The 72,089-nt window shown below is 36.9% G+C and overlaps 3 protein-coding genes across 4 annotated transcripts; 1 reads left to right on the top strand and 2 right to left on the bottom strand.

The window, feature by feature from the left end:
• Nucleotides 1–19,772: 19,772 nt before the first annotated feature.
• Nucleotides 19,773–29,320, bottom strand: LOC131681878 (nonsense-mediated mRNA decay factor SMG5-like). Its single transcript, XM_058962968.1, has 5 exons — nt 28,666–29,320; nt 21,321–24,024; nt 21,135–21,264; nt 20,919–21,077; nt 19,773–20,857 (listed from the first exon to the last, which is right to left on the bottom strand). The coding sequence occupies exons 1-5, from the start codon at nt 28,701–28,703 to the stop codon at nt 20,640–20,642; spliced, it is 3,249 nt and encodes a 1,082-aa protein (XP_058818951.1). The 5' UTR covers nt 28,704–29,320; the 3' UTR covers nt 19,773–20,639.
• A 6,310-nt stretch (nt 29,321–35,630) lies between these two features.
• Nucleotides 35,631–38,690, top strand: LOC131681877 (inhibitor of growth protein 4-like). 2 transcript variants are annotated; one of them, XM_058962965.1, is made up of 4 exons: nt 35,631–35,812; nt 35,883–36,448; nt 38,193–38,348; nt 38,409–38,690. In XM_058962965.1, exons 1-4 carry the CDS (start codon nt 35,776–35,778, stop codon nt 38,508–38,510), a joined length of 861 nt encoding a protein of 286 aa, XP_058818948.1. In that variant the 5' UTR covers nt 35,631–35,775; the 3' UTR covers nt 38,511–38,690. The 2 variants fall into 2 exon arrangements, with proteins under 2 accessions (XP_058818948.1, XP_058818949.1); XM_058962966.1 differs by having other exon boundaries at nt 35,632–35,812; nt 35,883–36,412.
• A 121-nt stretch (nt 38,691–38,811) lies between these two features.
• LOC131681876 (zinc finger protein 235) lies at nt 38,812–57,744 on the bottom strand. Its single transcript, XM_058962964.1, has 4 exons — nt 56,854–57,744; nt 39,331–39,607; nt 39,175–39,275; nt 38,812–39,111 (listed from the first exon to the last, which is right to left on the bottom strand). Exons 1-4 carry the CDS (start codon nt 57,742–57,744, stop codon nt 38,851–38,853), a joined length of 1,530 nt encoding a protein of 509 aa, XP_058818947.1. The 3' UTR covers nt 38,812–38,850.
• Between the last annotated feature and the right edge of the window lie 14,345 nt (nt 57,745–72,089).

The raw sequence follows: 72,089 nt of genomic DNA, 5'->3' as shown, positions 1-72,089 counted from the left end.
TTGGAGACGTATACTGTTTAAAATCACTTTTTTCTTTTTTTTATTAACGACTAAGAGTGAGTCAATGTTCCTTTTCCTCTATTGCGCGTTGGATCGCTCAACACTAGAATATTGGTCTGTTGCATGGAATCCGCACTACCAGAAGGACGATAACAGAATCGAAGCCTTCCAACGCCAGTTCACACTCAAACATCTTCCTCGGTAAAACAGATTTCAGCTGCTGACCTACGAAAACCGGTTAATACAACTCGATACTCTGGTTTTTCAAGCTCGCGTTTGATTTCTGCGCAATCACATCTTCTACGAGTTCCGTTCAGGAGACCAACTATGCGCTATTACCGGACTCCAGCGTTTTTAACAGTATAGCGACGGCCTTTGACTTTAACCGGATGAGGAATTCGAGTACAGCTAAAATATTATCTATTCTGAAATGGAATTAGTTTAAGCAACCACCATTAGAGCCAAGGGTTGTTGAAAGTACAAAAAATAAAAATAAATAACAATAAATATATTTCTTTGTTAAAATTAAAACAAACCGAGGCAAGACCATCCCTAGTAGCAATTGAGGTTTTATGGTAGTTTTATAGCCCCTGATAAAACTTAGATTGCACTTGTAGCGTACTATAAAACTTCAATTGTTACTTGGGATGGGAGGCATGGGCATATAAGTGGCTGAGCCCACCATATGTTCATTAATGTCAACGTCTGTACGTCAATATATGGATGCCATGCCTAATTTATTTCTCGCATCAATAAAAATATTATATATGCAATTTCATATTAACTTAAGTAGTTTTGAAATAGTATATATAAGGAAAAAAGCGAAAAACGCGAAATTTCAAAAAAATTGAATCCATTCATGATACTATCCATTTTCGGGTCCATTAATTTTTCTTGGGTCAGCTTCAAATTTGACAGGTGGTTTGTGTAGGTTAAAAGGAAACTTTTTCAGCCCGGAGCTCTTCAAGATCGAGAGATTTTGCAAAAATGGCCAGACACTCTTTAGGGACGATCCATAAATGACGTAGCATTTTTAGAGTGATTTTTAACACCCCCCTCCCCCATCGTAGCATTTCGTCACAAACCTCTAAATACCCCCTGGTAATTACGTAGCTTGACGGTAATTCTCCCCCCCCCCCCCTTGTCCCCTTAAAATAAAAAAAAAATAAAAACGATGTTAGTTATTCTCCTTTAATACAGCTACGTAGCATGACATGACCCCCTACCCCCTGTCGTCACACATCATCACAAAATACAAAACTCCCCCCTCCCCCATATAATGCTACGTCATTTATGGATGATCCCTTATTCATTCAGCTCCCATTAAATTTTTTATTTTAATAAAGAAAGTAATACATAGAAAAATAAATCTACGGAACTAATTAATTCCCTTTGTCCTTTCATCTTTTCGGAATCAACAGAATAAAATACCGTCACGAATGACCCGTATTACGGTGTTAAGTGACGTAAATAAAACAACAACAACAACAGAATAAAATGCAGCAGCGTTACGTATTAATCAAGGTGCGCAAAGTTCTGTTCATGCGATCGCACTTAACCATTATGTATCCGACAGGGCACCCCTTTGCATATTTTAAACTAAATTCCAGTGCTCTCTCCCAAGCGGGAAATTGATACTTAGTGATATCATGTGGTCGGTGTTAAGTCAGACCGGACTAAGTCGCACAACTTTTAAAAAATGAGATACTGATAGCACTGGATAAAGAAGTTCTTCAGCTACCGTAAACCAGGGTGACTTTGATCATCGGGGTGACTTTGATCATTCGAATCTTTTTCGTAGATCGCTTATTAAACCAGAATATTTTAATTTGAAATGATTTTTACTCTAAACTTATAAAATACTGATTTGTTATACTGGGTATAAAAACTACAAAACACCGAAATTTGATTTTCTCTTATTTTTACGAAGCTTCATAAAGTGTCTATTTTTTATAAAACAAATAAATCTCAGATTTGAGCAAGAGTAATAAATTACAAGCGAGTTTTTTATTTTCCTTTAGATTGGGATGTGCCCAATTTAGTTTCAAGAGTTTGTTTATTTTAAATACATTTTTTTGTGAAACTAGTTGGCAACTATTTCAAATTATTTTAAGCTAAAATTGGCAACCTTTTTTTGCTGTTCAATATTCCAACGTGTTAAAATGGATGAAACTTTTTGTACATTGATAAAGCACTGAAATAAAACCATTTTTGCAGTTTTAAAGGTTTTCAGAATATTTTATTCTAGTTGGACATAAATTATACGAATTTTGGTTACTCGAATTGTACAGTACATTGAAATACTTTTTATAATACCAATTAATATCTATTAAACAATGAGTATCATCTCTCCAGAATAAGTTTAAACACACATTTGAACGAAAAACATTGACATCAACAATGTGGGTAAACATGCAGGTTATCAAAGTCACCCCGGAATACGAAAACGACTTCAACTTGAAATTATTTTTGGAAAAATAGGTGTAAGCGGACAATTTTAGGTAAAACCATCCACTCTTGTTCTCCATACATCAGTACATGGTTTAAAAATATTAAACTTGAAAACAAATGTGTTGCGTCTGAAAATATGTAATGATTACTTCGAAAAGTGATCAATGTCACCCCGGTTTACGGTACATTAAAGTTTTGACAGATTTGAAATATGTAACAATAAATAAGAATTATGGCAAAAAATATTTTTCAATATCGTTAGGGATGCTGCGATTCAAACTTCAAACTCGTTGTTCTCGAAATCAATGTATTGTCACTTAGTCCGGTCTGAATTAACACCGACCATATAATATCATCAAGCATAGCTTTTGGGGAAATAAAACTAGTGATGAAGTCATTAGGGGCTTGAGTATTTTTTTTTAGTTCGGGCTTCTGGTTTTTTTTACTTCGGAACAGGTCGGCAGGATACTAGGTACCCACAAAACCGAAATATTCAGAACTATGGCCTATTTTTATCCGATCAAAACGCATTTGGATGTTTTGGAATCAGGAAGTCAACCACTTTTAGAATCCGGATTAGCGGAAACTAGATGCATTCACAGATTCTTAAAGTGGATGATTTTCTGAATTCGAAACATCCATAGTAGCGAAATGAAAAGCCTCCAACCAAACAGGATATCGATGCAGATCAAACAATCCGGCCGGTAACACTGGAGGGCTGGAGTCCACTAGGAAGTTAGTTGATAACAGTCTATTATCTTTCTCCGGACAAAACCAACCCAGAGGCCGTGTGGCATCCGTCGGGTTAAAGTTTCTCGACCAAGAATTAAGCCACTGGGCCTGCTCCCATGTCGTAAAGAGCAACTTAAAACAGGAGTCTTCAAGTCAAGGTGTTTCTCAGTGCCGAGGACTGAATGGCTGGCTGGACTAACATATGCGAATCGCGCACGCAAAGTCTTGGGTCTTACCCTTACTGTGTTAAGCGAATCTCTGACACAATGGACGTTTGTTTCTTCGCAAATCGTGGGATTCAAATGGTGGTCATGACCCTAATACCTATTTCGGCGTTCGTTATAGACGATTATAAGCCAACGTGTTTGGTATCATCCAGGGATGCATGAAGCACAGCACGAGAGCCTAACACGAGCTGAGCGGCAGCTTTGAACGAACCAAAAGCAATAAGCACTGACACTGCTCGTGCTAGGTAAGCTTCGTGCTCGAGCTGTAGGATTCGAAGAGCTAGCAAAACGAGTTAGCACGATGAGCTAGCATCGTGAGCTAGCTCGGTAAGCTGGCACGAGCAAGCTCGGTGAGCTAGCTCAGTGAGCTAGCACGAGTTAACTCAATGAGCTGGCACGGTAAGCTTATCCGATGAGCTTGAACGGTGCAGTAGTGTAAGCTATCGAACGAAAGAATAGGACAAAGCAAGAAACATGCATTGGCAAATGTGCGACAGGTTTCTGAAAAAACGATGCAGGCATCATTACTCACACTAACGCGTTGTTTTTTTTATTCTACTTTGCTATAGCTGAGCTATAGCTCCGTGCAGCGTGCTATCTATCACCGTGCTAGCGAAAGCTCTCGCTCATCGGTGCTCGTGCTATATGCTAACTCTAGCTCATCGGAAACCAGCGCAAGCACTAGCTCAATGAATTTAGCTCTGACACATTATGAGCCAGTGCACAGGAATAGGACACGGAGTAGCACCGTTCTTGTGCATGCCTGGTATCATCTAGCTGCTGTACAACAAATGTGTAGTGCTGTGATCGAGAATGGTTATAGTAGCACAAATTAATCTTCAGCGTAAACGTACAGCAAATATGAATCTATCCCGCCTTGTGCAGGAAGAAAAAGCTTCCATAGCTTTGGTTCAAGATTTCCGTTCAGGAAACTATTATGGTATTTCCGTGAAAGAAAGCTTAACTCTGTTTGCGTAACTTTCTACAAAAATGGTATTGCAAATTCACGTGAAATGCCTCGTGCATGTATACTTGTGAATAGTGCTATTGACGCATGTCTTATGTCCAACCTCACAACTCGCAATATCTGTACTGTCACGGTAAATATGACTTTTGACAACATAAATAAGAAATACATCGGCATATTTACCGCATGATGAACCATCACCTTCTGATTATTTCAAAAGGGTTGTATCATACTGTGGCAGAAATTGGGTTTCCCCTCATAATCGGCAGTGATGCAAATGCCCACCACATAATTTGGGGCAGCTGGGATATCAATTTGAGTTGCGCCAAATTCATGGAATACTTAAGTAGTACAAATCTGCACATTCTTAATGCAGGAAATCGCACAACATTTGCATGAACTGGCAGAGAAGAGGTGTTAGATGTAACTCTCTGTTCTGACGGTATTACGCATGAGTTGGCAAATTGGTTCGTATCAAACAAGCTCGAACCGTCGTTATCTGACCATAAGTACATCATCTTTGATCATTTAAACGTCTCACTAGATATCGTCACCTATCGCAATCCCAAATCTACGAACTGGAACCACTACGAAGAGGGCTTGGTGACGAACTGGAACCACTACGAAGAGGGCTTGGCTTGGAGGTTTCATGGGTATCTTCCGACGATTGAATCTCCAAGTGACTTGGATGAGGTCGTGGATGAACAACCTCACTCATAGTTACAGCATACCAAGAGCCTTGCTCGTTTCGAGTTATGCGTACTTCTAGAGGAACACCGAACTATTTAGACTCAAAAAAATATGTAAAAGAGCTTGGAATCGCAAACGCAGGGACGGGTCGGAGGCCTTTAAGCTGGCTCGCAAAGCATACAGCAATACCCTTCAATTTTCTGAACGAAGTGGTTGGAAAAGTCTCTGCAAAAATGTCTCAAGTCTCAACGAGACTAGCAAATTAAATAAGTTACTTTTGAAATTGAAAGACTTTCATGTCAGTTCGAATAGAGCTGCTAATAATGAATGCTCGTCTGACGAACATGTAGTACTCAACTGTCTTTTTGATAAACACTTTGCAGACTATACGGATCCATCACTGACGACTGCTCCTGAGTTCTTTTAAGGTAGTTCTGATTCTATTTCCCAAAAATCATTTGCTCGTAGAATTGTGACGACCGAATCGATCAAATGGGCGTTCAGTGATTGTCCATCAAACGCTTCTAGGTCTATTTAGGCAGAACGATTCGTTTGCCTTACCGAGAAAATTAATTGTCCGAACTAATCATAATATAGTCTAGTTTACGGAAATTAGCTAATAAAAATACCATAATACACTTCCGCCAAGGGCATGACCAACACACCGTGCATCATGTCGCAATGCGCCTAAAATGGGAACATAGTTCTGCCTGCATTCATACTGGGCGCATAGATAGTCAAATCGATACTTTAGAATCGTGAACTAAGAGCAGACGTACGGAATGCTAAACATCAGAATAATTCGACTCTCCACTCCTTCCGAAACGCGTTTTCTTCGGTCCAAGGCTAATAGAACTGATCGTGACAACATTCATACACTTACACGTAGTTCATCAGCGCATGCAAAACATCCGAAGTATCCTGCGGTTCGAAGAAGAGTCGGGCATCAATCGTACCAAGAAAGTAACCAAATTTAATAGTACTTACTTAGCAACGTATTTCGTATTTTTGTCAGTATCTGTGAGAAATGAGAATAATCAAATTGCATAACGGCGAAACTGTAAATTACCAGCGAATATTGCGAACATTGCCACTGAACACCACCAGTTCCGATCCCTTGCAGTTTTTTTTTACAGAAAATGATTCAGAACATTTGCAAACGTCAGAAAACTAACAACTTTATCAGCCAGCTTTAGCACTATTTCATCAAAGAGCACTTTCACTTTGACACTGTACCTTTTCAGGTACAGGGTAGCCTAAAACGTGTCCTCGAAGAATCATCCGAGCATTCCGTATTAACATTTTTGTCTTTGGTCTAACGATCAATTGTAAATATATATTGAATATATTAATTATAGGAAAGGTCTCATCACACTGCTTGGTGGATTAGAAACATTTTGAACTGAAAATGTTGTGGTTGTTTCATTCTCTTCCTAAAGGTCACCCCTAGGGGCAGATCACTTCTGATGTATTTTGAAAAATCAGCGAAATTAAATGCATTTCTTCTTTCCATCAACATAGAAATTCATAATGTTTTTTGCGTTGCGTGCAATGTATTTTTTGTTGCGTGTAAGACGTCAAAACCCTACAAAAATTTAGCCCTACATTCAACAAAACATCGAACAAAGTGGATCAGCATAGGACATTTAAAGTTGATGCAAAAATGGAAATTAAATGCAATTTTATTAATTTGATGCAAATTTGTTATACATTCCTAGAGTGATCTGCCCCTAGGGTCACCCAAGCAAATTGTTACCGACGGATATAGCGATCTCGATGGTTACAATAGAAAAGTTATGAATGTGTCCAAACTGTACCCACTCTCTCCTACAACGTGATGCCACTGCTTGTTGGCAGCTCGTGAGGAAATTTAATGTTTGTTTTCACTGAAAATTATACGGATATAAATTATAGAAACACAAAGAAAACACAATTTGAATAAGCAACGTGTCACTCACGTGTCAATAGGTATAAAGCGGAAGTTTTCGTATTCGTTCGATATATTAAACCATCATTGTGTTCCCAGTGACTATAGCTCCTTTAATCGTATTTTATAAGTAATTATAGAGAAAGCAGATGCACAATGTTTACATACAGGATAACCCTTTTATCTAAATGGTAATAAGTTGTTGCCTCCAATAAAGTACATCGCTTATTGAAATACCAATAGATATAGTGAGCGCTCTAAGTATTGCCAATCCCGACCGGATGGATCTCGCATCTTCTGTTTAGTAGGCGATTGTCGTCGGTTGTGCAATGACCGCCATTTTTGACACAAACTTCAGAATAACTTTTGAATATTGTTTTCGGAACACCGTATATAAAGTCTTATATTTTTTAAGCCTTTTTTACGGCGACGGTTATTGAGTGATAAGCATAATCACTTCTTAGCCCAGTGGGTCTAAGTTAAGTTCCGGCCAAGACTGTTGAGATTTGAAAATCTATGGTCACATCTTCCTTCGAAAGGAAACTAAAGCCGTTGGTCCCGCTCCACCTGCCAACAAATCCAACACCCCAACGATGTTACATGAGTGGTCATCGCATAAAAAACTATCTGAAGTATTTGTTTTATATTTTTGCTTAAACGATATACAATGACTCTGAAAATCGTCAACCTCCACCCAGTAGTAGCACAGACTAACAGACATAACACTCAAAGACAAAGCTTCGGCCGCTTTAACGGTCATTTTAAATATATTTGTAATTGGGACTGTGACCACATTTGAAATTATGGCGCCACTGACATATGAACAAGCTAGAGTTTTTAATGGCAGAGTTGTGTAAAGACGATTGGCAACATTGGAGCAATCATTGGTCTATTTTAAATTTTAGCAACCTTTTATTTTTAGTTAGAACGCTTCAGTTAGAAGTTATTTTGGTGAATTTAAAAATTTAAAATTAAGTGTTAAGTTTTATTTAGTAAAGATCAGTACGTAAAATAACATCGTATAAAGAATTTAAGCTTTTTCCGGTTCCCAACTGATCTGCAACTAAGAGCGAAATTGATTGATTTTTGTCGCTTGCCGTCTGATTGGTGAGTGACAGAAAACATTCGAATTTGCAGTGTAAGATAAATTTAAATAAGTACATATATATTAGTGGAATGCATACACAAATTCAATTTTTTTTAAATTTAGCTGCCCTGTAACTATGAGAAAGACCTTTATATTTCCACTGTCGGTGGAAGATTATTAACCCTACCCAGAGCTGTTCCGGTGTTTGAAATAGTGCCAAATTTAAATATCAGCGCACACATATTTTTTAAAAATTATATCACAGACTAACAGACAAAACACTCAAAAACAAAACTTCGTCCGCTTTAACGGTCATTTCAAATATATTTGTAGTTGGGACTGGGGCCACATTTGAAATTATGGCGCCACTGACATATGGGGGATAGACCACTAGTGAAAAATTGTTCCCAAACCCGAGGGGTGAATAAAAGGTGGCGCTAGTGTTCTGGGAAAACTGTCGGATCGATGTTTTTTGAGGGAATTTCGTCATAGTGTTATGTCTGTTAGTCTGTGATTATATCTTTAAGCGAAATATTCCTGGTTTGACATAATGATAATATTACATCATTGAATTTTTTCTCGTAAATATAAGCATATAATAACGATTCTCCCCACGCATTCGAGCATTGTTATTCTTCGTGTCCGATAGGTAGACATTTTGAGTGTTCGATAAGTAGATTTGCTTTAGTCTTTGCGTAACTGTTCTTTATAAACTGTGGAACAAGCATGTGGGGGATATACCACTAGTGAAAAATTGTTCCCAAACCTGAGGGGTAACCCATCAGTAAATGAGTGTTTGGGACCGTGAATAAAAGATGGAGCTAGCGTTCTGGGAAAATTGTAGGACGATGTTTTTGAGGTCCCTCATAGTGTTATGTCTGTTAGTCTGTAGTAGTAGTTTCAGTAGTCAATAAAACTGATTAATAAAAAAACACAGCAAATTGTTATTTTAACGCTAAATACGCTGGATTCGTGGAGTTAACCCTAGAACGGTTTTTTGTGGTACATTACCGAGCGTTACTTGAAATCTATGTTATTCTGTTACGGTTTAACTGCAAGCATCTTGTGTAATAAATCAATATGTTTAAACTTCCATTAAAGTATATTTGTTTCACTCAACCAACCTAGCAGTGGCGCCTAAAATTTATGTCGGGTACGAATGTACACTAGGCACATAAATTGTTTGTACAGGGAATGGCTTAAAAAACGGATGCAAAACGTTATTTTGACCTCCGTATACAAATCAATATTTAATAAATTTCAATTGAATATCTACTGGAAGCAATCTTTTTTTAAGAAACACATGAAACAGGCGCCCACAATTGTCCGTATTGTAGTGGCTGGTGGAACCGAGCATTCCGCTCATTTTGGCTGACAAGCGTCCGTTGTTGCGTAGATCTCTCGGTAAACTGAATTCAAGCTCGCATTCGTACCATCGAGTTTTTTTTATATCCGAATTGCTTGTAAATGTGTGTGTTTGGTATGTATCGATTGAAAGTATAGCAGAAATTACAGCGCAACAGAGATGCATCTCAGACGGTTGAGTTGTATAAACTTTAACGGACTACTGCAACGTAATTCAGTATTTTTCACCAGATAGGTTACTGCTTTTGACCGATTTGACGGCTGTAAAGATATACAATTCGAAATGTAATGTATCTATTTGTGATGATGTAAAATAAAATATTCCAATATTATTAGTATGTTTCAATGATTTTTTTTTATCTTTGTTCTATACTCTACACGTATAGCTTCCGTTCAAATCCAAAATACTTTTTCTTATTGTTGTTCCAAAACAGCATCACTAGAAAGGTCTTTTTATTATTTCTAGAACTATTCTTGGAAACTAAATCGAAAACGACTGAAAAATGACAACCCAAGCAACCAGAAGTTCGAATAGTACTTAAAACTACACTTTAAAGTTCATATAAAGTTATTAGCGAACTTTCAAGCTGCTTAAGCTTTAATGGAACTTGAAAGCTGCTTAAGCCACTATTAGAACATGAAACGTATCGCAAAATTACTTAAAACGAGAAGCTACAGCTTCCTGATATGAACTTTTGGTTGCTTTGGAACGTAGCTGCTTTGTTTGTACCGAAGGTTCCAAAAAATGTTCAGTTTGCGTTTCGCTCATCATATAACCACAGACTAATAGACATAACACTATGAGGGAATTCCCTCCCTCCGACAATTTTCCCAGAACACTAGCTCCACCTTTTATTCACAGTCCCAATCACTCATTTACTGGTGGGTTACCCCTCAGGTTTGGGAACAATTTTTCACTAGTGGTCTATCCCCCATATGCTTGTTCATGTCAGTGGCGCCATAATTTCAAATGTGGCCACAGTCCCAACTACAATGACCGTTAAAGCGGGCGAAGCTTTGTTTTTGAGTGTTATGTCTGTTAGTCTGTGATATAACAGCCATCGTAACCGCCGAGAAGACATTAAGTTCAAAAAAGCAAACATTGCCTAAAACGACTGCAAAATGCTGTCGTCCCGTTAGAATAGAAGTTCTGATTCATTCTGAGAGCTTATAATGGAATCGAAATCTTGATTTAGCTTAGTAAGCCAATGCAAGTGCACTATTTTCCCTAAGAAGAAACTTGGTAAAAAGTATTTGTGTAAGGTTTCGATTCCATTATAAACTCTCAGAATCAGAACTTCTGTTCTAGCAGGACGACAATCGTTTTTAGTCGTTTTATGCGATCATAAGCAATGTTCGTTTTTTGGTGTTAACGTCTATATGGCGGTCAATGCGGCTGTCATATGCTGATGAGCGGAACGTTAGCCCTTTCTCGTTTATGGTGTCGGTAGAGCGCCATAACTTTAAACAACTAAAAATTTTAGATTCCACAAACGCTTACAAAAACAACTAAGCTTGATAACTGCGGCTATCACCTTTCATTTGAGCATTCACAGTTGTTAGTATTATCAGTAGAACTGAAGCTCTTGCAATTGAATTGATTGGATTCCGTTGCAGCAATGCTGCCAAAGACAGTTTCAGATAATGGTGAAAAATGAAGTTTTGATATAGCAATAATTGATTTGCAATATTATTGAAAACTGGTGGAACTAAACAATTTAGACTATCTTCAACTATCTTGTCCATGCAATTGGAGTATTGTTAACATTCTAGGAGAATTTTTGTAGCCTGCAAGACGTAGCTACGGATCTATCTACTATAGCATTTCCAGAATCACTGAACAAGCGGTTTAAGCGACCTCCTCTTACGAGGGCCACTTGTCACGTTCAAGGTAGCCCAACCAGAAACCCAACCCCAGGGCGGGTTAGTTTTAATAAATTTTGGGGAAACGAAACGACAGACGTAAAAGCCGAAAAGTACACCGTCTCGCGGGACGATACCAAACAATAATCAAAAGATCCCGACTAAACTACCGAACAATAACACCAACTCCTGGTTTTCATCAATGGCAGTCCCTAATAACTATACCAATAATTGTTTCAGAGTGTCTTCGTGAAGGCAAAGTCCTTGACGAAGCTGCGAACGGAAGCAGCCACCATTATACAGAGCACTTGGAGAGGCTACACGGTACGAAGGAGGTACAATAAGCTGAAGAGTGGTGTACAGGCACGGGAACGGATTTATTTAAGAAAGCTAAGAAGTTAGATCTTTTAAAGAATATAGAATTTAAAAAAAAATCGTTTTTTTATTTATTAGTTTAAAATGTGCTTTGGGAAGTTTAAAATGATATCCCGAAACATGGAAGACGAAAACAATACATAAATGTTAAAATTTTCCATTCTGCCGCAACGTCTCTTATGTATACCCCGAGTGTACTGAAAACTTTAACTGCGTTTTTCTCGAAACCGCTTTTTTGGACTGGCCGAAAATGTAACTCGAACAAATGATTTTTGATTGTTTTGAAATGTTCACAGTATATTCGAAACTGATTTATCAAGCGACGTACGTAGAATTTTATTTGTTCATCGCCTAATTTTTTTTAATGCAAATTTGTGTCGATTTTCATGATATTTTAAATTTTTTTAATGAAATTTATGAAAAATGTCAAATCAAAAGCTTAAAAAAGCATGTTGAGTTTAGTAGTAATGAGTAACGAATTACATATAGCCGACGAATCGAAATTCATAAAGTTCATTGTAAATATTCATAAGGTAACTTTATGAAACATATACCAGACCTATCAGACATGACACTAAGAACATTCAGTGAGAAAATCGAAAGCCCGGAAACGCTTGATCATTTGTATTTCAAATTACAAGTTCATTGAAACTAGAGAACTGTAGCTTGCCGGGCCTCTGAGACCCCTTGCCTTTTTGAGGGTTGTAGACCACAGAAACTTACAACAACCATTGATTAAACGAAAGAGATGTCTAGATCATTATTTGTGCTGTCGACCGAATTCCAGGAAATGTATAGATTTCTTTACAGGTACCGTAAACCGGGGTGACATTGATCACTTTTCGAAGTAATCATTACATATTTTTAGACGCAACACATTTTTTTTCAAGTTTAATATTTTTAAACCATGTACTGATGTATGGGGAACAAGATTGGATGGTTTTATCTAAAATTGTCCGTTCACAGCTATTTTGACATTAAAAATGTCTTACTCCACTATCTGGGGCTAGGTGTCATTCTAAAATCTAAACTATCTCCTATGTAACGAAACTATGTAAGGTTTGCACGCTTACAACTCCGATATTACTAGATGGATTTTAATCATTCATACACCAACCGATTCAGAAACACCTAACTTAAATATTGGTAATAATTTAATATCTCCCCAATAAAAGTAGACTTTTGGAAATCGGTAAAATTCACGAAAAACGGGAAAATTACCATTCGTGAGGCAGATTTCTCAGACACAGCCGTCAAGAGAGGGCAGCTTAGTTGCTCAATGAAACACGAAAAGTCATAAATAGAAGCAACGCATGTCTGTTTAAATCAGTTGTTGCTCTTATCCCATACGAGCAACATCGTCTTCGGGCTATGCAATAAGCGCTATCAATTTTCGGTAACGTTGGCATTTGCACACACTCGCACCTAAGTGACTAAACCATATACGGTTAGTTTATAAATAGAGGTGACGCGTGCCCGTCAAGGTTACCATATTCACAGATTTTTCTGTAATGTCACAGATTTTTTTCACAATTTTTGATCACAGATTCTTTTTCACAGATGACAGATTTTTGGCATTTTGATAAAAAATTTCACAGATTTTTGGAAATATTGTGATTTTTTAAAGATTTTTTGGAATTTTATCACAGATTTTCACAGATTTTTTTTCCTGTTTTAGTCATCACAGATGGTAAAAAGATTTTTTTGGCCGAAACACAGATTTCAATGTGGCATCCCTGGTGCCCGTTTGAATCAGTTTTTGTTCTTATGTCGAACGGGTAAGATCATGGCTGCATCGTCTGGGCACTACAATAAGCGGTAGACGCTATGCATTTTCGGCAGCGGTGGCCGTGTGCGGATTTTTCGGGTACCAGCACGGTGTCACAAAATGATTTGCAAAGTGGGTGGGCGGGTTGGTTTGGATTTAATTCAATACGGTGTGTGCTGCCTAAGAGTGTTGCGTTTGAAAAAAATATATTTATTTTTATGCATGCGTGTGCGTTGTAACTTGTTAATCCATGTTTACGGCGCTTTGTAGCTGCGTAGGGTAAAGAGCCTATTGGTTTTCATGTTTCATATTTCGGTTATATGTTTTTATCAGTAAGGCATCTGACAACGTGCTTCTGTAGTTATTGCACTGTTCAGGAGCGTAGTATTTTAGTACACTCAGGTTTTTTTACGTAGATTTTGAAATTTACGCGGTTTTCATCAACGCGTTTTTTTTTTAAATTTACGCGGTTTTGATTTACACGGCCTGTATCCCCTGCGTGAAAAATCTAAGTGTAATTGCATCGGAAACGATCACATTCCAAGCAGAACTTTTTGTTTTCTAATTTCAAACACTTTTGTTTCGTACTGCACACAACGGAAAATTTTAAAACAGAGCTTACCGTCCCAGCAGAAGTTGAAGCGGGTGTTCTTTTTCGATTCAAATTCAAGCCATGTCTTAAGCGTTACTGGACTTAAAATTGTTTTCCCAGTTTATCCAGTCAGAATATCTGTCCTACCCTATGTATTTAAAACACAGTTCTAATTGCGTTTTAAAGTATACAACAAATAGGACGGTTGGGTATACTAATTTAAATTTTAAAATAAATCTGTTTTAAATTATGAAACAAACCGCTGTACTGAAGATATAATTATGTTAGTCCTATTACCACATAAAACACCTATATAACATAAAACGCTGCAGAATTGGTTTAATAATACAATGTTTACACTACAGAGTTATAACACGTTTTAATAATTAGCAACAAGAAAAATGTCGCCAAGATACCATAAAAACCCGTTTTAACTGGTAGTGCGAACGTTGCATAACAATGCAATTTATCAAATAATTTCATTTTTTCCACCACTAATCGATCAAGAAATACTTAAACTTAAGATTGTTTACTAAAGTTCATTAGTACATTATTGAAAATTTAAATGGAAAATGAAATTTCATATCGTCGCTGTTGTGCTATCTTATGACAAGCGCCATTTTGCACATTTCGAGAAAAACTATTTTTAAAGTTTGAGATTGAATATCATGAAATTTATAAATGGTAGAAACAATTCAGAGAAGACAATTGATGCTTCTACCTATTCTGTATTAATCTCACGAATATTACGAAGATCGGTTGACTATGTTGCGAGCTTTCACTAAAAATGTAAACAAAAGTTGTACTCACACGTGTTATAGGTGTGTATTGATGAAGAAAATTGTATAACGTGTCATAATCGTGCATGAAATTTTTTCCATAGAATAAAATCACCAATTATGAACTTTTATTCATATCTTTGGTTTAATTTGGTCTATAAACAATCGGTTAGATGCATTTTGAGGGAAATCAGTCAGGAAATCTACAAAAAATAGTTATTTTTGGTTACCGTGTTGCCAAATAGGCAATATTTCCAGTTTAAAGCTAAAACTGCATTTTGCTCCCAATACATGTATTTTTCTTTCGAAAATTATTATGCCATTGTATTCCTACGACATTTTTACACATAAAAGCATCTAAAACATCATTATAACTTGAGCCAATCCCAAGATATAATGATTTGAATAAAAAAAAACTCACAATTTCTACTCACTTTTCTCGCTATATTTCAGTAGCTAAGCAAAATTTCAAAATTCTGGAAACACCATCTTGTAGAGATTCGTTAGACGAGTAATGTGGCATATCTAAGCCAGTTTAGCCCAAAATGGCGTTTGTCATAAGATAGCACAACAGCGACGATATTTCATGGAGAATCTGTATATTTCCATTGGCGGGCGTGGGCTTCCTCATCACAGCTCTCAATATTGAACTTTTCTTTTGAATATATTTTCTGGACAGACCAGCCTATTTTTACTAGTTGGATCAGCCAAATAATGCCAATCACCTAGTGAGATACTTGATTAATTATTAGATTACCGTTAAAAGACCTTCAATAAATTATGTTTTGATGGGGAGGGTATATAGCAAATTGTAACATATGAAAACAGGCGAGTGAACAAGAACGTGAGTCGATATGTGTGATAGATAAAATTCATTTGCCCGCTCTTGAAAAAAGCTACATTTTTAATGTCACTGTGGTCGTGTCCTGTACACAACCCTTTAATTTTTTCAAAAATGATTTCATGTTGAAGTCCGTTTTCGTGTTCCGGGGTAACTTTGATAACCTGCATGTACACCCACATTAAGTTATTGATGTCAATGTGTTTCAATCAAATGTTTGTTCAAACTAATTCTGGAAAGATACTCATTGTGAAATATTAATTGGTATTATAAAAAGTATTCCAATGTACTGTACAATTCGAGTAACCAAAATTCGTATAATTTGTGTCAAACTAGAATAAAAGATTCTGAAAGCCTTTAAAACTGCTAAAATTGTTTTATTTCAGTGCTTTATCAATGTACAAAAAGTTTCATCCATTTTAACATGTTGGAGTATTGAACAAAAAAAAATATTGCGAATTTTAGCTTGAAATAATTTGAAATGATTTCCAACTAGTTTCACAAAAAAATTGTATTTAAAATAAGCAAACTCTTGAAAATAAATTTGGCACATCCCACTTTGCAGGAAAATAAAAACGCTTGTAATTTATTGCTCTTGCTCATACCTGAGATTTATTTGTTTAAAAAAAAAAGACACTTTTCGAAGCTTCGTAAAAATAAGGTAAAATAAAATTTCGATTTTTTGTAGTTTTTGTAGCCAAAAACCGAACAATATACTCTAAAAGTATAACAAATCAGTATTTTATAAGTTTGGAGTAAAAATCATTTCAAATTAAAATCATTCGGTAGACTATTCTGGTTTAATATGCGATTTACGAAAAAAGTTTCGAATGATCAAAGTCACCCCGATGATCAAAGTCACCCCGGTTTACGGTACCTAAACTATATGAGCAAGAAGGGTTATCTATCTTTAACAAAGAATGTGATGTGGGCAGTCTGATTGTTCCGTGCGCTGCGCACTATTCCCCACAAGTCCGTTTCTGAAGCTAGTGGAAAGTGCACAAACCATAGTATTTTTGTTATTGAATTGAAATTGAACAATTAAATATTTCCGCACAATGCCATTGATTCGCTTTATTTGATTTGCAAATGTAATTACTCTTAATTATTATGAATATCATTTTCTAATCTACTCCCATTTGACTTCAGCAGAAAAATATGATTAAAGAGGTGTGCAATTTGCCATCGTCGTTGCGGTGCACTTAGATGGTCACTGCTTTCTCCTGACATTGATCCCCAAATTATCTTCTCAAAAATTTACACCCCCATTTTTACCATACTCACTTAGCGGGTTCTACGACATCCCCCCGAAAACCTTTCCCCAGAAACTAAAACACCAAAGTTTTTTTCCCCAGAAAAACTGTTTTCTAGAACACTGTTTCCTCTAATGCACCAATTCCCAGAAAAGCATTACCCAGAAAGCAACTTATGCCCAGAAACTCATTCCCCAGATATAACCATTTTCCAGAATGTTTGGTAAGATGAAGAAAGTACCCATAAATTGGGAAAAATATTGATGAAAATCAAAAATCTTATTCGGAATGTTGTCAATTTTGCTCCCCTCGAAGAGTATACTGCTAGCAGCATTAGACAATTTCTTTTAGTAATGTAAATATACATGTAGGACAAATCTTAGAATTTACTTTAAAATAGGCACATTAACTAAGTCAAGGAACCAATGCGGTGTAAAACTGCTGAAGATAAGCCGTCGGAAGCGGCGGTCCCTCGCAAGCAAGCCTGTTATCCATTCGTATACCAGATTTACTTAAACATAGGGATTGATTCCTTCTTTTAAACATGAGCAGTTCATTGAATCTGTGTGCCAAATAACTCTTGCACGCAAACTTGTGATCTTTTCGCTGGCCCGGTTTACTCAAACATAGGGGTTGATTCCTTATTTCGAGCTTTCTTTGAATCTGTATTAAAATCGAAATGAATGCACAATTTGACAAAAGGTGAGTATCTATCATTTTTTGCATTGGAAACGTTTCGTACGTAAACGTACGATCCACCCGATTGCTCGGTTTACTCAAACATGAGCCACTATATACTTTCGAAAGTATTTTCATAATTTACGCTAAATGGTATTTATACCACAGGTCTGTTATGCCAAATTGCTGTTTGTCAGTTTTATGCAAAAATTGAGACAATTTTTGAAGTGTTGTATTGCAGTGTTGGTACTGATTATTTTTCATATGGATTCATTTTATAAAAGCGTTACCCTTCCTTTAAAACATGAGTTGTTCTTTTGAGTTTCATTTTTGGAAACATTTGTTTTGATCCACTTTTAAAAGAAAAGCATCAAGTTTTATTCGATCAAATTTGGTTCGTATCATTCTTAAGGACATTATACATGCGAGCCACAACATAGCTTCTACGCCGCACACACCCCTCTCCCCTGCCTAACCATGTATCTGACATGAGCAAATATAAAAATACGTTTTTCAATACACTAACCTTGCCGGTGTACCACGAAACTGTTACTTGAGGAAGCTAGAACATTTTCCTGTACCATCAACCCGAGTTTTTGACGGAATTCCAGCTATAGCTCTTATTTTGTGCGAAAATATCACCCCTCTTCACCTGGGGTTTCTCTTCGAAACGCTTTTATTTTTCTTCTTCTCATTTTCAGAACACTTTTTCAAAAGCACTTTAATCACACACCACTGAAAAAACACCCGCGAAACTTTAATCGTTTACTAACTAAACTTCAAATTTTCTGCCACTGTGCAGATTACCGAAGGAAAATGTCCGAAAACTCTTATTTGTGCGTTTGAATTTTCACTTCGAATTTCATTTTTTCTCAATGTAAACAAGCGCGTCGGTGCCTAGCAACAAGCGTGCGTTGCTGGCTTCCACATATCTTCACCTTAATGGTACACAAATACGTCATGTAACTGTTTCAAACGTTTTTTTATTCCATTTCATTACTTCACACGTTTCGTCACTCAAAAGAGCGCTTAAAACCGAACTACTCAATCATAGATAAACTCTCTTCGAGAAACTTCCAAACCAAAACCAAAATCCGAAGTTATATTATACGCACTACAATGCTCTAATATTAGTATAGTATCAAATAACTCAATCAAAAGAATAATAATAAATCAATTATTTATCTATTGGTGCTCTATATTCAAAGATCACAAAAGGACCCTTCCCCATTTGTATTGTGGTCATAACAAGCATTTTTTTAATTTAGATTTTGGAGGTTTAAACCTTACGGTCATTCGCCTCTTTTTTCGGGTTAGAAAAATTACCAACTACGCTATGTGAATACAATCGCATTTATGTGAATACAATCTAAATTAAATGATTGTTACGAAGTTGGTTGAAAAAAAAAACAGAATTTTCGGTCAAACAATTTTCTGAGCTTGGTACTTTCTGGCAAAAATTTTCTGGGTTATGGTTCCTTCTGGGGATTTTTTTTCTTTATTTGGTACTTTCTGGAAAGTAGTTTTCAGGGATTTGGTACTTTATAGAAAAATTTTCTGGGGGAAAAGTTCCGGCATTTCATTTTCGTGGATCGATTTTCGGGGAAATGTTATAGAATCCACTTGCCGTCTTGATTTCAATTGTAGAACCGAAGTTTTATTCTTGTTTCAATCGTAAACAATTTAGGTATTTGGCACAATAACAATAACGTCAATAACAGCCGCGGGAGCTTCGAAAAAGCCGTTAAATTTTTGTAACACATTGGTGACCGCGAGTGTCATGTCTGGTAGGTCTGTGATATGAGGTTGGTTCGATTCAAAATTTATCCATCTAAAGAAATGTTTACTGCCATTCTACGAATAATTGTTCCATGTATATAGGGAATCCCACAGGACACAATTATGTGTATAACAGCAGTTTACCGATTCCTTGTGACAAAAAAACATAAGGCAAAACAATGAATACCGCTAGTATTTTTGCCTGAGTGTCCAATTATTGCACCTATAGAATGCATAGATCATTTACTGGTACAAGCAGGCTATGCACATTCGACTGTAGGATTACTTTAAATTATCCTTGGGACTGATGCATTAATATCTGCAACAAGCATTAATTCAATTCGCTTTTCAGGCCCACTCAAAGGTTTATATTCGGATTAATAAGTATGCGAGTTCCGTTTTAATTCCATGAGTTTATATCAGATAGTGGGAAGGTATTACCGAAAACATAATTTTTGCTTCAAGCTTGCAACGCCATCTATGATTGTAAAGATAACAGTAGAAAACAATAATGTAATGCGTAGTTTTTATGATACCGATGCGTTACTATGGATTGTATTAGGGCACTTGATACAATTAGAAAAGTCTCCAATAAACTCTATAAGATGCGGCTTTGGCTAAATGTGACTGAAAAAGCTACCTGATATTCTCTAAACCAAATTTTGATGCTTTGCAAAATATGTTGGATGTTCGATTTTATATTGCCGTCACATGTTAATTATTATCCTGTCTGCAAATGTTGAATTGGATTAGGCTTTTCATTTATACAAGGCGTTGGAATTTGTGTTTTGCTGGTTCTATGGTTGTTTATAAGATTTTTATATCTTCGATTGGATGTTTAATCAGAAGAAAAAATAGAGAGAAACCAACAAAACGCCACTCCTTCCTTCCCATCAATTATAAACGAAGTTGTGAAAAATGTTGCACCGCGGGTTTCGCCTTATTGATTAACTCCCGTACAGTTTCCTCTGCAACAAAATTTCAGTTTCGTCTGCTGTTAGGGACAGGTGTAGTAGACACATTGAATGGAAGGATTTTGCTGTTCGGTCTTGTTTTATGAATTACTCCCTCTGATGAGCTACTTGCTGCTGCTGCTGCTGTTGTTGATATCTTCTATCTTATAAAAAAGCAACCACTGAATCCTACTTGTACCCTTGCTTCCGCCATCCGCGATTGCTTCTCGCGATGGCCGCCGAGAGCATGATTCAGAAACGGAGTTCCTTGGACAGTTATGCCGTGCAGTAGATCGATTACCAATTGAAAGCTCATTTTCTTTTGTAGCTAGAGTAGAACGTAATGATCTGTTCAAACTTGACAGGAATCGCCTCCAGGATTCCGATGTAGCTGGAGTTGTATAGTTTCTTATCTTGTAGCGACTCCCCGGACAGGTAAGTTACTATGTCGGTGCTATCTTTGTCGGCGTGGTTTGAGACGATGTGGTTACAGAACTGAACGATCTGGTAGAAGACGGTCGAATCACGGTCTACGAAGAGAAATACAGCATTAATGACAACATGCTAGAATAACCGTAATGCAAAACTTACCAAGTTTCCTTGGAACTTTTATTAGAGGCATTGGTAAAATTTCGTGATTCTTCTGTGAACGAAGGAATCGATTGCCCTTGCTGAATTCGTACTCAAGCCATTTGATAGCGTTGCGTGCACCGTCGCTGTGTTTCTTTAATTCGTCCAAATCCGAGAGAACTAGAATTCAAAAGCGTTAGATACATTTTGTTATCATAAACAGCTTGCTCCACTTACCCGCAGTAGGAATCAGTATAACAAATTTCTTCGTTTTTACCAAGTTCTTGACAATATACGTGTATTCCGTTAAACATTTTGAGTCAAGCATCAGATAAGGAGTCAAAGTTATATTTACAACCCGTTTAACCTGCAAGCATGATTGTTAAATTTATTTTTAGACTAAAAACAACTGTTCATACGTACCTTTGACTCCAAAGCTTTCACCTCATTTCTTAACCAGAGCTGCCCCATCAACTCATTAATATTTTTTTCCTGATGAGTTTCATCGGCCGTTGTATCCGAATGTGCAGAGTCGTCTTTTCTTTGCTTCGGCTGTTGGGCTTCTCCATTGGTCCGATTTTTCAAATAACCCTTTTTCGTTATGATGGTTGATGCAACTTTGGTGCCATCCCCTTCCTGGCTGGACTTTTGTCCTTCGACAGCTGTGAAAATTCTGCGACGTTCACTTCGCTGGCGGTTACGATCTCTATTACGACGAGTTCTCAAATCACCACGTTGTTCTTGGTCATCCTGATGCTTCCGCAGGCGACGTTTTTCTTCATGCTGCTCACGCTTGCGAATCCGATTACGACTACGGGTTATTCCTTTTTCGGTAGATTTTTTGTGATCCTCCGGTTTACGTTGTTGCGGTTGCTTCCGTTGTTTCTTGTTTTTCAAACTGAAGTCACGTGCCTTCGGACAGAAAGCGTAGTCAAATTTTTTGGACTTACAAAGTGAGAAACCGAAATCAACCATTTTCATGGCACGAAGGAAACTCTGCTCCGCAGATGAAACTTCGAAACGATAGTTTGTTTCCCAGTCGAGCTCATCCTGAGCGGTTTCAAAGAGTGGGAAATGTTTCATAGCGATATCTTCATCCAGCGGTATGGTTCTGCGGATTTCGAACAACGTACGGAAGTCTTCTCTAATACCGGGAACATCTACCAGGTTTCGCGGGAAATAGTAGCGATTGGAAAATATGTCGATATTGAAATGGTTCAATAGTTTCATTATGTTATGGATAAACTCGGGGTTGGATTGGTAGCAACCGATTAAAATGTCCATGTTTGTATGTAGCCAATCAAACAATAGTTTGAGCGAACGCATAGTGCGTTCGTTCTCGGCAAATTCTATAACTATATTTGGGTTTAGCTTGTGGTAGCGTTTCTTGAACTTAAGCTGAACACCCTGATCATCTGAATTATTGTTATTGTTCTTTTCCTTTTCAGACAACTCGTTGGTATGTGTGAGTACTGCATCCGATTCGACTGGATCTCTATCGTTAAATTCCTGAAATGTACCTCCTCGTAGATTCTCATCTTCTTGATCGGAAAAATCGTCATATGACTCAAAGCTTGATATCGAGCTAACGTCATCCTCGTCTGAATCCGAATCTAGTTGAAAATCGCTTTGATCGTCAGCATCGGAAAGATCCGACTCCGATTCGTTAGATAAAGCTCTACGACGTCTGCGAGCATGCTTCTTTTTTCCAGTGGGTTGCTTGGAACTTGTTTGGCTTTTCTTGTCCGCTTCGTCATTTTCCTTGTTAGAGTGGTCTTCGCTACCATTGCCCTCTTCGACACCAGACGATGATTTTTGGTCCTTAATGAACCCGGTTGTATTTTCTTTTACCAACATACGAGACCTGCGAACTTCTTCGTCATACTTCTGGTACAGCCCCATGTACATTTCGCGGAACTTTTTGTCCTCTCTAACATTTTCAACGACGTACTTCTCTAATGCCATTGTACAGTATTCCAGAAGCTCTGAACACAGTGCGACCATGAACGCATTCAAACTGTAAATCTTTTCTGAATTATTGACCTTCACTTTGTACATGCAAAAGAAGAGAATCGAAACGATTTTAAATATCAAATCATCCGTCATGTAAAACTCATCATCCACGAGATGTCGAGCTCCTAAAATATTTTTGAAATCTATCAGAACTGAATGACACAAGCTCGTAAAATCCGTAACACTTTTGTCGTAGAAAAATACGTCAACCACAAGTAAAAACTTAGCCACAAATTCTCGAATCGCATAGTCTTCCTCCTCAACCTCATCGCCAGAATTAGACTCCAAATATCGGATGTTTTTTTGAAAAATTTTGCATACATTCATCTCACTGCATTCGAAAGGAATTTGGCAGCATAGAGAATACAGATAGTGATAAACCGAATCCAAGTTATAGTTGTCGCCGTTGTATAGGGTTCCGAGCTGATTCTGAGTGATTCCAACTTTCGTGTTGAGTTTGAATGCTTCCCAATAGTAAGATGCTGTAACACTCTTCACATCAGTCAGTCCATCCAGTCCAAACTCACAATAGTATCGATGTAGATCTCCCAAAGCAGTCAGCAGTGAATGAATTGATTCGAATGCGAAAGCAATCTCTTGCTTGGTGTACATCACCTTCTTCTCGTCGTCATTCCGCTCTTCCTTTAAGTTTAGGTTTTCATAGCAACTGGACTCCCGCACCAAGAGTTCATCGTCGTAATTTTCCAATAAAGCATAGCTCACCAAATATCGCATATTGTCCAGGTTGAAGATTTGAGCCAAGCGTAGGACAATCACCTTCAAATGGTTCATTCCATCTAGCAGTAGTCGTTCGATACCTTGCTTCAACAACTGCTCATTTTTCTCCAGATTCACATCGCCAGCAGCCGCATGCTTTCTTTGCTGCTGCAGTTGATAATGGTGTTTTTTGAACACAGAAATAAGATCGTAATATCCCTTACGCCACAGAATTTCACGAGCTTTCTTGCCGACTGTCTCATAGTCCTCGAAAAGCAACGTAACACAGCGACCCACCAGCTGCCTGTGCTCCTCGAGGAAATCATTGGCCTGCATAGCCGACACGGAGAGTGTAGACTTGCACTCATCTTGCTGTTTGACCAGTGTGTAGACAGATCTGCAATAAATAATATGGAACGTTATTACAATGCACATGATAATCTGAAACGAAAAATTCATACGAGTAATCTCTGTACGATGGTGTGATTCTGAATTCGACTGTTTATTGTTCACTTGTAGATAATGTAAAATGCGTCATTGGAGAGAGCTTATAGCATTGTATTATTCCACGCACTTCAAAGACGGCCAGTTGTTTGTGCGGAATGAAAAGCGAAACATCTGATTCAAATTTATAAATATTTTCAAAGCTGATCCAACTTGACATAGAAATGCAAACCCTGCTCAATTCATTTGGTTCACAGTACAAAGTTCGCATTGGAAACGTTACCCAAATGTACCAGTGAATCTAGTTATGTACAGTATTAAACTAGGCTGTCCTATTCGGCAGTTCTCCAGTCGCCATAGTATGGTTTGGGTAGCGGGCCATTTGCCATAGTCATTTGGCATAAAGTCATTTGGCATAACGATTATTTGGCATAATTTTGAGAATTGTTCACATTGAAGGTCATTTGGCATAATGAATATTTGGCATAATTTATTTTATCTCAAGAATTCCGGACATTTGCCATAACAGTCATTTGTCATAATTTCTACGTAAAGTGGGCGTCATTTGGCATAACGGACATTTAGTATAACCAGGGATGCGAATGGTACCGGTAAACTACATTTTTTCCGGTACATTTACATTTGCACAAGCCGTACAGTCCGCTACAGCTCAACTCAGGTGACCTTTAAGATGTCCCTTGCGATGTAATCAATTTTGGAAACATTCAATTTACTGACCTTCCATTATACTGAAAAGATGCGCAAGCGCATTGTGTACACCTTTACAACTAATCTTCAACCAATCACTGTCGCAATCAGTATTTCCCGTGTGTTGAAAAAAATCAGTAATGTTTCCCGTTTTCATAAAAGGTGATAAGCAAAATGTTGCAAACTATCGTAGCATAACCTCGCTCTGCGCTGGATCAAAGTTGTTTGAGATCCTAGTAGGAAGTATGCTTTTTAGTGAGACCAAAGCATACATATCGAAGGACCAACATGGTTTTTTTGCAGGCAGGTCAACAATCATCAATCTAGCCAAATTTACATCGTACTTCATTAAAAACATCGAAGATGGATAACAAGTAGACACTACCCGAGGAAAGTCGAACATCAAAATTACAAGTGGAAATTATATTTTGATAATAGCATCAAATTGAGATCTTATTTTGCTATCAATTTTAGATTTTTAAATATGGCATCAAATTTTGATCTCCTTTTGCTATCCTTGTTTCTTAGAGGAATTTTCTATGTTTATATTTCTTTTATGAAACATCAAAGTGAATACATATTTTGCTATCACAATTTTTTTCAACATCTCAATGAGCTTTCAATTTACTCCCACTGATAGCAGAATTCGTTTTCAGTTTGATGTCATGGGACAATTTTGCTGCTCTGGGGCCGTTCATAAACCACGTAGACTCATAGGGGTGACGGGGGCGGTCTGGCAAAAGTCTACGTTTGTCTACGAGGGGGAAGGGGGTTTCTTTGAAAAAGTCTACGTAGACTTTTATTTTTTGTTATTCTCGTATTACTAATTATGAATGGTATTTAAAGAGAGTTGTATTCAAAATATCGGTCTATTCAGTATTTATGCAGAAACTTCAGAGCTAGTACACTATTGAGGTAACTACTCGTTAAGCGACCACTCAACCCAGAACCCATGATTTTTTGACAACCTCACACGTTTTTGTTTCTTGCGTATATTTTGATATAGTTTTAATCTGGGAATAATACAAAATGACAGTTCCAAAGACGATCGCCAAAAATTCCTCTCGTTGGAAGATTTTGACTGTGAAATCATCTGAAGCACCACTAGTTAGCAGACATGCATGGACCATTAAATGCATGAACCATAAAAAGTGAAAAAATGTTCAAAGTTAAGCATTGTTACAACAAAACACCCGATTTTTAACAATAAGTAGATTAATTTTTTTATTTATTTAATAATTTCGGTGGTTAAAGCAGTAGTGTGGTTAAACTTCTACAACAAAGTGTTTACTCGAGTTAATCATTTACACTGATTTCAAAATCTTTAAACACCCGTTAAGTTTTACGTCTTGACCCTATGCAAATCCGTGCAAACCGGCTCTTCTATATTTATCTTCGAAAATATTCGGAGTTATACTTTTATACTTTGCGATAATACTCTAAGGTGATACGGCTATTAATTACATAAGAAATATAAATATTTTTGGGAAGATTTAAATAGCTTCGTTCCCTTAATCAAATAAGGCAATTTAGATTATCTTATTATATTAGTGTTTGGTTTATTATTTTAGTCTAGATGATAGTACACATCGACAGTATTAATTTGTAATTGTTTCTTATAATTTAACAATTTTGAATGCACCAGTAAGGCTCAAAAAGTTTTTAGCAATTCTGCATTGTTGGTGTAGGTCGCATTTCGGCCAAAATTTAAGCTTATAGCAATGTATCTTTTTACATATATTTGAGTGACTAACCTTGAAAATAAGTATTCCGCTACACAAACGTTGGAAAGCACCTTGAATCGGTATTAATTGATTTGATCAATCATAGACAAAAAACCAATGTGAAAAATCTTTCTTTAATATTTAAAAAGCTTGAAATAAATCTGAACGCTTATTTTTAATTGAACATTATAATGTGCTTCTTGCTAAATTCACATTTCCTGCTAATAAAAAAAATAAAAATCTACGTAGACTTTTGGCGGGGGGGGGGGGGGTTGGTAAATGTCTACTAAGGGCTACTAGGGGGGAGGTGGGGTTAAAAATTCTCAAATTTCGGTCTACGTGGTTTATGAACGGTCCCTCTCCATTTTGATCTTTTAACCGTTAAAACGACCAAAACGACAACCTGAGTAATCATTTGCCGAACATCACAAGATCAAGTTTAGTTTTCGATTTGTTGTCAGACTTTGCTCGGGTATATACACTGATCTTAAAGCTGCTTTTGATCGTGAAGACCACTCTCTTCTTCTGGCAAAGATCGAGCGGCTGGGTGCTCCATCAAATTTTACATGATGGCTTAAATCATATCTCGTAGATCGTTCTCTGTCTGTGAAATTAGGAAGTAACGTGTCATATAGCTTCATCAACCTGTTAGGTGTACCTCAAGGGAGCAATCTCGGACCGTTGCTTTTTTCTTTATTCTTCAACGACGTTTGCTATGTTATACCACCTGGGTGCAAACTCATATACGCTGATGATCTCGCACTCTTTCTCATTGTGCGGTCAATAGAGGACTGTGTCGAACTTCAGCGACATCTAAATGCTTTCTGTAATTGGTGTAATCGCAACTTGTTTGCTCTCAGTGTGTCCAAATGCTCTATAATATTTTTCACGCGCAAAAAATCCAATTCTCTGGAGTTACAACATCGCCGGCCAATTGCTAGAGAAAGTGTCAGTTATCAGAGACCTTGGAGAGAGTGCTCCTGGAATCGCAACTGATATTCACAAACCATTACTCTCACGTTATGGCACAGGCAAATAGGAACCTTGGCTTCATAATAAGAATCGTCAACGAGTTTACTGATCTGCGGGCATTGCATCTCTCACTTATTCGGTCTTTCCTGGAAGCTTCCGAAGCCATTTGGTGTCCTTATAAAAGCATTTGGACTAACAGAATTGAAGCAGTACAAGAAAGATTCCTCCGGTTTGCTCTTAGAACTCTGCCGTGGCGTAACCCAACAGAGCTACCACAATAAATTGATCGCTGTCGTCTGCTCGATATGGAAACTTTGGCAAAATGCGATAAAAATACATTCAGAGCGGTATTTGTTGGGAAAATATTGACTAGCGAAATGGATGCCCCAGATATCCTCTCACAAATCAACATCAACGTACCCCCCAGAAACCTTAGATCACGTAACTTTTTAACTCGAATTTCAGCGCACCGAGTACGGTAAGAACGAACCCATAAGAGCGATGAGTAATGTTTTCAATAATGACCATTTCGATATTTCTTGAGCGTTTTTTCAAAACGTCATATCTGCAATGAGTTACTCTCTGTTTATACTTTCTCTTTCGAATTTTACGGCGTCACTATAGCACTTTTCACTTATTTTACAGTACAGATCGAAAAACGGTGGTTTTAGCTAGCATATTATGCAAAGAGCTGAGGGATACATGTTAAAGTGACCGAATTATTAACAGAAGAGAAAGTAAACAAAGAGAGTAACTCATTGCAGATATGACGTTTTGAAAAAACGCTCAGGATTTATGTTTCTAGTGATGTTTTCAAGAATAGACTCAGGAGATTGACTTAGCTTATAAGATTATGTTAAAATATTTCTGTAAAGTTATTGCAATGCTGTGTACCTTGTATGTATTTTTGTTAATTTGTAATGTGAGATAATTGTAATTGTTGAAAAAACGTGCGAAACGATTATGGGTTTTTACGCGCATTCGAGGTCTGCTTCTGAAGTGAACCTTGAAATGGGCTTTTCCCATACAACATTAAATTTCATGTAAACCATACTTATACTGCAAATGATATACTCAAAAAACATCCTGGTAAATAATAAATACTACCCAAACAAGATTGGAACGGTATAGCTCATGATCGACGATCTACCTATGCGTACGTCCTACCTATAAAACATTGAATGACTCACCTGAACAGCTGCTTCACGTCATTACTAGAATATTCCATTGCTTACACGATGCTTTCTTCCAGTTTAACCGAAGAAATTACCTCTTTATTAATGCAAATTTGTTTAAACACACAAAACTTTAGAAAATAAGGTATTACGTAGCAGTGATACCTTGAATTTCTTTTTCTTTTCTTCTTCACCCTCCTCCTCAGATAGTGGTCGCTCTTTGACTGCAGTGAACGCTGCTGCCTTTCAGCATACTATTTTTCCTCTACCAACAAAATATGACCTTTTGTTGCTGGCTAGCGCGTCCGATGACTAGCGATTTACGCACATGAAGTAATCCACACTTCAATCACCTAATCCCGTCAGGATGTGGCGGTACTTGCACCTTCCGAAGTAAAATATTTTTTCTCCAACAGTAGAGTTTCCTCGCAAGCGACAAACATGAACGAAACAAGATTTTCCATTTTCAAAGCATTTTTAGCCAAAATCTTCATCACAATCAGAGCGGCTGCCTGCTAAATTGTTATTTACGGATTCGCCTCCAGATGGAACGAATTTCACAAGATTGGGATTTTCCACGGTTACTTGACTTGGTTCGATGAAATTGCAATCCGAAAATATTACAAAACTCTTTTGACCTGTACGTCACACTGAACTGTACTAAAATGTGTGTTTCCGCCCCACTCTTTTTACACCTTTTTCACATATAGAAGTTTTACCTAACACTTGTCTAATACCAACCTGATAATTAATATATTATTTGTAATGATAGACTGACATTGGACGAAATATCGGAAGATCTGATCGACTGTGAGCGAATGGCATACACACTGCATTACCGACGGTAGTTCAATCGAACTAGGGGTGTCGCATCAACACACACTTTTATGGCGTTTTCGTTTTTGACTTTGCACTACCACTCATTCCAACTTGGGTGTAATGAGTCTCTTTTTTGGACTACACCGGTGTAGCATCAAGAAAAAACAAAAACGCTGTAATATAATTACCTACCACCAGTAGGCTGGGAGTGGACTACCCCATAGAAAATTTGACAGTTCATAAATTTCAGACAGATTAATTAGCCGACTACAATTTTTTGGTTGAGATCTGAGTAAAACTGACATTTCATAGCTGATACTCGGAAAATATTTCATTGAAAATCAGCTAAAAATCTCACTTTACTGAGATATCAGTTTCTAAATTTGCTGATTACACAGCTGTTGGGAAATTGCCGAGATGAAATGAGTGTGTATATTTCGGGTTCGCTTACACCATCGGCTGTTTTGCGAGAACCCAACTCAGTTCCATTAAAAACGTTTGTTTGAAGCAACTAACCTGGTTTAATGTCTAAATTCTCAATCGAAAACGACATAAGTAAAACTAAAGACGCTGAATTACCGAATAAAGACTCGCCATCTTATCCCAACTAAATAAAATAGTTTGGCAACATTATTTTCTGCTCCCTCACACCACTGTCACAGCGATAACTTCAGTTGACACGTACACGCAGAATGTTATTTATGCATCGATAGCATACTTTGCTATCTACCTCTCGTTTCTTCTGCTGTTAATTTTATGCATTGGACATATTCGGTCTATCCACTCATTGAATACTTGCTAAAAGTATATGCATGAAAATGCATACAAATCACAGCAGAATAAAAGAGAAGGGAATAGAAAGTATGCTTACTATGCATATTTTTGTTTCTCAGTGTATACTAGAGTTACCGTAAAGTTGCAATGTCGATAATTTTTTCATCATGAAGTGCTGTGTGAAGTTTTGTACCAATAAAATTATCGCCGGTTTTAAAAATATTGTTTTTTTCGCTGCCCGATAAACTACAACCTTCTTGCGGAATGGGTCCGGTTCTGTGGTTTACCAGAGAATTACAACATTACGGATAGCTGTAATGGTTGCAGCAACTTTTAGTAAGCACAGCAATGATAAAAGTTGTATGATTTACCTTGCCTTAGTGATTCGATTCAGAAATTCATTCAAAATATTTTAACTCACTATCACAATACTTTCAAAAATTTATTCATTGGATTGCAACATTTGACAAGTCTTCTGCTTGACAGGTCTCGTGCTCGATTGGAATGATACTGACAGATAAATGGTAAACAGCCGATTGACGTGTCGAGTCTTTATCCAGAGGGATTTGGCGTTAAATAAAACGTGCAAGATTTATACTGCCGTTATAAGCATATTTGTCCCATGCTCTATGAGATTCCCTATTATGCTTAGAGGGGCATTAGATACTTAGTTTATTTTAAAACAAGAAGTCGCGACCTTTTTTGTTTTTTCTTCAATTTTGCCCGAGGCAACAATAGAGCGAGATGTCAAAGATTGAGAAATATGCATTAAAACAAAATACTAGAAATCTGTGCAGTTTTAAAAACACTGCTGTGTTGCACATTGAAGCAGCGATGCCACATGTTTTTGTGAAATGTCTGTAGAAGAATAATTAAAATGTCTGTAAAAGTCTGTAGATGGTTGTTTAAACTTTATTTACACTACGTCATTACTTTAAAAGTAGATTGAAATTTGTAAACTATTGTGAAGGAATCACTCGTATTCGGATAAAATTATTCAAGTGCAATTTTGTTAAACACTATTACTCTTTAAAAAGTCTGTAGATGTCTGATTACGTCTGTAGGAGACCATCAAAAGTCTGTAAAATACAGACATGTCTGTAAATCTGGCATCGCTGCATTGAAGATTTGTGAAACATAGATTAATTTGTGCATCTGGCATCCCTGAGAACGAATGATCGCTTCAGAGTTGCCAGAACGTTGATTGGGTTGTACTAAAAGCTACACGCTCATTTCAAATTACTCAAATTAAGAGTAATTTAGATAAATTTGTAATCTACACTGATAATAATTTGTACGATAAAACCATATGAAATTAAACATCATTTCTCGACAAACATATGATTACGGCCTAAAAGCCAACTGTCACAATCCACTTTGAATGGAAATTCCGGACAAACCGTTACAAGCCAATCACAGATGTTGGTAGTAAACGAAAGAGAAAAGTTTTCTCTTTCATAAACTGTTGTGAACTGTGTTCGACTAGTAACGGTTTGTCTGGAATTTCCATTCAAAGTGGATTTTGACAATTGGCTTTTAGGCCGTAATCATATGTTTGTCGAGATTTTTATATGTTGTTTCATTTTGAAAACCGAACCAAATCTCACACTGAAGTCCATTAAAACGCATTTGATGTGGTAGTTTCAATTATATGACTACGATATGTTTTCCTTGAATGTCGATACTTTGCTGTTGAGTCATATAGTATGAAGAAAAATTTGATATGAACTTTCCACATCATTTTCACGCAAAAAACAAATACAGCATTTGTTTCTATTCCTATAGAAAAGCCTCTCGATTTTCCCAGCAACTAAATCAGTTTGCGTCGGCACAATCGACCGACTACGCCACCAATTAATCGGTCGATTGTTGCACCGACTCTTATGGGAGTTTAACATGGACCTCTACTTAGGGGCACATCACTCTAAGAATATATAACAAATTTGCATCAAATTAGAAAAAAACGCATTCAATTTCCTTTTTTGCATCAACTTTGCACTCCCTCGCAGAAAAGTTTGTTTAACGAACATTGACACACTTTGTTCGACATTTTGTTGAATGTGGTACACGCAGAAAAATGAGGCCTGTTTGTAACAACAACCCGTTTAGTTGAACTTCAAATTGGTGAAATGCAGAGCTTGTATATTTTTTGATTTCCGTCATTGCGTATGATTTTTATGCTCTCAAGACCGAAAATGTCCAATGCAAAAAATTACAGTCGACGAACAAACATGAAGAGACAAACATGAAAATCTGCTACGGAAGAAATTTCTATGTGATATATTATTATAATTTTGAGTACGCCACATGAATTTCAATAGTTTTCACATGATTATCATGTTTTCACATAACAGATAATTTTATGTGGTATTTTTTTTTGAATTTGATGAGCAACAATTCGCTTCGTTGAATCTACGCCGAGAGAAGAATTAGGTAATACTCTCATGGAAATATTTAAGAGATGGCACTGCTTCAGTGGTGGCTATGGTGAATTTAAATGTATGGGAAAGATATTAAAACTTGGGATTTTGGAGAAACTATAATATTGTGGTTGTAAAATGAATACACATTTGATGCAGAAAAAATATGGGAACAGTTTATTTAGATACTTACTTAAAAATTTTCATATAAAATCTAAAAAAAACTGTTTGCGTCCAAACATTTTACTCATTGGTTTCCACCAAGAAAAGTTGAAACTCTTTCTCTCACAACTCTCTGTTTCACTCGTTTTGACAGCAGATTCCCTGCTCATCGCATTCGGAATGTTTTCTTTTAGAATTTAAGCGCAAATGAAACAACCGATTCGAAAACCGATTCATTCAGGATGGGTTGTTGCCTTCGGTTGGAATTCCATCATAAATCAGCTCATATTCCAAATCTCATTACGAATGTAATTTACTGGGATGAGGATATTTTATGGTACGGACATCTATGTGTCGTCATAAAGAAGCTCTAGTTTCATGTATATTGCCGCAAGATGTTTAAAATATGGAAAAGCGCACCCTATCATATAACGTAAGCAGAAACGACATAAACTACTCAATTCTCGTCCACTGGACCCGGTCTTCCAGTCACCCTGGACATTGAGTGCTTTTAGGTCCTCTTCCACTGCATACAGCCATCGTGTACGCGGCCTGCCATGGAGTCGTCGGTCTCTTCCCAGTTCTCTGCTAAATATTATCTTCGCCTGTCGTTCTTTCAGCATTCGTGCCACATGACCAGCCCACCGCAGCCTGCCGTTTTTTATTAGCTTGACAATATCCACGCCTTTATATACTTGGTATAACTCGTGATTCATGCGACGACGCCAGATGCCATTTTCTTCTTTACCGCCGAGTATTGTTCGCAACACCTTACGTTCGAAAACACCGAATGCTCTACGATCAACTTCCTTTAACGTCCACGTTTCATGGCCGTACAAGGCAACCGTAACTATCAATGTCTTGTACAACACGAATTTTGTCTTCATCTGCAAGCTACGGGACTTCAGCTACGAAGTCCGTAAAAAGTCCTATTTGCAGCTGCAAGACGCCTTTTCACCTCGCGGGTAACATCATTTTCGCACGTCACTACAGTTCCAAGGTACACAAGTTCTTCCACTATTTCAAATTTATCCCCACCTAACACCACTTCACCATCAACATCACCATTGGACCTACGTATTCTTCCAGCTATCATGTACTTCGTCTTGCTGGTGTTGATTGTGAGACCAATTCTTGCTGTCTTCCTTTTAAAAGACACGAATGCCTCTTCCACGGCTCGGCGGTCGATTCCAATGACATCAATATCGTCCGCAAATCCTAGGAACATATGCGACCGAGTGACGATGGTACCCTTTGCACGCCTGCTCTCCTGATGCCACCTTCAAGAGCAATGTCGAACAGCAAGTTTGACAGCGAATCACCCTGCTTTAATCCGTCTACGGTGTCGTATCCAGAAAGGGAAAGGGCACCCGGTCAACGTTGCAAGCAGAAAGTTAGCAAAAGTTGAGCAAAGCGAAATTGATGCTGGCAGAATTTCTGCGAGCATTTTGCGCGATTTGTGCGAGAATTCTGGCAACGAATTCGCACAAATGCAACAACCGTTTCTGACAGAAGCGGTTAAACCAACCGATGCTGCTCACTTTTATTTATAATCCAACCAGAAATGTACGGTAGGGTGGGACAAAAATTAGATTCCAGCTCCGAGCAACTGTTTAGGTACCATTTGGGTCCTAGAACAACTGTGAAAATTCTTAGCTCGATCGGTGAAACTATATTTTCGCGCCCACTGTTTAAAGTTTACATGGGATTTTATATGGGAAAGTTAACTTTTACAAAATAATTCCTCCAGGAATCGCCGATTACTTCCTAAAAATAAATCGTTATGTGGCTTGTATAAGGAATTTAACAAAGAAAAAATGTCTCGAAAACCACAAAACGATCTGACGCTTGAGAAAAAAATTATTAAGCAGAAACCGATTGATGCTCTGACGATTGATAAAATATTCATTTTTTCTAGCACCACTGCTGTTGGTTGTTCAATTATACGCAATTTTGTTTTAATCCTCTCTTAATGTGTCTAAATCGTTTATCTACACTATTTGGCCACTTCGCAAGGTTTTGAGGGATAAATTGAGGCTTCTTTTGTACATAATAAGAGAAAGTTAAATTTTTTGGTATATAATTAGACCGTCAGAAGCAGTGATGCTATGAAAAGTGAAATTATCATCAATCTTCAAGACATCAATCGGTTTTTGCTTAATAACTTTTTCCACAAGCATCAGATCGTTTTGCAGTCTTCTAAACTTTGTTTCGTGGACAAATTTCCTATGAATATCAGACATCTATTTATTTTTAGGAGGTAAAGGGCGACTATTGGAAGAATTAATTTGCAAAAGACAATTTCCCCATACGAAATCCCATGTAAACTTTAAACCGCGGGCGCAAAAATATAGTTTCACTGATCGAGCTGAAAAATTTGCAGAGCTGTTCTGGGAGCTAAATGGGACTCAAAAAGTTACTCGGAGCCAAATTTTATTTTTTTCATATAACCATGTCCCACTCTAATGTACGGCCAAGATCTCTGCACGCTTCCTGCCACATCTTTGTCAGATGTTTTGATCGATTCGTGCTAAATTCTGCCAGGTAGGAATTGCCAGGATCTTTCCACAGGTTATGTCCGAGTTATGCCAGGGTTTTGCTCGGTTCCTGTCAAAATTTGCCAGAAAACGCGAGCGAAACCGAGTTCGCCCTAGCTCAACTAACCCGACAGGATACGCGCAGAAATCTGACAGGGCTGTCAAAACAAGACTTACAGAAATCTAGCAGAGCGGTCTCTGCCAGAAAATTTACCCACTGGGTTTTGACTGGCCAATTTTGGGTATGTTTTTACCCAACATTAGGTTACAGCTGGTAAGAGTGTACGATTGTGAGTGATAAACAACAAAAACATACAATTATGGCTGCTTAATTCTTCAAACAATATTTTAACTCTTGGAATATCTGGTTTTTTTGTACTTTGAACAATCATCGTGCCCTCAGCTCTTTTAAAATGACGTCGGCTTTGTATTTAGAGCACTATCTTGATGGTATGTATTGCCAATGTAGTAAAAGTTGGTTGCATCAACAGGATTATCGATTGCTTTGACCTTCCAACAGGATTGGAGCACTTACCGAATGAGCTGAAGCGTAACTTCACGTTGATGCGAGATTTGGACTCTCGAGCCCAGGTTCTCATGAAATCTATCGACGAGAAGGCTAATGAATTTATGAAGCAATTGGTAAACACCAAAGAAAACTTTCCGGAGGACGTGAAAAAGGAGAAGCTTCGCACAATCCAGGAACTGTTTAATAAGGCTAAGGAATATGGCGACGACAAGGTGCAGCTAGCCATTCAAACATATGAGCTAGTAGATAAACACATTCGCCGATTGGACTCGGATCTTGCTCGGTTTGAGGGAGAAATTCAGGACAAAACGTTGAATGCTCGAGAGAAATCGGAGGAACAGGTTACCAAAAAGGGTGGCCGGAAAAAGGTGAAGGATGTGAAGAATTCAGCCAAAAAGAAACGTGCCGCTTCTTCCGAGGATGAGGGAAGGGCAGCTGGAGCGACTGGAACCGGAGTTAGCGGAGCTACGAGTGGAAATACCAGCGCCAACGGTAAAGGCAAGAACAGCAAGAAGCAGAAGGTAAATCAAGAAAAAGAAGGCCGCAAAGGTCATAAGGTAGGGTCATCGTTTCATCTCATTCATTTTTTTTCTTTCGTAAGATTATATTAACCGTAAAATGGTCGTTTGTACAACTTCTAGTAGGTAGTGTTTTATATTTTGGAACTTTTCTTTTTTCATTGTAGTATTGAGTTCTACAAGATGACGACACGAATGAACTCATAATGAATGAAGTTCATGTTTGGCAATTCTCGGTGGTTTGTTTACTTTGTCAGATGCGTGAGTGCGAGCGCAACGGGTGCTCATCTGTTACATTCAAACTCACGTAACTTCCATGTAAACAAACCACCGAGAATTGTCAAAAGAAGTTCATCCGGCTCGTTTTGTAGGGTTATGTCGGTTGGTGTAAAACCTAATACTGTATAAGTTAAATAAGTTAAATATTGATGTTGACACTGATAGTTATATTTTAGAATAGATGAAAGTTGCATGTTGGACTACTTACAAGTAGAATAGTAGATGCTATTATCGTGTAGCATCCGTCGCATCCTTTTCGTTTAAATTTATTGCTTCTCAGTAACGCAATTCTAGTTGCTTTTATTACTCTAACCATTTGAAGCCAATGGTAAGAACAACATTTAATTTTGAGTAGAATTTAGGACATTTGAGTCCTCGTTTTGTGCAAACACGTGTATTTCAAAATTGTCATGGTCTTTCTTAAAAAAACGCCTTGTTGAGTATTTAAATAAACCATTAAAAAATTGCATATATTGCCCCGATATAAATCGCGATTTGTTTCTAACAAACCAACTTCAAATGACGCCAAATTGTATTTTTATTTCACATAGGTATGCATGCATTTTGGTTTTTGTGTCAGGGAATTCAAAAAGTAGCTTTCCTTGTATTTACTATTCAAAATTTCACACCTTTTATGCAATACTCATTTTGCTTTATATGTCGGAGAGTTCTGTTTCAGAGATGCCTTCGCTTGAAATTTTTACTTGAATTCCACAAACCTTTTCAGGTTAGATTTCATTTAGTCAAATTTGAATATTTCGGACTCGGTTTGGTTTTTGAAGATGAAATAAACTGGTTGAAATCGAAATCTACTATCTTATCTATTTTAGATTTGTATTGCTGTAATCTGCATGACTGCAGTAGTAATACACAGAACATTGTAGTTTGTCATGTTTTGTGTATGATGGTTTATGCTTTGTGCCTTTAAATCATCAGACATATGTTCCTGTTTATTCAAATATTCTGTTGCATTTCTAGAGGATATCTCTGGAAAGTTTCGATTATGACAGCGTCACTATTAAACTGTCCACCAATTAGCCAAAAAGTATCGATAGTCGACGAGTTTATCTAGTCTATTATGCAAAGGGTTAACGGATTAATGTAGAAGCGACCGAGTTACTAACAAAAGAAAATCGACAAAAACAAGCTCTAAATGCATTTGAATCTTATTGAAAACTCCCGAGTTAATTATATTAGATTAATAATAATAGTTTAAGGGCAGATTTCTTCACTCTCGCTTTCAAGCCCAGTTTAAACGCACTAGTCCACATGATTTAAAAGTTAAGCGAGGGTGAAAAAATCGAACTTTGAGCTCTGTTTTCCCTATTCACGTTGATTATATTAAATTGGTTAATTACGCGAGACGAGGCAACCATTTATATTTCTAACTACAACCATTTAGATTACTAACCCCCTTGCACGTGTCATTTTCCACCCATATCTATCCGTCTCTGAATGGGACATTTCTAAACGCTCTATGTGATTTATGCTTTAACTTTCACAGAAAAATGCAGAACTGGACGATAGTGCACAGGATGGTGGTCATGGTACTCCACACCCTAGTGATGTTCTTGACATGCCGGTCGATCCGAACGAACCCACATACTGCCTGTGTCACCAGGTATCGTACGGCGAAATGATCGGTTGCGATAATCCAGATGTAAGTTGTACATTGACTTCCCGCGCGTATATTAAGTCCTTAATCGTCAACTTTCCACAGTGTCCCATCGAATGGTTCCACTTTGCTTGTGTCGGGCTGACTACCAAGCCGAAAGGGAAATGGTTCTGCCCGAAGTGTTCGCAGGATCGGAAGAAAAAGTAGACTTCGACATTGGCCACCAGCTTTCTCAGTTTCTTTCATGTCTAAATTAGTATGTGTAGTTTGCTAAGTGAAGTATTGTTGTATGGGGTGGGTAATTTCCTAAGAACTATTTTAAACGAGTGCGAATGTTTCGGACGTGAATGTTTGGAAAATATAGTGATGCTCTTGTATTCCTACTTATCCAACGCCAATTGGCTAGTGCATTCCAACTGCGCTTTATTAGAGAAATTTTCCATTTTACAAAGTTATAGTTCTAGATATAGCATATATTACAATAAATAATACTTAACACTTTAAACTCCTCAAATAGCACAGCTTATGCACAGTGCGAAGATATGCATCACCCATCTGTTGGCTTAAATTGACATTTTTTGGCATGTGTTCGCATATTGCTAGACTGGGTGAATGTTTGGCCGCAATTGGGATGCGGACATTTATACGGTTTGTATCCGGTGTGATAGTTTAGATGAGTCTTCAGGTGATGCTTTTTGGTGAATGCTTTTGGACAAATCGGGCAGGCAAACGGTTTAATTCCCGAGTGGAGTCGATGATGAAGTGTCATATTGCTGCGATCAGCAAAACTCTTACCACACACCGAGCACTAAAAATGGAAAGAAAGTTATAGTTATAGTTCATTAATGACGGGAATTTAAACAAAACTCACTTGGTAGGGCTTTTCTCCTGAATGAGTTCGAAGGTGCTGCTTCAGCAACATTTTTCTGGAAAATCTCTTGCCACATTCGCTGCACTTGTGTGGCTTAACCCCTACAAAAATTAGAAATATTATCTACAGTATATTTTATACGACTAACTATACTACCGGTGTGGATCCGAACATGCATGTTGAACGCTACCCGCTGATTGAACGACTTGGGACAGTGGGGACAAGAGTACTCTTTCTTGTTCCGATGGATTTTCAGATGACTACTAAGGTATCCCTTGTCGTTGAATATTTTGCCACACTCTGGGCATTTGGCGGCAAATTCTTTCGTTCCACGGTGGACTGAAATGTGGTACTTGTAATTGCGTAGCTGAGAGAAACCTTTTCCGCATTCCTCGCACTCAAAGCGCGGTGTCTTGTGTGTTTTCTCGTGCATCTGCGAAAATGTTGAATGAAAAGAGATATTATTTTCACTTTATTTGAAACAATCGTTTTTAGCATTTAGACATTAAGTACATATGGGTTTGTATTAATAGGTGATCACAGTGTATATTTTTAGTTGTTTGGTCATTGGCAAGTCGTGTGTAAAATTTTATAGGTCATCGTTTTGAATACGAATATATTCACTAAATAAAGATATTTATATTTAAGAATAATTCTAGAGAAAATTTTCAATAGGACGTAAGTAACATTGAGAGCCTCTCTTTGTTTACTTTCTCTTTCGTTTATTACGACGTCATTACAACACTTTGTACTAATTTTCCAGTGCATATCGAAAGCCGACGGTTTTTACTACAATATTATGCAAAGAGTAGAGAAGTAAATGTTGAAATGGCCGAGTAATGAACAGAAGAGAAAGACCTCACAGAGAATCTCTCATTGTTACTTACGTCCTATTGAAAATTTTCTCTAGAATTATGTTGTCTATAAAACTAGTTTACAGCATTTCTGAATTGAAAACAATTACTTGATGCCGACTAAGTTAATTATTAATTAATTAATCATTGCACAATAATAACTTTAAAAGTATACTGCCACGTCTGAGAACCTATTGTTTAGGCATCATGGGGAATTGAATTTTGTAATTGATCTCTTAGCCAGGTCCCATAGTTGTCAAATTGTCATTTTTTGAAGAGATGTTCCAAAATATGGATTAGGGACAATGCTTCGAAGGGAAGCGAAGTTTGATTAGACTGATTGTCTATAAACATAAATTTTCTCATAGAAAAATTGCATACATTTTAATATTTGCTAAAAATGTATTTCTTTGAAAATGCGTAGGGTTGAGACAAAAACTCAATGTGATTAGCAACGATAATTTTATTTTGGAAAGTTGAAGGAAAATAATGAAAAATTACTTTTTCCGTTAGTCTCTAGCAGGTCAGGATCGGTTTGATTTTTGTTGTATTATCAATTATATAAATAGACTCTGGGCAGTATTGAAAATAATAAATTCAAAATATTATTGGTGTATATTTGAGTGTTGAATTGTATGGTGTAACAAAATGTTTTATTCGTGGACTCGTTCTGGACTTGTGAGCTTTAATAGTGAAGAAAAGTAAAATTTATCCTCCAAAACATTTTTTTCGGCCACGATCATGCTGTCGAACCTGTCAACGTTGGATGTTCTTTGAAGAACATTACAACGTAAAGCAGCGTAATAAATTAATTTTGGCGGCTAATCCTTCTAGAAGTAATTATAAAGTATTTATTCTCCAACCAAATTTAATTCAAGATTTAATTGTTACAGCAAAGTTTCCGAAAATGCTATTCCAAAAAGCTTTGTTGAATGTGGCGGGCAAAGCGTAGTAGCAAATCGACAAGGCGTACGTTAAAGCCTCTATGAACAAAATAAAAAAAAACTTTGTCTAAGACAGTTCAAAACTAATTTTGTCGAAAACATGAATACTCCATGTATGCAGAATATCGAAATATAGTCTAATGCGAAAGTAAACTTTTAAAACAAGATATTCTGATATTACTGCATTTGATAAATCTCTACTGCTGAATATAAACAATAAAATTCACATTCTATTGGGTCTGGGTCAATTGGCATAAAGTCATTTGGCATAACGTCATTTGTCATAACGTTATTTGGCATAACGGTAATTTGGCATAATGGTCATTTGGCATAATTTTGAGAATTGATTACACTGAAGGTCATTTGGCATAACAGTCATTTGGCATAACGGTTATTTGGCACAATGGTCATTTGGCATAATTTTGAGAATTGATTACACTGAATGTCATTTGGCATAACGGTCATTTGGAATAACGGATATTTGGCATAATTTTGAGAATTGATCACACTGAAGGTCATTTGGCATAACGGACATTTGGCATAATTTTGAGAAGTGATCACACTGGAGGTCATTTGCCATTTTTCAATTACTACACATAATTTAAAACTGTTCGAGAAGGCAGGTATTCGGCATATCGGCAAAAGTACGTAGAACTACAGAAATTTCATTTAGTTCGTAAATAAATTGGAATTCAAAGCGATGATCTATACTTCTTTATACACCAATCGATTGTAATTGATTTCGGATAAATTCCTGAAAGATCAATTTTTATATTTTCTCAAAAAAATAGACAAAAGTACGTAGAACTACGAAAATTTCATTTAGTTAGCAAATGACTTCGAATTCAAAGCGTTGACCTATAAATTTTCATGTACCAATCGATTGTAATTGCTTTCGGCTTCAATTTCTGAAAATATAGTTCTAATTTTTATTTTTGTCTTTAGTTTTTGAGAAAATATAAAAATTGATCTTTCAGAAATTGTAGCCGAAATCAATTACAATCGATGCGTGTATAAGGAAGTATAGGTCATCGCTTTGAATTCTTTTTATTTATTTATTTTTTATATATATTATTTTTCATTACATTATTTTGTTTGCATTACATTTCAAATTTAGTATATTGGGTGTTCAGCTACAAGTGGTGACTTTTCATCCCTATTGTTTACATGATTCGGTTAATTATTATTAAGATATAATATACTTTCGCAGTTAAGTGATTTTTGCAGTAGGAAGTTTTAAACCTACTTGTCATGTGAATAAGGAGCTAAACAAATCTTATAAACTAACTTAAAAACTATAAAGAGAGCTAATCGTTGCATTTGGCGATTGGAACGATTTTTGTCGGAAGTTGCTTATGCATAATACAGTTCGTCATAATTTCTAATGTTTCTACGTTTGCGAGCCTGTGCAACTCGTTTGTGCTAAACCAGGGAGGACGCTTCAAAATCATTTTCAGAATTTTATTCTGAATCCTTTGAAGCGTTTTCTTCCTAGTAGCACAACAACTTGCCCAGATTGGCACTGCATATAGCATTGCCGGTCTAATAATTGTTTATAAATTACAAATTCTTTAGGCAGAGCCTAGAATTCCTGTTCATAAGAGGGTATAAACATTTTATATATTTGTTGCATTTTGTTTGGATTCCTTCAATATGATTCTTAGAACTGAGCTTTTTATCGTAAATCAAACCCAAGTATTTAACTTGATCTGACCACGTTAAATTCAAACCATTAAATTTAATAATATGGCTATGATTTGGTTTGAGAGAAGAAGTTCTTGACTTATGCGGAAACACAATCAATTGTTTTTTTGCCGCATTAGTGGAAATTTTCCATTTTTTCAGGTACTCGTTGAAAATATTCAGGCTTCGTTGCAGGCGACTGCAGATAATACGAAGACCTCTACCAGTGGCTGAGATGCTAGTATCATCACAAAAAAGTGATTTTTTACAACGTGCGGGTAGATTTGGAAAATCAGAGGTAAAAATATTGTATAGGATTGGTGCGACACTTGACCCTTGCGGGACACCTGCTTTTACGGATAGCTTATTAGATTTACAATTCTGATAAGAAACCTGTAGGGTACGGTTAGTAAGATAATTTTTAATTATCTTTATTATGTAAATTGGAAAATTGAAATCCCACATTTTGGCAATTAAACCTTTGTGCCAAACACTGTCCAAAGCTTTTTCGATATCTAGAAGTGCAACTCCAGTGGAATAACCCTCTGAGATATTTGCCTTTATCATGTTAGTTACTCCCACAAGCTGATGAGTATTTGAATGTCCAATACGAAATCCAAACTGCTCGGGTAGAAAAATAGAATTCTCATTGATATGTGACATCATTCTAGTTAGGATGATTTTTCCAAATAATTTACTAATAGAAGAGAGTAAACTAATTGGTCGATAGCTAGATGCTTCTGCTAGGTTTTTATCTGGCTTTGGAATAGGAATAACCTTGGTATTTTTCCATCTTTCGGGAAACTATTTTTTTTATTTATTTATTTATTTACTTATTATCTTCGGTATACACCGTACAAACACATTTTAAAACTGTATATTTCTTATTAATAACTTATATCTTTGCTTGGAAACGTTAAAATCATACACTGAAGCAGCTTCGTTAAATCTGCGGCAACATCTTTCCAGTGGATTATTTTATCCATATGAAGTACGGTGTCTAGGGATCCACAACAGAGTGGGGTTACGAAGAACACGAGGAGGCGCATACAAATTAACGCCCGAGAGAAGATCGGGACTGTCGATATTACTTGACAGCAAGTCGAAAACAAAAACTCTTTGCCGGAAGATACGGCGAGTCGCCAGAGTCTGCAGACCGAGTAGCATGCATCGATCGGCATAAGGAGGGAACACAACTGTGGAAGTTTCCTGAGGGCGAATCGCATAAAACATCTTTGTATACGTTCTAGTCGGTCAATTTGAACGGCATGGTATGGTGCCCACACTTGCACAGCATACTCCAGAACACTTCTGATCAGGGCACAGTAAAGTGCTTTTAGTGCGTAGAAATCATCGAAGTCCGCCGTGTTCCGCTTTGAGAAGCCCAGCATTCCGAAAGCCTTAGCAGTTGTCGCGGTAATATGGTCGGAAAAGCTCAACTTCCTATCGAAGTGCACTCCCAAGTCACGGATTGAGTCGACGCTTTCAATTGTTCTTCCTTTTAGGCTGTATTCATAACGTTCTGGAGTAAGCAACCGTCCAAAACTAATTACTTTGCATTTATTAACGTTGACTTCCATTCCGTTAAGCGTGCACCATTCTTGAATAGTACAGATATCTTCTAGAAGCACTACGGCGTCAAGTGCAGAAGCGATAGTTCGGAAGATTTTGAGATCGTCCGCGTATAGCAATTTCCCAAACATGATCCGACTGCAGATATCATTAATAAACAAAATAAAAATAAGCGGACCCAGATGACTGCCTTGCGGGATACCTGTGGGTGTTCTGAATGTGCTTGAGCATGTGTTTTTTATGCTCACGAATGCCAAGCGATCGGAAAGATACGACTGCAACCTGTTAGTCAGCCAGATGGGAAATCCCAAACGCTTTAATTTCAGGATTGTGATGTTGTGCGGTACTTTTTCGAAAGCTTTTGAAAAATCGATGTAAATTGCGTCCACCTGATGACGCTTCTCGACGGCGAACGCAACTTTTTTCCAGGCGATAGGAAAAATTCCTTCAGCGAGAGACCGATTGAAAATGATGCACAATGGAAGAGACAGCACGTGGGCGCAGCTTTTTATAAATTGGGGCGAGAGATGATCGGGGCCAGGCCCTTTCGACAAATCAACAGCATTCAGAGCATTCAAGACGTCAGCTCGACTTACAGTGGGACGGGGGAGATTTATGTTGTACGATGGTAATGTTTCCAAATACTCTTTCGAACGGGCGGTATAGTCGCTTCTAAACACTCCGCGAAAGAAATCAGCAAACAAATTTACGGTATCAGCTGGAGATTGCGCGCTTGCGTTTCCAAGGAAAACGTCAGTGGGAGTACTAAAATTCGAAGTCATTTGCCAACTAAACTTTGAAAAAATAATTTGTATATTGTAGACGTCTTAGAGGGACTCGTATAAAAGTTGGCTAACAATATTTTCACTGATTTATCAAAAATTTTCGTTTCTGCGCTATACATTATCTATTTATTTGGCATTATCTTGCCAAAATTGCTTCAAAAATCGAAACATTCAAGGTGTCACGCCAAAAATTCCTGTTGCTAATCTCTTAATTAAATATCTGTTAAAAGGTTGCAATACATTAACAAATTTTTTGGTTTTACTTTTTGGATAATTGGATGGATTATAATCTGATCTAGAAGTATGTGCATCACAAGATTCCTTTTTCTAAGGAGCCCCTGGAAAACGACTGTGCAGCTTTAAAAATCGATATTTTTACAGATGAATATTTACATGTTAATTTTTTATAATATTTCCAATAAAATATATTGAAATCCAGTTTTAATATTACACGGTGCTACAGTGATCTTGTACCTTTCAAGTGACCTAGTATTGGTTGCAATGCAAATACAACACAAGAAAATGTTTGGAAAATGTTGTACACCCTCAAAAAAAAAATTATGCTCGAACATTTTTCAACCGATTTCAAATTTGAGTGTTGAGTATTCTGGAAAGCAGCGTTGCCAACATTTTTTTCAAAAAAACTAGAACCTTTCTTTAAAAAAAAACTGGAAAAAACTGGATGCTCGAAAAAAACTACTTTACCCTTGTAATGTTTAAGTCAACGATTCAATGAACGTAATTTTGAGTAAACGCGTATGTTACATAACTTTTACTGAAAATTTGAGTTTTTTGATATTGTTGTCCAAATCAAAAAAATATTAAAACATTCGAAGTTGATGATAATTGTAATAGTTAGTCGAACTTAACTGTTTTTAGGGTTTCAATCTACACAGTCAAAATCATAAATTTAAGACCATTTGCTAAACTTGAGGATGCGCTTAAACCTTTCTTTAGATACCACTATGCAACTAGCTGAGAATTCAACAAATGTTCATCAAAATATTTGACACAATGTAAAGTTTTTAATTGAAATCGAATCAAAATGTACATTGCAGAACCGTTTTACTCACAAGAGTTCAGGTTACGGTGGATTAAAATCTTATTCTGGGGCACTCGGCATCATTCCATGGCTTGCTTGAAAACTCTATGAATCAATTGTCTGTTTGACTGGATGTTGTAAAAAAAAACTGGAAGAATCCAGTTTGAACTGGAAGGTTGGCATCACAGCTGGAAAGAAGAAGAAATGACCTCTCCAACGGTATACTATGTTATGTTTTTTGTCAATGTTACATTGCGGTTTTGGGTCAACAATACTAAAACAACCATAATTTGACGATTTTTCCATGAAAATTACTCAGCATTCTTTTATATTATGTTCACACTACAGAGTTAAAACACGTTTTAATAATTGGCAACAAGAAAAATGTCATCAAGATAGCGTTAAAACACGCAGTCTGAAAGTAGTATTAAAGAAGCGTCTTTAACCCTTTAGTGCCTAAATTTTTTGTTGGCTTGAAAAAACTGTTGTAGGTGGGTTTCGTGATGAGAAAAAGGAAAATTATGTTGATAATTCTTGTAAGTAATGAATTTTTCATTAAAGCCTTAAAATAAGTAGGCCACCTAGAGGCCGTGTTGGGCAGCTGGGCGAATAAAAACCAAAAACTTTTTTTCTTCTAGTTACTTCAACATAAGCGAATACAGCTGGTCGCTTATATTTTGGACTCCATCAGAACGTAAATTACCTAAACTGTAAAGAGTATTTCTCTAGTGCTTTGGTTGTTTAATTACTGACTTCTAATTTATAGTAGGGGAGTCCAGGGTGTGCTGGCGATGGTTTCACTTATCATGTTTTATCTTTTTAATTTAAGAAGATCATGTAAAAGAGAATGCGTAGCATAAAAGAGCGGACTGTTGGCTGCATCACAGAATTTTAAATATGTGACGTAAAAACCTCACCAACTTACGACTATACGCACAATGATGCCACCTGGTCACTTTTGATGATAAAGTATGGATGTTCCGGCATTTTAAATTCGGCGCACACTTCGTATTCACACGCGAATTTTTGAAATTCTTCAGGTGAAATTCCGAAATAAACAAACAAAAAAAAAACAAATTCTGTTTGTGGTTACGTATATTACATATACGGCCACGAAAAGTTCTTTTCGCGCGCTATAGAAAAATCTAATCATTCGTAGAATAGCTTTGAACTGGTCCTAAATAACAAAAACGCTGAAATTTTAAAAACTTCATCTAGGGTAAAGAGCTTATTTTCGCCCTAACCATGTGAAGCCGTTGGTTAGAGCGGCGTTAGATGTCTTTGTTAAACGCATTGGTGCCAATTCATACGCATTGCATCAATTGTATTCCGAGTAATTAATTAAATGGTGAGGATCCCTCCCTAATACGACTAAAATAGGCTCTGCACTCTAATAAGCTCGAAAACTCAATTTCGCATACAACGTGCACGAAACAGAATGTAATGCAACATAAACACATTGGAGAATGTATTACATAGTACTTGAAGTGCAGAACTAGACAGCGCCCTATGTCTAATACAAAAGGAGAAAAAAGATTCCGCCAACTAGCCCAGACTCTTTTTCCAATTTTTATGTTAACGACCTATTGAGTCAATTTATCAACTGTTGTTACGGCATTTGGATGCGGAATTAAAATTTTATTTAAACCCTAAATCCCTAAATTTCTATTTAAACAAAGACGCTTTTCGCTACATTTGTAGACCATTGCAAAGATTATTGAATACAGTGATTCTCAACCCGGGGTTCGCGGATCCCTAAGGGGCCGTGAAAGGGTTTCTGGGGGTCCGCGAAGATGAGTATCTTTTCCGGTTGGATATTTAAAATTTAAGCTTTTTGCATCAAACAGAAAATATTTTATTGATAGCATACAGAACCGATCTTCGCAAGATTCCGGAGTTGACTGCCACGTCACTAGAAGGTGTTTTTGTTTTTGTCCAAACTTTTTTTAAGTTTTTGGGTGAAATACAGTGTAATTTATCGAAAAACGAAACCAACCATTCACTAGGTCGTGTCTACCATTAAGCTGTGTATTAGTTGGTGAAAATATCGCGAGAATAGTGCAGCTTAACAAAAATTTTTTCGTTATTTTACCAAGTACGGGTGTGATTCTAGCAACTAAAATACACTCCCGTTCGTTCTACTCAGTGCCTGCAGCGCCATCTAAACCCGACTTTAAGGTTCATCGCTTTGGTTGATCGATGATAGAGGAGAAAATTTCGCAAAGGAAAGGCATCGCAGTTAAACCCATTCCGGAACCGGTTCGGATTTCTGAATGGAGTCGGAGTGGATTCCAGCTCGGATGCAGCAGCCGATTCCGAATCAATCGGTTTCGGCATCGGTTGTTGCGTTTGAGCTGGAATCCATACTAACTCCATTCAGGATTCCGAATCAAATTCTGAATGGTTTGACCGGGATAGAATGATTGACTGTCGGCGAGATCGTTTTATTTGATTTTTGGGTGTATAGGGTAGTGAGCCTATTTTCACCCTGTTTCTCTTATCATCCAACCCATTTAAAGCAACAGTCTCAGCCGACAACGAAATAAAAGGAACAGGTAGCTTCTAGGGAGATGGACGGGTGTCGATGGCCAACCCACCCCACAGGAATATACCATACGGGAACTGGTTTTGAAGAAACCAGTGGAAACTGAACCTGCACCTGCAAATGTGAGAAAGACAGGATTGCTCGGGCTGTTTGATGCGTGAGAAAGAAGCTGGAGATTTTGAGGATATCTAAAGAAGGTTTGGAATGGGACGAAAAATGGATAAGCAAGTATCAGTCACTCGCGTAAGTAGCAGATGAGGAAGGAAATAGAAAAACTGGTATATTTTTCTGCAGACATATTCTAATTTATATATACAAAAATCAAATAAATACACTAAATACGCGTCGATTTCTTACCTCATGTAAGGAGTCGAAAGTCTTATTGTAATGTTATAATCCATTTGATACAAACATTACAGTAAGGCGGGGCTGGTTGATGGAACGATGACCTCGGAACATGTCTGGCACTGTACACGAAATGGGTCATCGGAAAGTCAATCCTTGAACCAAGTTATTTGCATGGATATGTTAAAATACATGCAAACATCTTTTTTCTGTAAATCACTACCAGCTAGTGGGAGTTAGGTTGGTTAACACACACATATTTGTAGACCATTGCAAAGATTATTTCTTCTTCTTTCCAAAACAAAATTAAAAAGCTGTTGAAAAAACTGCGTAAAAAATTTTTGGGTGCTCAATATCTTGAAAAAAGTGTTTTTGTTATTCTGGTTGCAGTTGAAAATCGAAATAGTGAATTTGCGCCTTTCGGTTTTTCTCCTATTTTCAGCGTACGCAATTAAAGTGCAACTGGTGTAGATGATGAGCAACTTGATTATCTAACATGTACACAAGATGCGCATTAGTTGCCCACTCTGCAAATTTGTGGGTATATTAAATTGATCAAACGTGGTTTTGTGTTGTATTTGACGAGATCTACACTCACTTTAAAAGTACATTCAATTTATTTTTTTATTTTGTAGCATCGTGTCATTTCTTCAAGGATATCATTCGTAAGTTTATCGTTCTAGAGATTGAATGTGATATTTCTCTCTACCCATGTACAACAAAATCGACCAAGTTACCCCTCAAAAAGGCTTCCAGGCCCGGCGGCAATCGATTTCTTAGTTACAAAGCGTTATGCATGCAGTAAGAACTTGAGCTTGGAAATTTCATTGACTGACTAAAATTAATTGAAAAAGTAAGATATTACGGAAATATCACATATGGTGTGTTTCATAGATTCGTATAAACTTTTTCCATGCACAAAAAGTCAAGGGGTCCTAGCAGGCCCTCTAGGTATTCCGGCATCAACTATGCATACTGGTGATGCAAATAATGTTCCAAGGACATATGTTTGCATCCTAAAACAAATTTTGATGAATTCATTTCAATTTTGACAAATATTTCTTAAGCTTTGACGAACTTATTTTGGATTAACACATTTACCATTTATTATTTTCATGTAATATTTCTCACGTAAAAACTTTCCAATGCACCCAGAACTGTGCACGCATACTAGACCTGCAAAATTTTTTGGAACACTGCTAAATGAAGTGTTAAACCATATGCCACTTATGAGCTTTTCCCTATATCTCTAGTTCATTCACAAGAGTTTTGAAGCTTCTATGGTGAAATATGTGGAAAATCGGAAACAAGAAATCAAAATTCAATAAAACCTCAAAACTTCAGGTGGTGTAGCTTTTTAATAACGAAAAACTTTATTGAAAGTTGCATAATGATTGGAGGTTACCAGACAACGTTATTTAACTTCGAAGATTAGAAGAATTTTTGAAAATGTCCTATTCTAAACATGTGCGAGATAAAGAAGCAGCTTTTAACATTATATTACAATATTTAGTTACCACATAGTCGGATCAATTTGCAGTCTTCTGCAATGTTAATCCTTTCATCTTCAGCTATACATCTGAGGATTTTAGGCTACATAAGATGATACTGAAATTTTTTACTGAATTCGGTCTATCGCATACTCATGAAGTTATATCGCTGTAAAAAATGTTTCGTTCAAACAGAACCTCACAATTTTTCTTTAATGAAATATGTATCTGAAGTTTTGTTTGTAAAAAATCTCATTTAAGAACAGAATTGCCATTTTTTGTGGTCTGTATGGCAGAATAACAGTTTTTGCCATACTGTCCACGTATATGGCACCTAACATTTGTATTAAACTGACATAAGTCAACATCTCAGCGGGCACACAAATTATGGGCCCCACTGACAGTTCAAATTGTTCTGCTTGTTTTGTTCGAAGCTCGATTTTCACTAGTCAGGTACTGTACGGTATGACTCAATTTTGAGACATTTGTTAAAAAGTCTCAAAATATTAGATAGCTGATTCAAGAAATGTGTTGTTGTGGACATGTCGGTGAATAACATAAACTTCACACCATGGTGCAGCAACAAATTAAATGAACTCGACTATTATAAAATTGTGTTGAATGAAAGTGATTCTGTTTATTGTGGATCGACCCTAACGCGACGTTTTAGATGTTGGCATAGAAATCATGGCGGCGTAGCAGATACCTGGTTTTATCACATAGCGTTGAAGCAAGCTGTGGATTCATAGTTTGGGTAAAATAATGTCAATATACTAGCACACGAAGCTGTCATCTTAGAGTATTCAGATTTGACAAAGTTACACTGCCTATGATCGCAAATCAATCCCATAAAAATAGGAAATCTCATAGAAAACGGGACAAATATACAATCATGGGCAGTATTGAAGTTTGAGACAGTTTTAAAGAGTAAAATTTAGCTCGGCAGTTATTTTACTCCTGAGCGAAAACTGTCAAAATTGTATATTGCCATAATATTGAATTTTTTCTTGTCAGAAAAGGGAACGAACATTTTCCAAGGACAAAGTTCTCCATTTTTAGCCTATGGTAAAACAAGATATTGCTCGACGCATTCGAAAAGTGGTAATTATTTATTTAAATGTTTTAGCTTTTGGCTTCACCAAATGCTTACTCTAGCTAATCCCAATAATGCGTATTCATCTGGAATTCGTAGTTTTATGAGAATTTGACTTTATTAGTATATAGCATAGCAAGTAACTACAAGCGTGAGCTTTAATTTTGAATTCTTCAAAATATTCTAAAACAGTCTACCAGTCGTTTTTTCATAGTCTATTCTACATTGTCCACTAAATTCGAATACACAAATCATTCAAGCACTCGAAAAGTATGTTTTTCCGAGAAAAATATATCAATATGCTTTGGATTTTTCATGCTTTTATTGTAAAAGAGTTTAAAGTTTTACCGGGCCTTAGAGGCCCGGCTTGCCTTTTAGCGTTAGGATTGCAGCTTGCCTTCACAAGGGTAATATAAATTTTTAATGTTGTGCGAAACTTTTGTAAACGACTTATTGCATTCCGCTGCAGTGAAGATATAGCACATCCAGATGAATATTATAAACAAGAGTTTTTTTTACAAAATCTGTGTCTTTGTAAGAGAACAATTTTATTACCAATGTTATCCTATCTGCTAATGCTACCTCTATTAACCACATATCAATACACAACAAGAAAAAAGTTATCGGACTAAACGCCCCAATCGTCAGTTTTCATTCCATTATGCATCTACTTTGCGTTTTTTGAAGTAGAATACTTCTAACGTTTCAATATGGGGTCCCGTTTCAAAAATTTCAGTTGAGAAATTTTCCCAGGTTTGAAATGCGAGTATCTTCCGTTCTACTGGACGAAATTGCAATATTTTTGCACTATCTGATCGGAAATTTGTGCACGTATTTCGTATTAAATTTCGTAATTAGTGCGACTACTATAAATAAACCAAAACTAGAATTTTTAAAAAATCCTTCGGAAACAGCGAGGAAAATGCGCAATTTGCCAGCATATCCCACGCAGAGCCGTCAAAAAGGGGCATGTAAGCGTTTCATTACATACGGGAATATTATATATACAGGTCACGCGAGCTTGTTTTGTATCAGTAGGTGCTCGCTTACCACACGAGCAACATGTTCGTCCGGACGGTACAATGAGCGGTATCATGTTTGCGTTCCCGTATCAAGCGTCATCGCAAGGTTCTTCGTGATAAAATCCAGGGAATCACAAAATCCGCCATTCGGCGTCTGGCTTGTCGTGGTGGTGTAAAATGCATCTCCGATTTAATCTACGAATGCTGATGGTGTGCAGGAAAATGTCATCCGAGATGCCGTGACCTACACTGAACACGCCAAGCGCAAAACCGCAATGAATGTCGTCTATACTCTGAAGCGGCAGGGACGCACTTTGTATGGATTTGGAAGTTGAAAAGGTAGAACTCACTTGTATCATTATAAAAAAGGCCCTTTTCAGGGCCACCAAAATCATTTCAAAGAATAAGTTTGCATTTTCTGTTTCATGGACTGTTTCTCCTTGGAGAGCTATTTGGGTTAAACCCTAAATTATGATTTATTTCAGTACGCAAATTGCAAATATGGTCAGAAACAAACTGGAGTGAAGTGGAAAACATTTTTACTAGGCGCATTCAAAAAAGGTTTCAATTCTCAAACATTTTGCCAAGGTGCCGTATTACATTACTCTCTTTACCCTGAGTGTTCGATAATCTCCGTAGTGGAAACACAATTTCAATTTTGTTCTTTATCAAAAATATGTGGTCGACCAACCAAGGGGTGGAGCTACGACGAGCACATATTGAGGACAACACAAAAAGGACGAGCTTACATTGTGCTGTAGTCAGGTATAAAAACTCAGCATGCTGTTGCTCACGCTCAGTTCGTTTCCAGCATCAGCATGCAGCAGTTCGTTTGCAGCATCTCCCGCAAAATTCAAACCGCCGTCCGTTTGCTGCTGTCAGAAGAGTTGGCCAAGCATGCCGTCTTCGATGGCACTAAAACTGTTACCATATACACCAGCACCAAGTAAATTTCGAACACTGCCCAATGAAAAGGCCCTTTTCAGGGCCATCAATTTATCGACAAAGAATGAAATTGAAGTTTTGTTATTACAAGCATCAGCTTGTCAAGAGCGTTGGATAGTAAGTGAGCCACTTGTGAACAATACCGTCGCTTTCACGAGAATGGCACAAAATCGAAAGTTATTTGTGATTTACAGACAGTTTAGTGTAATGATTCAATTTACAAAAATCGAACGTTTTCTAAATCTTCTGTTGTTTTGAATGAAAACCTTCGATTTTTGCGCTGATTGGAAATAGTTGACTAATTCTGTAGAATGTACAATTACTGAAATAACGGATTTTGTGAAAGCAGTGGTTGGTCCATACAATTCGATTCCAAGCGAGCCAGACTAGTTTTCGTTGGAAGGTCCACCTCTGACAATAGAAGTAAACTATTTTATTTTGAATTCAACTACAACTTCCTTGAAAACAGCACAGCTCAAAAAACTTTTGGGAAAAACGAGCAAACCTAAATTTTCCACTATAATGGAAACTGCCTGTGCCCAGCCGCACAGCATCATCAAGATTGATAGTAATTCAAGCCGGGAGGAAAGAGGTTGTAAGGCAATGGAAAACGAAAATTTCATTTATATCTTACTGGAATATAATTGGCTGGTCCTGAAAAGAACTTGTTGGTTTGTGGTTTATTTTGGATCACAATTTAGGCCTGCTCGATTGCTGATAGCTGTGAATATCTCGCAGGGTGACAGTTTCTGTTCAGTAGTGATGAGGCTTCCTAACGCCAACCGTGACTGGGGCACTTTTACACGGCCTTCGTTGCTTACTGCTTGCGGGGAGGCTTTCGTCCGGTGGACTTACGAGCGGTATGTTTGGTACGGGCCATTTATCAGCAAAGAATCGAATTGAAATTTTGTTATTACAAGCATCCGAAAGTAGCTTGCCAAGAGCGTTCGATGGCAAGTGAGCTACTTGTGAACAATATCGTAGATTTCACGTAGAATGAAACAAAATTAAAAGTTATCATTTGTGTATTTGTTTACAGTTTCGTGTTTACTAGGCGCATTCAAAAAAGGTTTCAATTCTCAAACATTTTACCAAGGTGCCGTATTAGATTACTCTTTTTACCCTGAGTGTTCGATAACCTCCGTATTGGAAACACAATTTTAAATTTGTTCTTTATCAAAAATATGTGGTCGAGCAACAAAGGGGTGGAGCTACGAAGAACACATATTGAGGACAACACAAAAAAGGACGAGCTTACATTGTGCTGTAGTCAGGTATAAAAGCTCAGCATGCTGTTGTTCACGATCAGTTCGTTTGCAGCATCAGCATGCAGCAGTTCGTTTGCAGCATTTCCCGCAAAATTCAAACCGCCGTCCGTTTGCTGCTGTCAGAAGAGTTGGCCAAGCATGCCGTCTCAGATGGCACCAAAACTGTTACCATATACACCAGCTTCAAGTAAATTCCGAACACTGTCCAAACAACAGGCCCTTTTCAGGGCCATCAATTTATCGACAAAGAATCGAATTGAAATTTTATTACAAGCATCAGAAAGTGGCTTGTCAAGAGCGTTGGATGGTAAGTGAGCCACTTGTGAACAATATCGTCGCTTTCAAGTAGAATGGCACAAAATAAAAAAGTTATTTGTGTGATTTGTAGACAGGTTAGTGTAATGATTCAATTTACAAAAATGTAGAATGTTCAATTACTGAAAATAACAGATTTTGTGAAAGCAGTGGTTGGTCCATACAATTCGATTCCAAGCGAGCCAAACTAGTTTTCGTTGGAAGGTCCATCTCTGACAATAGAAATAAACTATTTTATTTTGAATTCAACTACAACTTCCTTGAAAACAGCACAGCTAAAAAACTTTTGGGAAAAACGCGCAAACCTAAATTTTCCACCATAATAAAAACTAGTGCCCCCGCCGCACAGCATCATCAAGATTGATAGTTATTCAAGCCGGGAGGAAAGGGGGAGGGAGGTTGTAAGGCAATGGAAAATTTCATTTATAATAATAATACTTTATAATTGGCTGGTCCTGCAAACAACTTGTTGGTTTGTGGTTTATTTTGGGTCACAAATTTAGGCCCGCTCGATTTCTGATAGCTGTGAATTTTTCGCAGGGCGACTGTTTCTGTTCGGTAGCGATGAGGCTCTTAACGCCAACCGTGACTGGTGCACTTTTACACGGCCTTCGTTGCCAACCAGCCCCTGTCAAGGACGACGTCTCTGTACAGCCAGCATCACTGCCATGAAAGGCAAAATATTGATTTTGAACCGAATGATTAGAAGCTGTATTTAGTTACAAAATGTCGATTAAATTAAATTATTAAATCATCCCACAAGATGCAAAACGTCGTGTGGAATGCTTGAATATCGAGCATAGTGCCGAACATAATTCTTTGTTTGGGGCTTTATAGCTATACCGCTCCATATATGTCGGTCGCTGTCAAACTCCATATGATGGTATAGGGTTGCCAGGGGGCTGTTGCCAACTGCTTGCGGGGAGCCTTTCCTCCGGTGGACTTACGAGCGGTTTGTTTGGTACAGGCCATGTAGCGAAACATTCTGATCTGCTACTTCTCTGATGCTGGTAGTAGGACGACGGTCAAACGCTCGTTTGCGTGCCTTCATTCATAAAAGTTCAACAATATTTTCAAAGAATGTTGCAAATTGTCAACTTGATAATTCCAAAAATACTCCAAATAAACTATGAATGTGTTAAAGTCGACAAAATCGCATAGAAATTGCTTATTCCAGAGCAGAATTTACCGGTCTAAAGTGTATTCTACTTCACTCCGGTTATGTCTCTGACATTACCCACCCATCTTTTTAAAACTGTTTTTTGGTTCAGTCCTTCCTTTTGTATGAGAAAAAAAATCATAATTAGCTACTACTTTTCAAAGCTCAATTATATCGTGAAGTGAAAAAAAATTGATTGCGATCTTAAAAGATTTGGTCAATTTTTATTTAATATCCATTGTTTGAAATCAAGTTGTTCTATATTAGTTTTATGTTATAAAAGTACAAAAAATTCTCGATTTAACCGAATCCAAAATACTCGGAGCACAAAAACAGCTGAGAGAAAAATAGCATACTTAGTGCCATATGCTCTATCATTGTATGCCAACATGTCTGCTGTTATCAAGATAGCCATTTTTCGATTGGATCCTTTTTTGATATGAATCCAAACAATCATAAATATAGTCATTGGGGTTATTAGAATATTATTATCCAATTTTTATCCCCTAAAAGTAGAAACAGCATGAAAAACTCAACAAGAGACTTCAATGCACGATTAACACACCAGCGAGGAACTCTTTCTCATGTACAATTATTGTCGCCTCCATCAAACTTACCATCAGCGTATCCTGGCTACCGAAAATCTTATCACAAATTTGACACTGGAAGGTGTATTCAGGAAAACCGAGCGTGAACGGTCCCACGGCTGTTGTCACGTTTGATGCTAGGCTGTATCCAAGCATATCACTGGCGTCCATTCCGAAGAAAGGGTGCATATCACTATTGTTCGCGTCCATACCGACGCTGCTGGAGGCGCTGCTAGTAGCACTAAAGATACTATTTTGATTTTCATCACTTTTTTCGATTTGGTATAAGCTGCTAAGCACTGACGGGACTGTCACACTTGGTTGGTGCTGCTGCTGTTGCTGGTGATGATGGGTTGTCATTGATGCTGCGGCAGCATAGGCATTGAAAAACCCGACCGGATAGGGATAATTGATAGATAATCTGTTTCGTTCAATTACACTGCTATTAGCATACGCGCCTAGCATCACTTTTCTCTCGACTTCCGCTTTTATCAACGGTATCAACGGGCTACTGGAAGAAGGTGCTATCGAGGACGTTTCTGCTAGAGCAGCTGTTTCTGCAGCTGATACTGTTGACTCGACAACCGTCGCTGGTTTTGCGTAGACGACGATCTTTGGGTCAAACATTAACGGTCCCCGCGAGCACCAAGGGTTGGCTAGAACTCGATTCATTGGACGTTGATTGGCCGATGATGATGATGATGAGGACGGTGCAAGTGATGGTGATAGTGTTGAAGGAAGTTTGGGGTCATCTTGTTCGCATTTGATGCGCATTTTTGATGATAGATCCACGTTGTGCTCCACATCGAGTGTTCTTGTATTGTTTTCATTGCTCCTTAGAAGGATATTTTCGATTGTAAAGTTTGTGTGTTTTTTTGGGAGAAAATTTAAATCACTCATTTTGCTATCGGTAAATCCCATAGTATTTTATCACACAGGCGCTAGTGTCGCAGGTTTCACGCAGTATCGATGATAGAAAAAAAAACATTCGGAAAGGACTTGCTGAAAAAACCGGTAGCCGCTCGGAGCACGCGCGCCTGATCAACCATTTACGTCTGTTTACTTAGATAAACTGTTTGATTACGATTAAGTCAACCATCTGAGAAGGCTATGTCAGAGATGGACACGACACTCTCTCGCCAAGATTCATCTCTCTACGGGATGCTGCCGGCCGTTGGTTGACAACGCGAGATGAGTGACAGACAGATACAAAAAGATTAACTGAAATAATTTGTATCTCACATCTTCGCGCAGCTCTTCGCCTGCCCAATGCTACTTCTGAAGATCTTCCATTTTTTTCTTCCGTTTTGTCGTAGTTCTTTCGTTGTTTGAAGTAAAGGGGATTTTGCGCACAGTGGAATGGACGGCATACACTTGTCCAATAATTACGTAAATAAATAACAATTTTTTTGATTCATGAAACATTTTTTTGGAACGGCATTTGCAAAAGCTTTTAACATAACATGTTACAAAAAGTTATAATAAAAATTCACTTCTTATAGCTAACACTGGTAATAATTGAATCATTTTGAACATTTTCCTTTGTGGGATTTACAACAAAAAATTTAATTCCTTTCTTTTGAAAGTTGGATCAAATTTTTCTTGCTAACTATTTTTTAACTATTAAGAACCACGTTAAAAAGATTGTGCAAAAAATTTGGAGTAGATCTGAATCTATTTTGCGACAGATTACAATTATAACATTGAAAAGAGCAATTTTACACTAAACGACCAGGTATAGGCCTGTTATAATTGAAATATCTCGCAAAGTTCTCCTAAACCCATTCTGAAATTTGCTCGCTATTTTCTCAATATTTCTACTATTTTTAAAAATAGAAAAGAAATTTTGTCGGACTATTAAAAAAAAATTAATTTGCATCTAACAGTTGCAGAATACGGGTCACTCCACGTCAGATTTACAAGCTATATTTTAATTCTTTCCAAAAAAATTTCTTGCATTCGTATTTTTTGTTTTGGGTAAATATGATATATTTTTATCAAGTTTTGAATTTTTTAATGTTATAATATTGAACATTTTGCATGATGACTCGGAAACTATCAATATATGGAAAAAAATAAATAACAAAAGTTACCTTTTCACATGAACTCGCCAAAAATTTGTTTGTAATAGTTGTTTTCGTTATGCTATATTATGTGTTCTGCAAATGTTTGAAGCAAATTAAATTTTTTGAAGCTTACCAAACATTTTTTTGTGAAAACATTTATAATTATATGACACATTCTTTCGTGACGTTACACCGATTTGACGAATCTTCATTCAACAAATATGCTCTCTATCAAATGAACACCTACGAAGACAAAAATTTCACGAAAGATGCAATCAACATTAACTGAATATACTGGAAGAGGATTGTTTTATGACCGATAATGTAACGTGACGTTACAACGCGTCACAAATTAGAACTTTCAACGTATTTCCATAAAAGTTAAATCATCAAATTCTAATATATTCAGTTTATGTTGATTGAATCTTTCGTGAAATTTTGTCTACTTTCTGAATCTGTAATAAGTTTTGATATAGGCGTTCATTTGATAAAGTTATAACATATTCGTCGAATGAAGATTCGTCAAATCATTGTAAACGTCACGAAAGAATGTGTCATATTGAGAATATTGTGTCAGAATAGGTCTCGAAGTACTTTGGGGGATATTTCAATTGTAACAGGAAAATTGCAAGGCTTTTGGCGTAATATTAGTAACTTTCGAACAAAGCGATCACGTCGTGCATGTAGAATGTAGAAATAGAAAACTTATAAAAATACCTTTCTAACAAGCTATTGATTGTCAAATTCCTCGAATACCAATTTCCACTAACTAAAAATGAGACCATTACACAAAGAGTATTGCTTAACTGGTGTTTTAGAGGCTAAACTAAATTTTGAATATCGGGGTATGGGAACACATCTACGCGATTCAAGGAATTCGATTCTGAAAACATTTTGTGAATTACCTCAATCTATCTTCTATCTTCTATATCTATCTATATTCTATATATATATATATATATATATATATATATATATATATATATATATATATATATATATATATATATATATATATATATATATATATATATATATATATATATATATATATATATATATATATATATATATATATATATATATATATATATATATATATATATATATATATATATATATATATATATATATATATATATATATATATATTAGGGTGGGACAAAAAATAGATTCCAGCTCCGAGCAACTTTTTGGGTACCATTTGGGTCCTAGAACATCTGTGCAAATTCTTAGCTTGATCCCTGAAACTATATTTTTGCGCCCACTGTTCAAAGTTTACATGGGATTTTATATGGGAAAATTAACTTTCACAAAATTATTCCTCCAGGAGTCGCCCATTGCTTCCTAAAAATAAACCGTTATGTGGCTTCTGTAGGAAATTTAACACAGAAATAAAGTCTCGAAAACTACGAAACGATCTGACGCTTAAGAAAAAAGTTATTAAGTTGAAACCAATTGATGCTCTGACGATTGATAAAATATTCATTTTTTCTAGCATCACTGTTGTTGGTTGTCCAATTGTATGCAATTGTGTTTTGATATTCTCTTAATATGTCTAAATCATTTTCCCATACTGTTTGGGCACTTCGCAAGAGTTAATTGAGTCTTCTTTTGTATATAAAAAGAGAAAATTAAAAATTTTGTATATAATTCGACCATCAGCAGCAGTGATGCTATGAAAAGTAAAATTTTCATCATTCTTCAGGGCATCAATCGGTTTTTGCTTAATAACTTTTTCCACAAGCATCAGATTGTTTTGCAGTCTTCTAGACTTTATTTCCATGATAAATTTCCTATAAAAATCAGATATCCATTTATTTTTAGGAGGTAACGGGTGACTCTTGGAAGAATTAATTTGCAAAAGACGTTTTCCCCATACGAAATCCCATGTAAACTTTAAACCGTGGGCGCAAAAATATAGTTTCACCGATCGAACTAAAAATTTGCAGAGTTGTTCTGGGAGCTAAATGGGACCCAAAAAGTTACTCGGAGCGAAATTTTATTTTTTTCATATAACCATGTCCCACTCTAATATATATATATATATATATATATATATATATATATATATATATATATATATATATATATATATATATATATATATATATATATATATATATATATATATATATATATATATATATATATATATATATATATATATATATATATATATATATATATATATATATATATATATATATATATATATATATATATATATATATATATATATATATATATATATATATATATATATATATATATATATATATATATATATATATATATATATATATATATATATATATATATATATATATATATATATATATATATATATATATGTTTATGTTTATGTTTATTACCTTCACCAACAAGCCCCTTGGCCCCAATGGTGGTTGCTTAAACTAATTACGTTTTAAAATTGCCAACATTTTCGCTTTTATAGCATTCCGCGTCCGGTTGAAGTCGAAGGCCGTCGCCACACTGTTAAAAATTCGTTGGAGTCCGGTTACAGCGCTCTGGCAACCATAGTTGGTTCTCCTGAACGGAACTCGCAGAAGGGAGTTATTACGTAGAGCTCGAACGCGGGCTTGAAGATCCAGACGTCCGAGGATTGTAGGGCAATCCACTCTGGCAGAGAGTAAGTCCGAGACGAACAGGGCTCGAGAGCAGTCCCTCCGAATGCTGAGTGTATCGAGGTGTATAAGCTGGCAACGGTTTTCATAGCTCGGCAGCTGAAATCTGTTTCGCCATGGGAGATGACGAAGGGCGAAGCGTATGAACCTGCGTTGGACAGCCTCGATTCTGTCAATCCCGTTCTGGTAGTACGGATTCCAAACAGCTGAACAATATTCTAACGTTGAGCGGACCAACGCGCAGTAAAGCGATTTAAGACAATATACGTCCCTGAAGTTTTTCGCTATTCGGAAGATGAACCCAAGCTGTCGTGATGCCTTATCCACGATGTATGACGTATGTGGTTTGAATGTTAATGCCGAATCCATAATGACTCCGAGATCTTTGATGTGAGAGTGTCTTGGAATGCTCGAGCCGAAGAAATGGTAGTTAAACTGAGTCGGTTGGCGTTTCCGCGTGAACGTAACGATTGAGCATTTGCTCGGGTTTAAAACCATTCTGTTTTGATCACACCACGTGCTAAAGCTGTCCAGATCCCTCTGAAGAAGCTCGGCATCGGTTTTATCCCGTATTTGTTGAAAAATTTTCATGTCGTCGGCGAAAGAAAGGCGGGGTCCTTGTAATGTGAAATTGACGTCATTAAAGTAGAGGAGGAATATTACTGGACCGAGATGGCTTCCTTGTGGTATGCCGGATGTAGCGAAGAAAGGTGCAGATAGACAGTCCTTAATGCTGATTTGGAGTTGCCTTCCATCGAGGTAGGAACGAAACCAGCGCAGAAGTTGTCCATGAATGCCGAGTTTGTCCAGCTTCGCTATTGCGATATCATGGTTGATTTTGTCGAAGGCCGCAGATAGATCCATATAAATAGCATCGGTTTGCAATCCGTCAGCGAATCCATCCATTACATATGTTGTGAACGAGAGCAGGTTTGTCGTTGTCGATCGTTTAGGCATGAAACCGTGTTGGTCATCTGCGATGTAGTGTTTGCAGTGAAAGAAAATAGGATCTAACACAACCAGCTCGAACAGTTTTGATACAGCACTTAAACACGAGATTCCCCGATAATTGTCAATGTTCGATTTGTTTCCTTTTTTATGAACTGGAAACATGTGCGCTGCTTTCCAGCAGGAAGGGAATGTACCAGTAGTGAGTGATATCTCGAAGACTCGCCGAAGTGGTTCAAGAAGCCCGCTGATGCACTTTTTGACAAAAATCGAGGGAACACCATCTGGACCTGGGGAACAAGATGCTTTCAGTTTGGCATTTGCTGCAAGAATGGCAGCATTATCGACACAAATTCGGTTGATGGTTCGTCCTAGAGAAGGAGTTAAATTAGCGGCGGCAGCGACTTGTTGTGGTGGCAAGCGCTCGTTGGAAAAAACGCTTGAAAAACGCTTTATATATATATATATATATATATATATATATATATATATATATATATATATATATATATATATATATATATATATATATATATATATATATATATATATATATATATATATATATATATATATCTATATATATATCTATATATATAAAAGTCAATGTTTGTATGTATATGATTTATGGACTCCCAAACGGCTTAACTGATTGCCGTCAAAATTTTTACATAGCAGGCAGTTGTTCTGGAGCGTGTTTGTGTGCTATTGGTTGGAGATTATCTGCCCGCCAGACGGCGCTTCGGAACAAATTGTGTTTTCCTCCTATTTCGTTGAACGTCGCAGCAACGCGCGATGGGTATTAGCTAGTAATATATAAAATATTTCTCAAAAATTAATATATACGTTTTCTTCGAAGACAAAATAATGTATGAGTTGATTTCATTGTGAAATTTTGTCTAGAGTTCATGTATTTACCCCTTGGATTAGGCGTTGCGTTCAACCGTGAGATAGATGTTGGAGGGTATATTAATTATCATCATCAGATCATCAAGTAATCCATCTAGTAGTGAGATAAAAAGATTTATCATGTAGGGGGAAGTGGGCCAAAGCGGTCCGCTGGCCAATTTGGACCCTAAGCTGTTTCTCAGCTATACTAATGCTATGAAAGGCGTATTTCATTTGAAATTTGACGTTTATTAGTCATCGCGTTTGTGAACCAGAGGAACACGTTGTTTTGGAGCGTTCTAACGTAACGTTTATCGGCTAAGATCTTATTTGCGTCAATATTAAATTGATTCGAAGAAACGATTGTGTTTCTGAAACTTTTGAATAATATCTTTTGTCTGATATTTTGTTTTTGGTAGAGCTTTCAACTGTTCAACGGACCTTTTGTCATGGTTCGGACCCTATTTTATCGTCACATATTCATAATGTTTGTCAAAGTGATAGAAGGATGAATATTGTAGAGCAAATTAGTTATCAATTTAGAACTGAAAACTAGAACTATACAGATTATCTCATAATGGAAAGAGTCACGATACGAATACCATCAGTGTCGAGTACAGGAATATGTATAATAACAGATTTTAACGAATTATTTTTTTTAGATACCATTTGGCATAATGGATTTTGCTTTTGTAATCAGAAAACCTTCGACTAATCTATATATATAAAAGGCAAAGTTTGTATGTATATGATTTATAGACTCCCAAACGGCTTAACCGATTTCCGTAAAAATTTGCACACAGTAGGTATTTGGTATGGGGCGTGCACACAAACATTTATTGAGGATTATCTGCCCGCCAGATGGCGCTATGGAACAAATTGTGTTTTTCTCCTATTTCGTTGAAAATCGCAGCAACGTGCGATGGGTTTTAGCTAGTTATTTATGAAATAAATGACCGGTTTAGCCGTTTATAAGAAATCCTGGACATCGAAAATACTTTTGAGAAAACGGAAATCCTAATCGCGTGATTTTTAAGGAACGTCAACCATTCTCCAAGTAATAGGACCACAAACACGCAACAATTTTCCCAGTATGATTAGGCCTCCCATACATAAAAGCGCAGCAGTTGATTCGTCAGCGCGGTTCATTCCTTCTCATTCGCGCGCTGGTTTTGTCGCGTGCGTTTTATGATCCTTTCGACCACCGACCGGGATCTCCCAACGAAAGCTGATGATGTGCCAAAGAGACAATCATAATATATGTGGATGATGGCTAAGCTGCTCTTGATGTGGATACGTTGTTGGGTGCCGAGCGTCACATGGCAAGAGCGGATTTACTGAGAGCCAGCCAGCAGCGCGCCACCGGAGTTGGGATGTTTTGTCACCCGGTGATGACGAGATCAGACGGTATTTATCTCGCCGTTCGATCGAGGGCTGCCGATGTTGTTCAAAGAGCTGTGATATATTTCACGTTTGATGGCGATACGTGGGCATTGATGGCTTGATTCTTTTGTCCATCGGCAAGTGATTTGAGCTTTGGATGGAAACTAAGAAGGTGATGTGACAAGGAAATATTGAAAATATGTAACATCTCGGGAATTGCCATATAAACCATTCATTTGGCACTCCCAACGAAGATGACCACCATGAAACTGTTAGATTTGGATAGTTGCAATAAATAAGGTCCCAAATGACCCATCTACACCGATATGCGTTGGGGGAATAAAGTTGTCAATAGTCAACGTCTATACTAAATGAAATCGTAAATATGCATCAATCCTTCAAATGGTATTGCATCTTTTATTTCCAACAGTGTCCTTTAGTCCTATAATTAAAAATAATGCCTTTTAATTGTGTCCAAGTTTTTACCAATGTAGTATAGATGGTTTCTCGAAATGGAATTACTTGTGAGAAAAATAATCTATTCTATAACTTGTGAGAAAAATAATCTATTCGGTTGTTTATTTTTCACTCTATATGAATGAAATTAATTTTTTTTCTATATGGACGATACAAATTTGAAATTCGATTAAAATTCAATTAATCTGCCCTTGATCCTTGTAATGTAAGGTAATCTTTGTCGCCATTATTAAAATTCCTGAACAAATGCGTAGGTATTGTTCGGGGATAGTGAAAATTTCTGACATATCGTACCTTATTAAAACTCCGTCGGTAAAAGCTCTTGAAATCACCGAGACAAATAAACGTGCAGAATATAAAATAAATCGTTCTCATGAAATTTAAAATATATTATTTTTAATCAAATGAGGAAAAATGTTGAATATAAGTTTCATATTACACTACCGATCCTAAGTTAGCAGTTTCGTTCGGCTAAAAGTTAGAGTGAATATCCATAGCTTTAGGTTTTACCTAAAACTTTATCTTATATGGATTACCGTGCGCAATGTGCATAATGGATCTTATTAAAATTTTTGGGGAATTATTTATCTACAGGTAATAATATGGGGGTCTGACAGCGCAAAATTAAAAAAAAATAGAAAATTTTATTTCGGATCTCTAAGATAAGAAAAATATACTTAAGAAAGGATTTGCTCGAATTCAATTTGGTTCGTCTGCTAGAGCCCATCAAACTACCAACGATCAATTTTCATATGAAGCTGATAAAATCGGGTCAAAACAGCTGATAAAATCGGGTCTTCACTGTATGGGTACAATGCTTGCTTGAGCTTGAGCTTGTGCGACCACCCCTGGCTGCTACTCCGTTATCGATCTGGACTAGCTGAAGTTGCACAGAGAATAAGTAGATAATTATGCTTGGGAGTAGCGAAACATCTTTCAATGTGCAACTCCTGATAATCCTAAAGTATTGATCAATACCGGGCGCCGGCCAGGCCCCAACGTAGATCGCGGAAGGAAAGGGAAGGAATGGTTAGTCCGATTACTTGCTTTTGCTAGAGGCCGTATATACTACTGCGCACTCCACAAGTATCACAGGAGGAGGGGATATTTTTGTCAGTAAGAGTATAGAAGTTGGATCACTTCTTCTTTGCCGATGCCAGAGAGGTGACTTCACTATTTGGACTAGATACCGATCTACCAAACTCATAGACCAGGGACCAACGGCTTTACTTCTATTCCGAAGGAAGACGTAACCACAGATTTTTTCACCTCAGAAAAATCTCAACGACCTCGGCTGGGGAATTGAACCCAGGCAATTTGGAGTGAGTGGCGGTCACGCTTACCAATCGACCACCGGCGCCGTCAATCTTCACTGTATGGGTACAATGGGTGAAAAATCCTTAAGAATTATTTCAAGCGAGTTAACCTGCAAACTAAGGATCGTAGTGGAACCTGCAAATTATCGGCCTGCATCGGAGTCCGTGGCGGAAAGGGAACATTTCGGCAATGCTCCGAAAACAACGGCTGTTTAGACTACTGAGGATGTTGCAAATATGCACCATCCTCAGTATCTGCATTTTTAGAGCAGCCAAAAGATCCATCCATCAAAAATGTGTCCAGTTGGCGGTTTTATTTTGTTAAGGAATTTTGGAATAGGATCTCTTTCTAGATTCCTATACTTGTATAAGGAGACAATAATGTGTAATGAATGTTATTTAATGTTTTTTTTAAGGACAGAAATAATTCTACCCATTTGAAGCTGTTGGTTAGAGCAGCGTCCGCCATCTTTGTTCAACGACGGCGGTAAAACATGATGATGAGTTATGTTCTACAATAGACCATGCGGTAGACTTGGGTGCAACGCCCAACTCCTACTCTGCAGAAGGCAAAGAATTCTTCACATTTCCTTTCGATCATGCCCATATGAGCCTGCCTAGTTCTAGTTTTCCGTTCTAAGTTTATAACTGATTCGCTCTAGAATACCTATCCGTCTTTCAATTTCATTGCTTTCGTTTCTCTTAGTCTCAAAATTTGCCGAAAATAGCCAACAAAATCGATACCGTAGAACCTTGCGGCAATTAAAACATAGTAACATAACAAAAGAAAAATATTTACATCAATTCAAGAGAAAATGCATATCTCGGCATACCTGCCATATCTTACGTATCTTGTTCTTCTCATTATTTCGTTAGATTTTCATACGGATAACTAACAATTAAGCGAATAAAGAAGAAGCTTTTTGGTAAAACATGATTTTGAGATTATTCACGTTTAAAGCTTCGCGCCACGCCATCCGCCCATGGTGAACAGCGCCATAACTTTGCTTCTACTGTTTAGACCTCTATAAAAATTTCAGATATATTCTTAAGAATCTATACTTTAAGATAAAAGACTAAAAAAGTTCGACTTTTTGACCGACCTAATCATATATAAACCCTTAACGCAATAGTCCGAAACCCAATAATAGGCTCATTACCCTACATGTAAATAAGCAAATCAATTGTAAAAATTTTCTTAAAGTGCCAGGACACAACATGTGACTTAATTGGATTAAAACGTAGTGTGCCTTGTCTGTTTTTCAAAAAGCGTGATATAATCGAGATAAAACCGTGATATAATCGAGGGTGATATAAACGCATTGTGATATAATCGAAACATTACTGTATAATTTTACACGTTGATTGAAAATTACAGCTTCATTAAACAGGATACAAATGCTCTTTAATGTATTTTTAATCAAATATTGCTGTAAAATAAATGACATGTAATATGAGAGGAACGGAAGTGTATTTTTGTGCGGTATTTTTTACGCGGTTTTTACGCGAATTTTAAAATTTACGCGGCTTTCATTTACGCGGATTTTTTTTAATTTACACGGTATCCATTAACGAGGTTCCCATTAACGCGGATTCTTAAATTTACACGGTCGCGGATTTTGAAATTTACGCGGTTTTCATTTACGCGGATTTTGAAATTTACGCGGTTTTCATTTACGCCGAATTTGAAATTTACGCGGTTTTCATTTACGCGGATTTTGAAATTTACGCTGTTTTCAATTACGCGGTTTTCATTTACGCGGCCTGTATCTCCCGCGTAAAAAAACCTGAGTGTACTCATTTCGATTGGATGTGAGCTTTTGAACTTGTCAAAGGTGTACATTGTACATTGGACCTTCAATGATCTAGACCGACTTAATTGTGTATCTCGAATTGCACAGATATCCATTTCGCCAGGACTTACATTTTGATATTAAGTAGATCATGTTTATTTCATATCATCTTATTCCTATTCAATCTTATATTTACTACTTTGGTAATATAATCTGTTGGTTCCTACCTAATAGCAGCGGATTCTATTTCAGTCTTCTCTCGTCTTTATATTCATTTTCCAATCTCCTTACCATTACATAAATTTTGAAAACGAAACCAACTTCATCAATACATGAAATAATCCTTTGTTTAACGGATTGAAGATAATTTGTCACCCCTGTCCGTGACCTATTGCTACTGGCCGAATCCAGCTTTCACTTTTATCAACAAATTTTCACATCTTTGATGGTGTGACTAAGCAACGTGTGAGATTTCCATTCATATCCACGCGAAGAATGTCTTCATTTCCATATTTTATGCGGGTGGCAGCGTGACGAAACGGAACATCTAAACGGTTGTGAGACCTCGTGTATTGTGTTACGCGATTACGCGTCCCCTGATGATCGTGCGGGTGTAAGTGGTGGGTGCTGTGTTGGTCAGTTCGAATCGATGTCAATTTCTAAACAATTGTTATCATTGTTGAACATTTAGCGCGATTCGTAAAAGCTCGACAGCGATCGGAGTCATTATTTGGAATTATGCAGATGGTACGATCATGTCATGTGGCATCAATTCACGCTCACCTCCAGCAGCGCAGCTTCGATGGAATGTCAACTTTTCGCCAACACCTCAATTTTCGGGGCCACGCAAAAATGCACGGATCGAAATTTAAATTGTATGACACATGTTTCTTAGCACTATAGCAGCTTTTTATCATTCTTGAATCTGAGAAAAGTCATAGAATATGAATAATATATGTGAACAAAAAAATATTAAAACAATACCCAGTAGCTAATTTTATAAAACACCTTTTATGTTTCCATATTCAATATACCAAATTCTTTGTGATACATACTAGTACAGAACTTGGATTTTCGACAGACCTAGCTATAAATTCCTAGTGTACAAGACAATTGTATGCAGTGCGTGATAGTATAATGACCTTGCTATCTGTAAATAAATCCTGTTTGACTTACTCAACTAAATGAATTGACTCTTTTGTTAGATTCGTTAATTCAATTAGAAGAATTACCGAAATATCTGTGGTTTATTCTGAAGTTATTCATGATCACGGTAGGAGGACCGTTTTTTGCATATCGTTAAGAACATAGTAAACAATTACTTCTTTGTAAATTGTTACTCTTTAAAAACGCTTTTATACACCCAACAGTGTGATGTTACCTTTCTTATAATAATTAATGCGTTCATAGTTCGCTATATAAAACTGAATGTATTAAACACTATTTCACACTGTAAAAAATTGACTTTTATATTCTGTAAATGGGATATAAAATGAGTCCAAATTTTCTATTTTTCGTCTGTTGAAAATTTGACCAATGGAAATTTGACTACTTTTGTAAGACTTAAGTTAAACTGGTAGAAGCGGAAAAATCGCCAGTTGAATTTTTTGTAATATGGATGTATAGAACTAAAATATCGCGAAATATAACCAAATAATAATGTAATAGCCCCATCAGCTGTCATTCTCCGTTCTCTCTCTCTCGTAGCAGCTATCACGACTCATACCTATCTTGCTATTTTTGTATCTATTTCTAACTTGTGTTATAAGATTTTCTGTTGATCTGAAATATTTCAATGTTCATTCTAAATGTATGTGCGCGGCGTAATTCTGTAAATTTGGTAAGACCGAACCGTTTTTGTCTGTTATTACCCTATAAATGGTTTATGCATTTTAGTGTAGAGCAGAGCCACACGCGGAACAAATTTAATATTACATACTACTGGGAAATATTTGCATCCGTGAGAAAATTGTATCATGCGAATGTTTATATCAGAGTAAAGCATTGTCAAGTGATCCTCGATTTTTTCACAAAATCACTGATTTCATGAGGTATATTTTATTGTATAGGAATTATGGTGAATAGCTTTTGGTATGAATATTTTGTTAAAACTACTTTTTTCCTTTAGCATATTAACCCTTAAACTTTATTGCATGATAAAATTGTAAGTTTTATATTTCAAAAACTACTGAAGATATTTGAATGAATTTTTGTACACTTATAGAATGATATTAACACTCATAAAAGTATATCTACTGTATAATTTTGTAAATAACGGTACTTCCACCGATTTAAACATAAAATCTAAAATCTTAATATTCGGAAAACATTCACCTTTAATAAACCGTATAGAAAAATTTGCTCTTTTGTACCATTCGAGAGATGTGGTTTCTTTTAGTCATGCGATGCACACTTCCAACGCGATGATCATTCTGACGTTGCGACGTGCGGCGTAGCCAATATGTACGTTCTCGCGGGTTGCATAAAAGTGGGCCGTGCCTTGAAAGAGCGCACTGTTACATATTCATCCATAACTCCCGATAGGAACAAAAATGAAAAATTATCAATACAGATTATTGAAGGTGAAAGATTGCCGCGTAATTTGACATACTTTTTTAAAAATTTTAGGGTGAACAACACAAGAAAAAATACAATTGAAATTTTTAAATAGGTGCAAAGTCCCGTAATAACACAATTATACAGTATATTTATTTTTATGAGACAGTGTAAATATCTTCAGTAGTTTTGAGATATGAAATCATGCAATAAAGTTTAAGGGTTAATATCTTAAAGAAAAAAAGGAGTTTCAACGAAATATTCATACCCAAATCTATTCACCATAAGTCCTATACAATAAAATATAACTCATTAAAATTGGCGATTTTGCAAAAAATTAACTCTATTAAAAAAAATTCCATTTTGCTCGATGAGCTTTTGCCATCGTTCTGGTAACTTCATGATTCACGTTCATAGAACTTCTGGTCTTTATCGGCAAAAAGCTTATTCAAGTGTTTGGCATCACTGTTTGCTATATTCCGGTCGTCAGTAGAGCTGATAGTTTTTTTTTATTTTTTAGTGTTTTACACTCGCGATTATTTTTATTCTCGTTTTATCTGTATATCGTCTTATTCGGTAGTACGTGTGCATTGAAATTTCGTGACTTCAAGCACGATTATATCTGCCGGTGTGATTCGTGCAAGTAATTGTTTTTGGTTGTGATTTTTGTTTTCACTTGTCATTATCACTACACAGACGTTACGCTCAATTTTTTCGCCAAAAGCGACATCTGCTGGTGGGTAGTTGAGTTGTCGCACGTTGCGTGCAAGTTCGCTTCCATTGACGCACGTTACCCGTTAGCGTTCTCCTGCGCATATTGCATACCCGCTAGGCGTTATTTCTACATCAAAAGCATGGCTTGTAACAACTGCTCGAAAGTGGTTAATGATTCTGATCGAATCACATGTCGTGGATACTGCGGAAATTCGTTTCACATGATATGCGTCAAGATGGATTATGATGTTCGTGACGTCCTGGGAACGCACCCACGGAATCTATTCTGGATGTGCAACGGCTGTGCTGATTTATTCTCGAATGATAATTTCCGTAGAATGGCTTCGTGTTGTTGCGACATACTGCCTGACGACAATTCTCTGAAATCTATAAAGAACGACATAGCTGATTTGAAAGATGTCGTCAAAGCTCTCTCGGTTAAAGTTGACTCTAAACCGCTATCCCCAACTATAGCGC

Source organism: Topomyia yanbarensis, chromosome 2, assembly GCF_030247195.1.
Source record: "Topomyia yanbarensis strain Yona2022 chromosome 2, ASM3024719v1, whole genome shotgun sequence".
Classification (NCBI taxonomy): Eukaryota; Metazoa; Arthropoda; class Insecta; order Diptera; family Culicidae; genus Topomyia; species Topomyia yanbarensis.
The sequence above is the reverse complement of the archived record's forward strand: the minus strand, read 5'-3'. Positions and strand labels throughout refer to the sequence as shown.

Excerpts from the sequence above, each read along its gene's own strand:
- LOC131681878 (XM_058962968.1), bottom strand. The coding sequence starts at position 28,703 with ATGGAATATTCTAGTAATGACGTGAAGCAGCTGTTCAG. Across the intron at positions 24,025-28,665 it reads GACGTGAAGCAGCTGTTCAG|ATCTGTCTACACACTGGTCA; the intron begins GTGAGTCATTCA and ends TATTTATTGCAG. Across the intron at positions 21,265-21,320 it reads TGAAAGCTTTGGAGTCAAAG|GTTAAACGGGTTGTAAATAT; the intron begins GTACGTATGAAC and ends TCATGCTTGCAG.
- LOC131681877 (XM_058962965.1), top strand. The coding sequence starts at position 35,776 with ATGACGTCGGCTTTGTATTTAGAGCACTATCTTGATG. Across the intron at positions 35,813-35,882 it reads TTTAGAGCACTATCTTGATG|GATTGGAGCACTTACCGAAT; the intron begins GTATGTATTGCC and ends ACCTTCCAACAG. Across the intron at positions 38,349-38,408 it reads TCGGTTGCGATAATCCAGAT|TGTCCCATCGAATGGTTCCA; the intron begins GTAAGTTGTACA and ends AACTTTCCACAG.
- LOC131681876 (XM_058962964.1), bottom strand. The coding sequence starts at position 57,744 with ATGGGATTTACCGATAGCAAAATGAGTGATTTAAATTTTCTCCCAAAA. Across the intron at positions 39,608-56,853 it reads GTAGCCAGGATACGCTGATG|ATGCACGAGAAAACACACAA; the intron begins GTAAGTTTGATG and ends ACATTTTCGCAG. Across the intron at positions 39,276-39,330 it reads GCATGTTCGGATCCACACCG|GGGTTAAGCCACACAAGTGC; the intron begins GTAGTATAGTTA and ends TAATTTTTGTAG.